This window comes from Mya arenaria, chromosome 9, assembly GCF_026914265.1.
Source record: "Mya arenaria isolate MELC-2E11 chromosome 9, ASM2691426v1".
Lineage (NCBI taxonomy): Eukaryota > Metazoa > Mollusca > Bivalvia > Myida > Myidae > Mya > Mya arenaria.
This window is the reverse complement of record NC_069130.1, coordinates 57,608,831-57,680,919: the sequence shown is the minus strand read 5'-3', so window position 1 is coordinate 57,680,919 and position 72,089 is coordinate 57,608,831. Positions and strand designations below refer to the sequence as shown.

General features: G+C 37.1%; 2 protein-coding genes across 3 annotated transcripts; both read right to left on the bottom strand.

The window, feature by feature from the left end:
• Positions 1 to 45,081: 45,081 nt before the first annotated feature.
• On the bottom strand, positions 45,082 to 47,666 carry LOC128246573 (uncharacterized). The gene is made up of 5 exons (XM_052964834.1): positions 47,545 to 47,666; positions 46,628 to 46,715; positions 46,310 to 46,468; positions 46,005 to 46,196; positions 45,082 to 45,384 (listed from the first exon to the last, which is right to left on the bottom strand). Exons 1-5 carry the CDS (start codon positions 47,635 to 47,637, stop codon positions 45,140 to 45,142), a joined length of 777 nt encoding a protein of 258 aa, XP_052820794.1. The 5' UTR covers positions 47,638 to 47,666; the 3' UTR covers positions 45,082 to 45,139.
• Positions 47,667 to 51,367: 3,701 nt separating this feature from the next.
• LOC128203443 (monocarboxylate transporter 12-like) lies at positions 51,368 to 63,319 on the bottom strand. Of its 2 annotated transcripts, none has more exons than XM_052904856.1 (7): positions 62,960 to 63,319; positions 62,115 to 62,258; positions 58,583 to 58,684; positions 56,716 to 57,195; positions 55,362 to 55,541; positions 55,085 to 55,210; positions 51,368 to 52,998 (listed from the first exon to the last, which is right to left on the bottom strand). In XM_052904856.1, exons 1-7 carry the CDS (start codon positions 63,156 to 63,158, stop codon positions 52,805 to 52,807), a joined length of 1,425 nt encoding a protein of 474 aa, XP_052760816.1. In that variant the 5' UTR covers positions 63,159 to 63,319; the 3' UTR covers positions 51,368 to 52,804. The 2 variants fall into 2 exon arrangements, with proteins under 2 accessions (XP_052760816.1, XP_052760817.1); XM_052904857.1 differs by having other exon boundaries at positions 51,368 to 52,947.
• Between the last annotated feature and the right edge of the window lie 8,770 nt (positions 63,320 to 72,089).

The following is a 72,089-nucleotide window of genomic DNA, read 5'->3' as shown; positions in this document are numbered from 1 at the left end:
GGACAGCACCTACCAGAATACAAACATAATGTATACAGACTTTAACAACGCCCCATCAGGACAGCACCTACTAGAATACAAGCATACTGCATACATACTTTAACAACGCCCCATCAGGACAGCACCTACTAGAATACAAATATAATGTATGCATACATTATCGAAGCCCATCAGGACAGCACCTACTAGAATACAAAAACAATATATGCATACTTTAACAACGCCCCACCAGGACAGCACCTACTAGAATACAAACATAATGTATACATACTTTATAGGCATACTTTAACAACGCCCCACCAGGACAGCACCTTCTAGAATACAAACATAATGTATGCATACATTATCGAAGCCCATCAGGACAGCACCTACTAGAATACAAAAACAATATATGCATACTTTAACAACGCCCCACCAGGACAGCACCTACTAGAATACAAACATAATGTATACATACATTATCGAAGCCCATCAGGACAGCACCTACTAGAATACAAAAACAATATATGCATACTTTAACAACGCCCCACCAGGACAGCACCTTCTAGAATACAAACATAATGTATGCATACATTATCGAAGCCCATCAGGACAGCACCTACTAGAATACAAAAACAATATATGCATACTTTAACAACGCCCCACCAGGACAGCACCTACTAGAATACAAACATAATGTATACATACATTATCGAAGCCCATCAGGACAACACCTACTAGAATACAAAAACAATATATGCATACTTTAACAACGCCCCACCAGGACAGCACCTACTAGAATACAAACATAATGTAAACAGACATTATCGAAGCCCATCAGGACAGCACCTACTAGAATACAAAAACAATATATGCATACTTTAACAACGCCACACCAGGACAGCATCCACTAGAATACAAATACAATATATGCATACTTTAACAACGCCCCACCAGGACAGAATCCACTAGAATGCAAATACAATATATGCATACTTTAACAACGCCCTACCAGGACAGCACTCACGAGAGCAGTATATATTTCAAGTAATCCGTACTAGTGCAGCGCAGACTCTCAATTAAAGTGTAATAACACAATTGAACTTGTAATGATATTATATTGTATTTGAACAATAATTCTAACCCCTGGACATGAGTATATTTAAAGTTTGAGTGAATGAAGTGTCATGTGGTCAGCATTGCATGTATATTGGTCAGGTGAAGGCAGGAGCGATACAAGACGGATGTTTCGTAATGGCTGTCATCAGGACAAACGCTTCTGTTTATAGGTATTTCAGTGTATTTTAGTCTATCGCAAGAGAACCTCGCAGGATCGAACATAATCACCCACGTACTGGCACAAAAACTACCCCGTACCCCACGTCAAGTTGTCAACCCCACCACTGTACTGCTTTATGACGTCACAATGGTTTACAAGTAATTTTAATTTTGCTCACATTTTAGAATTATGTAGTGTGTGGGTTAGAACCAGACCGCCGTGCAAGTGTTTCCAGGTTAACCACAAATAGAATGTGTTGAAAGCCAATCTCTTTGGCATTTGAATTCACGGTGAAAGTATTACAATTAAAACGTTTTGCACAATTACGATAAAAATAATTCAAAACGCATGTTTCACTAATTAGGTCACTTTGTATTTCATGATCTTGAATTTAAGAAATGCACGAGAAACAAACTGCATTTTCTTTTGGTCTTAGACTTCTTAGCATCTTTTCAAAGACCTCTAACCCGAGTGTCAGAAAATATTTGAATTATTTCCGTGAATACATTTTGTCATAAATATGATATTTCACATTGATGCAGACATTTTCCGAAGCGGACTTCGCTTCAATGAGATTACTGATACTATTGTATGAATGGCTCATGAAATATAAAATGAGAATTATTATTATGAAAGTGATACAGTAAAGGTACGTTATAACAAAATGTCAAGTACCCGTATGTGGTCCAGGATGCACTCTCTATATGGCTCAATACCACAGTTATCTCCCCCGCCCCTCCGTTGATCAAGATCCGGATGTTGATACAGAAAAGAGTGCTTGTGTTGAAATATCAATAGTTTATTAAAGTTGAATGAAAGAGAAGAAACTGATGCTCTGTTTGCGTAGAACTGAACATAATCTGGCACTGTATTGAAAGAAATGAGTTTGTATGTAAATAATGGAATAGTCATTGCCCGTGGAACTCTGTTAATTGGTTGTTTGTAGTCTTATTCCTTTTCGAGCTTAGCGTCATGTTTTTCTACTCAATTTGGTGAGACGCTGAATTGGTCAACGTTATGTTTTCTTGTGATTAAATGTTGTGTCTTGGAATGTTTTACAGCAGCCAGTCGCTTGTTTTTTTATTGTTTTTAATTTATATGACTGTTTTAAAGACTGAGTAATGAACATAAATCATAGCCGTTACTCTTTCAATTTGGTTAAAAAAAAAACACAGAAAGAATGAACATGTCAGAGAGATTAAATATTTTTTGCTGGACTTTCCTTACTTTCGGACTGATTAAAAAAGATATTCCGTAAAAAATCAAACTGGTCGAATTTTCCTAAAAGAAAAGCGACATACCTTCAAGTTTTTATTGTTTAAATCGATTGATTTTGTATTGATTTTTAAGGAAACGTATGGTTGTAATTTATGTAAAAAGCTAGACATGGATTTTGTTCCGATCTTAAGGCTGCACTCTCACAGATTACCGTTTTGACTTTATTTATTTTTTGCATAATGCATAAAGCATTAATTTTTGAAATTAAATATAAAAATCTGCGATCTGATTTTTGTCAGCAGTCTTATATCACTGGTTTCCATCAACATTTGCATAAATTGGCTTGTTCCAAAACAAAAAGTTGTCAAAACGTTTAATCTGTGAGAATGCAGTTTGAAGTGTCGCCTGTTCATATGTAAATGAATAGGTACATTAATTAGTAGTTTAGAACCAAATTGTCATATATTTAATAAATATCGATATGAATTAATGATATTAGTATATTACCATCTGCAAATCATTTGCTTAACATTTCCTTGTACAATTATGATAGTTAGTGTATATCATATCAACTCTAAATATATTATACGTAAATCTTGACATCAGTCAGAAGAAGAAGAGATTATTGCTTACTTGGGCTTTCAAGATATTCACATTGCAAAAATGGCTGATGAACGATTCGTTAATATTTTTCATATTTTGCCCATTTAAAGTTAATTAATCTAATTCACTCAGGTTGGCGGGATGCGGCTTTACTAGCACTGGAGTTCGCTTCCTCTGCTGCTGTGGACAACACCATCAACAAAGTTATGTTTTGCTCGCTGTTTAGAATTTGTTGAAAGTCCGAGAATCTGTTTCAATCAATAAGTCAAATTTTCTTTTTTAAAGAAATACACATAAATGAATAGGCATTTTCTGTTAGTTTTTGAAATCTTACAGCGAACATGCTCAAAAGGCAACAGCATTGTTCCCAAGATCTCTTTAACCGAACCCGTGTAGTAGAAAATGTTTATTTCGTGTATTTCAATAAATATAGTATTGTATATTGGATGGGGCTTCTTTTTTTTTTAGATTGAATGTTATTATGCCCCCCTTCGAAGAAGAGGGGTATATTGCCTTGCACATGTTGGTCAGTCGGTCGGTAGGTCGGTCGGTCGGTCGGTCGGTCGGTCCGTCGGTGGACCAAAGCTTGTCCAAGCGATAACTTAACAATTCCTGGACGTATAGTCACCAAACTTGACATGAAGGTTGGGCATGACCAGTAGATGACCCTTTTGATATAGGGTCACCAGGTCGAGGTCACAGTGACCTTTAGTGGTAAAAGGAGTTTAAAGCTTGTCCGAGTGAAACCTCAATAATGCCAAGATCTATGGACATCAAACTTGAAATTTAGGCTGGGCATAGCCAGTAGATGACCCCTATTGATCATAGGGGTCATCAAGTCAAAATTCAAGGTCACAGTGACCTTGAATGATAAAGGGTTGTCCGAGTGATAACTCGACAATATCTGTATCCATGGCCCTCGAACTTGACTTGGAGGTTGGGCCTGACCAGAAGATGACCCTTATTGATTTTGGGGGTCATCGGACCAAAGGTCAAGGTCACAGTGACCTTGAATGATATAATGTTGTCCGAGAGATAAATCGACAATATCTGCACCCATGGCCCTCAAACTTGACTTGGAGGTTGGGCCTGCCCAGTAGATGACCCTTATTGATTTTGGGGGTCATCGGACCAAAGGTCAAGGTCACATTGACTTTGAATGATATAAGGTTGTCCGACTGATAATTCGATAATGCCTGCACCCATGGCCCTCAAACTTGACATAGAGGCTTGGCCTGACCAGTAGATGACCCCTATTGATTTTAGGGTCATCTGGCCAAAGGTCAAGGTCACAGTGACCTTGAATGATAAAAGGTTGTCTTAGTGATAACTCGACAAAACCTGAACCCATGGCCCTCAAACTTGACTTGGAGGTTGGGCCTGTGACCTTGAACGCGAAAAAATAAACAAAGCTTCTCCCATTGATATCTCAACAATGCCTGGACCTATGATCATCAAACTTGATATGGAGACTGGGCCTGACCAGTAGATGACCCCTATTGATTTAAGGAGTCATCAGGTAAAAGGTCAAGGTCAAAGTGCCATTGAATACGAAAATGTTCTTCGAGTGATAACTTGACAATGCCTGCTCTTATGGCCCTCAAACATGATTTAGGGGCTGGGCATGACCTTAAGATGACCCATTTTGGATTTGAGGGGTCATTGGGTCAAAGGTCAAGGTCACAGTGACATTGGATGCAAAAAAGCTTGTCTGTGTGATAACATGACAATGCCTGCACCCATGACTTTCAAATTTGACATTTAGGTTTTGGATGACCAGTTGATGACTCCTATGTATTTGAGGTCATAGAGTCAAAGGTTATGGTCATAACTCATATTCGCCTTTAAAATTTTGTCATATCTACCTATTCCCTGCTGCTAAGAGGACACATTTTATCTGCAAATATCAGTCATAATCTGAACATGATTAAAAACTGTACCTACTATCCTCACGATTTGAATGGTCATATTCTTTAAACTGCTTCAAAGGCATCCAATGTCAAGGACAAATCAGCTGTCATTTCGGTCCATGCATATTTCATGAAATTGTCCAAATAATCATGACAACATGGCGCTTAGGGGGGGGGGCATATTGTTTGACAAACATCTCTTGTTAATATTATATTCATCACATGGAAAGGCTTAAGAAAACCTGTTTTTTTATTCTTTTGGATAATACTAGTTTATACACACTTTTATTCATATGTTCATTATTTGTTTGTATTATTATTGTTCTTGATTTAATTATATATAAACTTCATATGGGAACATGTGGTGCTGCTTCTGTTCAAATGTTTTAGCGTCCACTGTAAAGGAAGGGTCCAGCCATCCATCCGAAAAGATGCCCCTTGTAGTGGAGTTGGCTACAGATGACAACCCACCAATGAGGCGATGGCTCTTAGCGGGACTGGATGAGGTAAGGATAGGTCTTGAAACCATATTCATATATATATTGGTAAAAAAGATAACGATTATAGTGATGGGTAAAATGCGTACAGTTAGCGAGAGTTCAAGGGTTAAATATGTTATGGATGGGGATTATGGTCTTGCATTCGGAAAATGTTGATGAGGAGGCGGGTAAGGATAAGGATGCAGATGAAGATGAAAAAGAAGAAGAATGCTTCTGCTGCTGGTGCTTCTGCTGATAATGATGGTGCTGCTGCTGCTGCTGCTACTGATGATGATATTGAAGAGGATGATTATGACAGATGAATACTATGACAGGTAAAGACGACGATGATAGTGATGTGGATGAAGAGGTGTGGAAGAAGAAGAAGAAGAAGAAGAAGAAGAAGAAGAAGAAGAAGAAGAAGAAGAAGAAGAAGAAGAAGAAGAAGAAGAAGAAGAAGAAATTATTGCTGACTTGGGCAGACCAGATATTCACACTGCTGCTGCTGCTGCTGCTGCTGATGATGATGATGATGATGATGCTGATGCTGCTGCTGCTGATGATGATGCCGACGACGACGACGACGACGATGATGATAAAGAGGATGATGATTATGACACATAAAATTTATGACAAATGAAGATAATGATATATGACGACGACGATTATAGTGATGAGGATGAAGAGGCGGGGTGAGAAGAAGAAGAAGAAAAAGAACAAGAACAAGAAGAAATGAATTCTTAATTTAGATGTGTTGTTATACATTATACATACTTTCATTTTTCCTTTCAGGAAAGAAAATGGATGCCTTTTGGATGGAAACACGTTTGAAAAGGGAAGAAAAAATGTTTACATTAATGTTTGATGTGACAAGCTGTTCTTAATGTAGCATTCCATTGTTGATGGGACCTTCTTAAGTCGATGTGATAACCTTATATTAATTGACTTATTGATATGACATGTTCATGTTGATGTGGCAACCCTTTATTGTTGAGACATTCTTAATTTGTGATTAATGTAACAATTTTTTCATTTATATTTTGAAATGAATTTCTTCCATTGTTAGTTTTGCATTCTTCAGTTGAAACGACACTCTTCGATTGACATTTGATGTAACATTTTCCGTTCTGATTTTGATGTGACATTTTTTTCCTTTCTTAAGTTGATGAGACATTTAAATGCGAAAGTGTTATAAATTGTGACTTCAAATCGATCGTTTACGAATCGATCGATTATTTTAATACTATGATTTAAATGTATATGCATACTAAATATAATTGATATACATGTTTAAATATTCAAAATGATGTATTACTATAATATATACCACACCATCGTACGCATTTCCCATATTCTTTACTATTTCTTTTACTACTAACACTGATTTTTATTATCTCGAATGATTTTTAGCTCGACTATTCGAAGAATAAGGAGAGCTATACTACTCACCCAAGCGTCTGCGTCGGCGTCGGCGTCGGCGTTTGTGTCACACCTTGGTTAAGGTTTTGCGTGCAAGCACACATAGGTTAATATCTCAGCAACTACTTGAGGTATTGCATTGAGACTTTATACAATGGTACTCAACCGTCCAACCTACTTAATTAACCAAGTTAGATAACTCTACTTTGCATTTGATGCAAATAATAGGCCTTTTTTATTTGACTTAGAAATTCTGGTTAAGGTTTTGCGTGCAAGCACACATAGGTTAATATCTCATCAACTACTTGAGGTATTGCATTGAGACTTGATACAATTGTACTCAACCATCCAACCTACTTAATTAACCAAGTTCGATAACTCTAGTTTGCATTTAATTTCGACTTAGAAATTCTGGTTAAGGTTTTGCGTGTATTGCATTGAAACTTTAGATATGTAACTATCTAACCTACTAAATTAATGAAGTAAGATAACACTTTTTTGAATATAATGCAAATTATGGGCCTTTATTATTTGACTTAGAAATTCTGGTTAAGGTTTTGAATGTAAGCACACATACGTTACTATCTCGGCAACTGCTTGATGTCTTGCTTTGAGACTTTATAAAATGGTACTCAACCATCCAATCTACTTAAATAACCAAGTAAGATAACTCTTCTTTGCATTTAATTCAAATAATGGGTCCTTTTTATTCGACAAAGAAATTCTGGTTAAGGTTCTAAGTCAATACCTCAGCGAATACATGATGTATTGCAATGAAACTTTACACACAGGCTCCCAACCATTTAACTTTCTTATTTAATTAAGTAAGGTAACTCTATCTTTCATACTATATAATTTTCGCCCCTTTACTATGCGACTTAGAAATTCTGGTTAAGGTCTTGCATGATAGCACACATATGATAATATCTCAGCAACTACTTGATGTATTGCATTGAGACTTTATACAATGGTATTCAACCACCCAACCTAATTGAATCCAAGTTAGATAACTGTATTTTGCAAATAATGGCCCTTTAATATAAGACTTAGAAATTCTGGTTAAAATTATATCTCAGCACATCATGTATTGCATTGAAATCTAATCTAACAGTGATCCATGTATGTTTCGCCAAATCTTTTCAATCCTTACACTGAAAAGCGGCGGAATAGTCGAGCGCGCTGTCTCTGTGACAGCTCTTGGTTTTTCTTAGAATTAGCCAGTTTTGGGGTAAATGTCTCGAAACCAGTGATACAAGATTGCTGACAAAGATCACATCGAAATTCTTTTTCATAGTAACGTTCAAACATTGATATATTGAAAATAAAATTATCGGCAGTTTCCTAAACATTTGAGAGCTGGTCTATTGTGAGTTATCCTAAATGACTGAATTGAAGGCATTGATACCAAGATTAGCTGATTGTGTGACAAAAAACAAAAAACAATGTCAATTTGTGAGAGTGCAGTTTTAAAATAATGTTATATCAAACATATAACATGTTGCTAAAACAGTGCATAGTGTAAACCACGTGATCAATTACGTCATAAATGCTAGGCCGGAAGCAACATTTTGATTGGGATAAAGACTTAAAACAAAGATAACTTTTTGTTCTCTTTGCTTTTTAAATGAAACGAAGGGCAGTCTACGCCGCTTAAAGAGGTCCGCTTTCGTTTTATCACCGGAGTTGGATTAGGTGATTAGTTTTCCTCAAACACTTCGACAAAACCTGTTTCCAAAATAATGTTTTGACAGTACTTCATCGGGTGGCGGTTTTGTGAAAAGGTTTGTCAGAGTGTTTTAAGAAAATAAACTCTCAAATAATTTCACAGTAAGGGTATACCACGTGATAAAATGCGTCATAATTGATTCACTGGAAGGCATTTTTTTGTTTCTAATGAAGACTTTTATCAAAGATAAGTTTACTTCTTCACCATTTTAAATGAAACAAAACGCAGTTTACCCGGTTTACAAAGCTCAGTCTTATACCAGTGTGACATACAAAGAAACAATAAAAAATAGAAAGCTTAAGTCAATATGGCTTCGACTGACACGTCCTTTGTTTGGCTAATATCAACATCCTATAATTTGTTCATACACAGAAACAATAATAATCAGTCAGCTTATTTCGAATAGCAGAAGAAAATGATTATTAAAGGGACAATATAATATTCCTCTTTTTTTCTTGAAAATTGACAATGTCAAATAATTAATTAAACAGCTGCACCATACTGAAAACTGACAGCTGGCAGAAAAAACAACTGCATTATAGTTGTTCATTAATAAAGTAATCAGCAACACAAGATATACGTTCTTTGTAGGCCTTCCAAACATCTTCACTTGTAAAATAAATCATATATTCTAATTAAGTCATTATAAATACAAACTTTGACATCTTCATCTGCCTGGAAAACAAACACTGACTTGGGGTCAATTATTGATCTAAATTTTCTAATAGATCGTTTGATTTAAGTGAACATAAATTATGAACAGCACCTCCTTTGAACATTTCAACACATCATTGCATGCTTTTAAGCTATTTATAATGCATGCGTTTGTAAAACACACATTTTCAAGACATTCTAAGTTTAAGCACAATCGAACAATTTCCTGCGGCAAATATTCGCGAAAAATAGACAAGTGATATATGCAAATAATATAATTCATATCTTTACAAGTCTTACTTCTGAAGAGTTTTTTTTTCAAATTTATACATTACTGATACAAAGACAAAGGTTTATAATAAGTATATTTCATAAAACTTCAAACAATATTTCAATGGGTATACACATTATAATAGGTACATTGTAATACAAATAAGTTTAAGTCGCAAGACAGGATATGTTAACAGCGACAAGAGGGTAGGTTTTCTACACATAAAACATATGAAAAGCTTTTCGTTATTCAAACGCTTTACACCCATACATTGCCAAATTTATAGTTTTTTAGAGGTCATCAACTCAATAAACATAAACATATTCGGTATTTTAAAGTTATATTGTTTGATATACATATTTCGTACTTCAGCAAATTATTGGCATTCAAGTGAAGAATGATATTCGTCTTCTAGAGTGTTACAAAATAGACATATGATATCCACAATGTCAGCAAATGATTGAATACTTACATGCATTGTAAATGGTCACATTTATGTTTTCAAAAACTTAAACTGTTCAACAATGTCATCAGAACAAATTGCGCGCATTTTATTCTCAACATTCAATTTATAAAGTATTGCTTATATACCATCATGTAGGCTTGTGTTGATATCGTGTGGACTCCAAACCAAAAATAATTTCAAAATGATCTGATACAATATAAGGATCTTTAACTTCAAGTCTTCGTTTATGTAAAATCCCTTTTACATAAAAGTGATCTAGCAAACTAAAACCTTCAAAATTTACAAAGGAAAACGTTCCATCTCCCTTATCCCATCCACTTTTCAGCTTTTCAAAGTCATATCAACATATTATGTCTCTTAAGATACTATCGCCAATAATAATCTCAATTCCTTGAAATGTCTTAAGTGTAACAGCGTTAGCGTCTTCTTTCGATTCGCCAATTTAATTGCCAATACGAGATTTTTACAAAAAAAGAAGTGGTCTTTCGTGATTACCTGTATGATGATTTCCTTCAAAAGTCTCAAAACTATTTTGAATGAGAAAATACCACATTTTAAGGGACTTGACATAGTTCGAAAAATATAGGCCAGGCAATACATTCCCATCAGTAATGGTTTTTTTTAACTACACTTAAAGTAAAACATAGTTGTGTCTGCAAACATTTCTCTACTAAGATCACTAGTCAATACTAGATATAGGCCAAAGCTCGAAATTTGGGCCGTTAAGATTACCGGCAAAACACCGCCACAGCCTACAGCCAAAACCATTGCAGAAAACGAGTTCAATTTTGTTTTGGTTTAATTTCTAGCTGACACTATGGCGTTTCAACACAATCACATTTTTAGCGTATTACTTACTACTTTTTTATTGAAGCTACGAAATCAATGTAGACTGCAGAGTACATGCATGTTTGGAAAGGAGGTCAGAACCATTACTTGTTTCTCCCACTAGGATATTACTGTTTCATTATTTATAGCATGAGTGTTTTCACTATAATCAGGCTTTCCCTCAAATGTGCATATAAATATCCACTAAAACGCGCGTGACAATAATAACCATTACTATAATCAATCAAGCCTATAATTTATTGATAATTGAACATATATGTAAGTTTCTTTGGACTCTATATAACACGCCTCCTGAACGCCAGCTCCACCACTTATCGGTGTTGCAAAGAAAATTATCTATCGATACTTCTGTGGTGCATCAGGTGTATGCATAACACTGCCGGTGTAAGAAAGTATTTTGAACCCCATTGAATCGCATGGTGTAGATTCGCGTAAAGGAGGCGTAAAATGATGACCCGTGAGTGGATATATTATAACCCAGGGTCACCTTTTAAAATAATGACATAGAAGGGGTCAAAATAAAGGAAAGATCTTTAGAAAATGATGCAGTCAAAACAAAGCTGTTTCTTTTCAATTCCAGTCATAGTTACAGCATTTAGAAACAAATGTACCGTACGGCTGAAAGCGCGAATACACGTTTAAAATGACGGCCAAAATGTTACGGTAGCGGTTGTGCTACTGTTTTGAAGATTGTGCAATAGAGGATTAATAGATCGAACGGTTATCAATGATATCTTGTACTACCTTCGAACAAGTAGCACAACCGCTTTGGCCAGTAGTTTCCTTAAAATAACATACAGAATTTAAACAGTCACTAAGAATAAACAACGGAACGAAAATTTGTTGTTGCAGTGAAACAAGGCAAGACTACAACTGAATGCTGCATGGAAATAAAAAAAACACTTCACCTCTCGTTGAATTTCACTCAGTTCAGAACCGGAATGTTCGTCATAATTCAACGATGTTTTGATAAGTTCATATTGGTATCATATTATACCAGCGTGCAGATAAATCCAACACGCATCGAATTACATTCCCCATTTTCCAAAGAAATGCTTACAATTTTAATACAAATGAGTCGACGCTGACCAGCTAACTTTCCTGGTCAAAATATTTGTTTACAGTACCGTCATCGGAACTTCCCCTTCCCCGGCATATTTACTTCACTTTTGTACATTTTAGACGCAATGTGTTTTGCATATGTGTTCCGTATGTTTTGATTGTAAAGACTTTTGACATTGTAAACCGTCCATATACATCAGAGTATGTTTCGATGGAAATTGACCGAGGATTTCCGATTGAATCACCGCTTTTGGTCACCCACAAATCAAAGTGACTCGAATGTTTAAAAATCGAATGATTAATCATTGCCCTTTCAACCCTAGATATAATGATTTTTTCATAGAAAAAGTCCGTCCGTTGATTATCTGTCAGTTGTTTATCTCTCCGTCTATTGTCTGACAATTGATTATATGTCCGTTTATTTGATTTCATTCACATGTTGACGCGTTCAGTTTACAGCTGATCTTTTTTAATTTATAATAAATGTGTGGAACCATGTTTGAAGTGATTGTCGATCATTCCAGCCACTTATATAACTATATACGAGTATCAGGTACATATTTTTATGATTAACCTTTAATGATGTACACTGACTGCAATAACGATTACAACACATTTTAGCAACAAATTCATTTTATATCACCAATTGCCCTGAGATCACTGCCACCACAGCTGTCAATTAGATGTATCCAGCGCAACCACAGACAGCACCGCGAACAGCAGGAAAAAATCGGCCATTTTGCACTTTACAAACAATGATTTATTCCATCGTCAAAATCGATTCACTCAAAATTCATCGACATAATTGTCATCGTTTGTCTTCAATTAATTGTGAGCACAAAATTTTAAAACTTTTCTTGACATGAACTTATCGGCAAAAGCATATCGCTTTTGTCAATCAAAACCATCTCCCTTTTAGAATGGTGAGGTCCTATCGAAGTTATGTCGAATTCAGGATACATCATACATATTTGAACCCTCTGTTGATACCCTACTCCTTTACACCACGGCCTCATGGCGCACATACCGATACACTCGGACAGAGACACTCGGTGGTACACGATACTTGAACTTACATCATCTTCAACGTGGCCATAATCATCTCTTTTTATCTCTAATAAATTCACAGATTTAATAACAAAACACATCGCACAGTCACGGAATAACATTTTAATGATAAATTATCACACAACTAAACATTAACATTCAACTACTGTTTCCATAAATCTGTTGCGAACGGTGTGATGATAGTAGATGCACTCTCACAGATTGAACGTTTTGACATTTTTTTTTATTTTATTGTCATGGAACAATCAATAGTTTGCGTAAATATCTGCAAACCAGTAATAAAAGACTGCTGGCAAAAGATTAGATCGCAGATTTTCATATTTTCGTTTCAAAATTGATGTTTTATGCATTTTTCTTAAACCGTAGTTGAAACGGTCTAAACCATAAAACATTAATTTTGGAATGGCAATATGAAAATCTGCGATCTGATCATTTGTAAGCAGTCTTGTATCACTGGTTTGCAGGTATTTTCGAATTTCGAAACAAATTGCTCATTCCAAGACAAAAAATAAAAAAAGTTTGAAAAACGGTAAATCTGTGAGAGTGCAGCTATTTTAAGACTCATTACAAGTGTATAGCCTAGGCTAATGGTCATATAGTAAGCCTTTGATTTAAACGAACGTATGGGGATCATTAGTTTGATTATTAGCTATCGAACTTTATGAGCCGCCTACGCGCACGACGATGCTTTTTAGCTCACCTGGGCCAATTGTATAAAAGAATATAAATTATCTGCGTGGGCTTATATGGTTACTTTGCACATGCAAGCATTTTAATTGGCCAACAGTCATTATTGGATAAATATTGACCAATCAATACATTTCGGCTTACTTTGACCAAACCAACGAGTTAAACGTTTTTTAGCGTTATAACTCTCTGTCATTTCGAGGTTTGCCGTAGAAAAAAGACTCGCTTTGATACTTTAGGTGTGAAGTGTAGCGGTAGCGTCAATCCCCGAAACATAACACAAAAATTGTATGTTTTACTCTCGAATAAGACCGTTCCTCAATCTAAATACATCATGAACTTTTTAAACGTTTCAAGTTTTGGTCCTCCCCACCCACTGTTGCACTGTGGAAGGCCCTTCAATTTAAATATAAAAACTATTTCGATTATACGCGTACTGTGTGGATCCTTCAAAAAGACTGTAATATTATATTGATACAGTATAATTTTATTATGCCATTATGAAACTTAGTGGAATTAAACATTTAGTATGTTGTGTTGACTAGGAAGCATGAAAAACATTCATGTCCCTACCTTGATTACGCAATAATATGTTTTTTACGAAATGTACTAAACCAAACTTTAACCTGATAAAGTTTAAACCGCAAAGTCAACATTTGACAAACACATATTATTAATCAATCTTTTCACAGTCAGATCTCCCCTATGAACCAATATCAGGACTGATTCATATCAAAATCCTATTACATACAATCAATATATTTCTTAAGATGAAACATGTCAAAACTATTGCATTAGACCTGGCCCAATCAAAGTGACTTCACACAGGGTCAGAAACGATGGCTCCTCGTTCTGATGAAGAATTCTGACAACGCGGCCGACCACGGGCTCCTGACAAGTTATGACAACGGGTTTGGAAGAATCTTCCGGAGGACCCGGGAACTTTTCACAAATCACACCCATCTCTGACTCCATTGCTGCCCGAGAGTCGAAGACAGAGATCGTCAAGCCGGTGTTTCTATAGTCTACAAAAGATTAAAACATACATTTAATAAATAACACTGCACTACATAGCATACCAATTTTAATCTGAGTACATGGTTCAGTGTATGCACAACTTATTCTCAAAATGTAAGAAGAATTGTTTTAATTAGCCCATCCATATTTTAATGAGCAAAACTGTTTTTGTAACGTACACCTAGGTTACAACAACGATGCAGATATGATCTAATTATGTATCGAGACCATTTAATTCTGTAGATAATCACTGATACCTTGTGACCTCATATGGTGTTGATATCATTTGAAAGGGTATACGTAATTGGTTACGAGAATATAATATAAATGACTGACACTACATTTAAGATAAAGTTATTGTAGCTTGTCCTTTTGTCCTTTATTTCATTTAAATATCGGACATGATAGGACATCTCTTTAAACGGTACTTTAAGTACTATTATCTGTTTAGTTATGCATAATATTTCATTTAATATAATACCAGTTTCATTGATACCAGGCCACACAACATTCACAAAAACTTACTACAACAATCTGACCGGAACTGTATTCGGATGCCCTCTAGTTTGACGAGGCGGGTCAGCTCTACGGCCCAGACGTTCCGGATTACGGCGTCTGTGTGAGTGCAGAGTGCCTGTAAGTTTGAATTCCAATAAATGGACGACGGTATTCCGTCCAACGCTCGATCTGGGGACCCATCTTGAATCGTCGATGACTGCCATGCTTTGGCTTTTGTGCAATATATTAAGTAATAGTTTATTTTCATTTTTGAAGTTGTTCGTGAAATAAAAAACGAAAGTATCAACGAAAATGTTCAAAACTATCATTCAATTTGTTTCAACATTCTTACCACAAAGGGGTATCCTCGTCCATTGTCAATTCAAACATTGCCCGAAGTGTCCACCGATCGGAAAAAATTCAGGATCACATTCAAAGGCCCTCTTTGACCCTTCAGTATTCAGATTACCCTTGATGTCTTCGCCGAGCTCGGTCTTTAGCGGAATGCAGTCTGAAATATATGACATCATCATCATCATCATCATCATCATCATCATCACGATCATTATTATCCAAATTAACAGCATCAGCAGCAGCAACATTATCATCATCATGAGCATCATCAGGAACGGCAGCAGCAACAAGAACAAATACAACAAATATAATTAACATTTGAGAAATACGATATATAATTCTGACCTTACACTGAAAAAATGCACCTGAGGAAACTTACCTTCTTTTTTACATGTTTTAGTGTTCAAATTACAGGTTGTTAAAACATCATTGTTGAAACTGCAGAGGGCGTCGCACCTACCAACTTCCTGTTGTAGAAATATAAATCATATTGTAGCAGTTTTCCAAGATATGTGACATGAACTCAGCTTTATGTTTAAACTTTCGGCTACTGAGTTTGTTTCTGTAGGCTACACAGGTTACTCTATTGAGTTTGTGTCTGAAGTTTTTCACATAAATAGTGAGGCTACACAGGTTACTCGATGTAGCAGCGTTATAATAAATAAGACTGTTATGATTTGGTTTAATCGCATTTTATTGTATATAATATACGCACGTCATATAAATTATTTCAACAAATAATATAATTATACAATGTAGTTTGGCCACAAGTTATATCAACGTTACAAAATGCCCCCCCCCCCGCTGTTATGATATAAGTTGAATACATTGCAGTACAGTTGCAGACTAGCATAAACCAAGCTTTCGTAACAAAAAGTCATGTGTTTCCCTGAAACCTCTATAGTAGTACATATTTGAAACTTAACACCGATGTCGTTAACAACATGGGTTTTTAAGGAAGTTCTGAACAATTGGCCCATTGTTGATGTATGGTTGATTTATATACCTATATGACAGATATGTTTTCATAGAAGTAATCTGTCTTGAAGACATTGTAAATTTGTCTTAAATGGTTGTGTTTCGCTTTAAAGAAGTTCTTCGTTCAGTGTATTCATGTATGTGGAAACCAAGTGCCGTACGTTTAGCTCGGAGTGTTTTTAATTTGATTGTAAAAAATATTTTTGTGTCAATTTCAACGTGGTTACTGCACAGTTGTGTTAACGTGATTTTTATGTTCCCTCACCGTTATTAGTCCGAAAACAATCTGAAATTTTCTCATGACAAATACTTACCGGCAATAATATATCGCGTTTGTCGATCAAAACCATCTCCCTTTTAGAACGGTGTGGTCCTGTCGAGGTTAAGTTGAATTCAGGATACATCATACATATTTGAACCTTTTGTTGATACCCTACTCCTTTACACCACGGCCTCATGGCGCACATACGGATACACTCGGACAGAGACACGTGGTGGTACACGATATTTGAACTGGTATCATCTTCAACGTGGCCATAATGAGCTCTTGTTATCTCTAATAAACTCACAGATTTTATAACAAAACACAAAGTGTATATTCCATGAACTAACATTTTAAATAAATGCTAACAAAACTAAACCTTAACGTTCAATTATAGCGTACAGAAATCTGATGTGAACAGTGTGCATGACAAGTATCTGTTTTGGTATTTATTCTGGCTTTTGCTCTCTCAGCAAAAGTTCCATTAAAATACTTAAAAAACAAATGTATTGCCAACAGACTTTTTAATGAGAGTGTAAAGCACCATGACGCCAAAGTCTTTAATAGTTAGCTATCAACGTAAACATCTCTCTGAATTATAAGAAGTATATTAGTGAATCTAAATAATTAATTCCATAGCACGCATGGTTATTTTGAATCGTTTGGACATTCACCTCGAAAGCTGCGGGTCTAATTTCAAAATACAACGTAGTTAACACACATGTTGGTTTCAACAGTTTTTATTCATATGTTGTTAATAGATCAGCATATTACAAGTATACAGGGTAAATTATTAAAGAGATAACTTCTCTCCTTAATAAGCTCTTAATACATGTTTCTTCATGTTTACATAGTATAAAGAATGTACAGTAGCGAACCTTGAACAATCATCTTTAGCTGAAACACGCATAGTTATTTGGAATCGTTTGGGCATATTTATCTCGAAAGCTGCGGGTCTAATTTCAAAATAGTTCACATACATGATCCTTCAAACAAATCACTCCATGCTGTGTGTTGGTTCGCAATAAAAAATGGCCGCCAGGATTGTTTTCATTTAATGGCTAAACTTTACATTTTGGAAGTTAACTCCTCATAAACTGATACACAATTTTCAAAAGAACAAACACGTTTCAAATGTGACCGTCATTTTTATTTCACCAAGCCATTTTGGTTCGCCAAAAAATGACTGCCAGTGAGTGGGGATTGTTTTCACTATATGACACTATAGAGCACCTTGAAAAACTTCTTTTCTAAAAATCCCTACTCCCAAAACGGCAGTGTGTAGAGCTAAGTTTTTTGGCCTGTTGCATTGTGGCCTGGTGTTTCTCTACCAAATTTGTTCAAATCATGTTCGTGGTTCAATGTTGGCCGTGCACTTGCAGATCACTTGTTTTACATAGACCTATTAAAGGAAATCCCAAATCTGCAATGCCCTATGCATATTTATCAAGTGGTCATTTAGCAACGTTCATCAAGCGTTTTTTTCTATAGCAACAGTCACTTTTCTTAGAAACCCTCGACTTCCATAGCAACCACAAACTTCCAAGGCAATATTTTCTTCTGAATGATCTATTGCATTCTTAACAGTAGCTTGTTCCATATCAAACGTATCTACCCTTACAAAACCATGGCCCTACTTAGCAACCATCAACTTCCTTATCAACCATCTCATTCCTGAGCATCGATGGACCTCCTTAGCATAACATATGGTGTTGAGCATTTGTCTTTTGTCTTGGGTGCTCTTGTTATTCATCGCTGAAGTGGAATAGTAAGGTTTGTGTGTCAGTGTTCGTATGTACGTACGTGCAAGCATGCGTGTATTTGCGTCCAGTCAATCTTGTTCGAATCGTGACTGGGAAAGTATTTAAGGTATTGACTTTAAACTTGATATACAGATAGATCCGTTTGAGGAGAAGTGCACTACACAGGTACTTGGATGCAGTATATTTTGAGTTATTGCCCTTAGTTAATGTTCACTGTTATACTTTGTCGCAAGGTGAAGGTGATACTCTTCTTTATTCGGCGGGGAACTGGCTGTCTGCGACTACTTTTGTTTATGATTTTTGCTTCTTTGACTTATTAACAAAACCAAAGCCAATTGATTCTCAGGTGAGTAATATCATTATTTATGTTAACCTAGCAACGAAAAGTTGCTTTAAGAAACGTATTTACACAATGTATCCAACATTGTTTGCGATTTACTTTGAGTGCCGTCTTTTCGCAAAAATACTTGTTTTGCTATATTTTCTCATCCAGTTCTTTCGCAATTTCCTTTTAACTTTAGTGTTAAATATGTTATCGATGATACATTCCAAGATGTGTATCAGTAATGTATGTGTAATGGAGTTTTAGAAGCATTTGCAATTGAGTGCCTTTATACTGTACGTGTAAGTCTCTGACGTCTGCTTGATTATGTTTATGATGCCTCCTTACAAAGACGTTGTTAATATTAAAAAAGCTTAACTGATTATCACGGCAAAACTGGGTTTCTTCGAACAATTCAAGGGTATGAATAAAGATATCTACCATGTAAAAAGCGAGCTGATTCAATTAATCTTAATGGAAAATATGATGCATTATAGAATTGCATTGACGTCCATGTATTTTTCTTGCAATGAGATCTGAACTAGAAACGCCATAATAACGGCAATTAGGACAATTTGGAATTTCATATTTTATAAATACAAGCAAGGACCAGCCATAAATCGCTATAATCTAAATGTGTGTCTCTAAATGAGCTTGCTACATAGCAATGATAAAATGAAAACTACAGCGACAAGCCAAGTAGTCAAACATTCAAACATTTGCCCCCTTTAGAGGCACATGGTAAGGCCCCAAACGACAATGAGCTGGTGACCAAAAAAAACCAATTTTCAATACCTTACGTTCTTTCTAACTCCATTTTTGAGCGTGGACCGTGTTTAAAATCCCAGCGACCTTGACCTTGCCCCCCCCCCCAAAAAAAAGGAAATACAATAAAAATCAAACCAGTGCAATCTAATCAGTGCAATCTAATCAGTGCAATCCAATGGTAAGTATCTAAATGACCTTACTACGTAATTTACCACTTTACATACTCTATTACTAAATATTTTACTCTATTTTAGAAGCGATGACCTTTACCAAATCACCTCAAATGCAACCCCAAGGTACGAGTTTAACGTAAGCATGTGAAATACTAAGTTTATTATCTTGACCACATTCCTCCCGGATCGATTTGAGTCGTTAACATATTTCTGTAACTTTGAAATTTCAATAATTTAGGAGGTGGTGCAGTATGTTTTACGTGTTTTATTTATTTTTAAACTACGCACTGTTGTCAAACTGGAGCTGTTTGTAACGGTTTTCAAAATTATAAAAGAGCCGAATGTGTTTACGTAGCGAGGTTGATTACAAAAATTAAGAAAGGCCACAAAAAAGCAATTTTAAACCACATCAACAGTTAATTATGTCTCATAATTTGACACCAGTTAAACATAACTTGCAGCCTCGGCGCGAACGTCTGGACCTACGTTCTTTCCGATGAAGAAAGGAAGCGAAAGTGATGGCTGACCATGAACCTCGATCCCTGCCATGTTGCTACCTCTTGGATACATCCGTCTACCGCCACTTGGCATGCCGGTACAGGAACAAAATACGAAGAAGAACGGCAAAACTTATAGTAAAATTCTTGTCAGCAAAGAAATTTGTTGTAAAATGATTATTAAATTATATCGCGATGGTCACAAATTTTCATTAATTCTACGTGTATAGCGTAACGTCCTAAAGCGAGTATTTGAGTCATAAATAATTTAGGCTGGGTCATCAGATATAAACGTTGGAAGCGGTAGAATATTTTAAAAAAGAAGAACGTTTAGGCACACATTGATTTGCCGTTTATAAACACGAAGGCAGCAAATTTTGCGTTCTTTGGCAACGACGCCATGGCGTCGTTGCCACAGACGTTGCCACACATGTTTTAGACTCGACTTCTGTAAGTAGAGCCTTAAAATTAGACAAAATTCGGAAAGTGTAGGTTAGCCCAGTAAGATTACAAAAAGAGCTGAATGCATGTACCGGTCAATTTCATATCAAGTCATTAAAGCTAAAATCGCATATTTCCTTCTTAAGACACAACGTTAACCATTTTCCTGTTGTTTCCTTAATGTTTTAGCAAGATAAAGCAGCGAACGCCGTCATTATTCTTTCACTATCTGCGCAGTCGGAAAAGGTCATATGTTATAAGCAAGATAATATTAATCCGGCTTGAAAATAAAGAATTTATATAGAATTACGTTCGAATCAAGTATGAAACTAAATAGTCCATTATAAATGCAAATGATGGTTATCAACAACCTTATCTACTAAGGTCAATAGTTTGTCTTATGTTTGTAACACAAGAGTAATTTCCGTCATAAATCATGCATTTATTTGAAAACGCTTATAACGCTATATGTATCCGATGTATAGGAGTTAGAGTTAATATCATTAAAAAACAATTATTGTAGCTATCTTGAAACAATGCTTAGAATACAACCTACATTTTAAGCCAATGTAATTGCAGATAGGCAATCATTAAGTACTAGACTAATCATTAAGAATTTAAATTTCCGTTGTGTTTAAAAGGTTGACCTACTGCCACTCATCCGATACACACTCCCTGTGTCAGATTTTACGTTGTCAATGTATCAACCAATGAGGTTGTATCCTAAGTCGATATTTTTTTGATATTTTTGGTTACTTGTTTGATTAGAATGTAATATATATGCATGAATCACCTTAAAACCCTACATTGTATATTTAGTTGTCCAGATTAATTATTATTTACCCAACAATTTAAAAAAAATATCGCTCCATTCGTAATGGTTTGTCTGATATTTAGAAATCAATTACATTTACATCGTACATCGTAAACAGTACCATATTGATAAATCCCATAGTTGTAAATGATTTAATCACTGTTATTGTATGACGATATATTTACACAATAACATGAAGGGCAAATAAGAAAACAAACAATGGCATGTAACATCGTTCAATTTCAAATTAAATGATACATTTCCCGTTACTTTATCAGCACAGTAGTTTCAACTGCATAGAAAATTATAAAGTCCGAAGCACTGCCGATCAATCATGTCCTCACCTTTAAAACTGAATAGTACGATTGTTTTGTTACAAAAAATATAAACTAAACTTTAATCTGACAATTGCGTTTTAGCCAAAAAGTCAAAATAAGACAAACAAGCCTATTCACAGTCGATATACAGTTGTCTCTGGTATAATAAATCAACTTACTATACCTTCTAAAAAGGATTTATTTGTAAAAACGTCAAAACTATTGCATTAGCCCTGGACCAATCAAAGTGACTTCACACAGACTCAAAGACCTTTCCTCCTCCTCATTTTGCTGAAGAATTCTGACAATGCGGCCGACAACGGGCTCCTGACACATGATGGTTACAGGTGTGGAGGAATCTTCCGGCGGACCCGAAAACGTCTCACAATCCGCACCCTCCTCAGACTCCATAGCCACTCGTGTGTCAAAGACAGAGATCGTCAGGCCAGTGTTCCTATAGGCTGTCGAAAATAAGTCAAGTAACTAATCACTACATAACTCGGGAGTGGGAAACAGAGATCGTCAGGTCGGTGTTTCTATAGGCTGTTGAAAATAAGTCAGGTAACTAAACACTACATAACTCGGGAGTGGGAAACAGAGATCGTAAGGTCGGTGTTCCTATAGGCTGTTGAAAATAAGTCAGGTAACTAAACACTACATAACTCGGGTGTGGGAAACAGAGATCGTCAGGCCAGTGTTCCTATAGGCTGTCGAAAATAAGTCAAGTAACTAAACACTACATAACTCGGGTGTGGGAAACAGAGATCGTCAGGTCGGTGTTCCTATAGGCTGTTGAAAAAAAGTTAAGTAACTAAACACTAAATAACTCGGGAGTGGGAAACAGAGATCGTCAGGCCGGTGTTCCTATAGGCTGTCGAAAATAAGTCAAGTAACTAAACACTACATAACTCGGGTGTGGGAAACAGAGATCGTCAGGCCGGTGTTCCTATAGGCTGTTGAAAATAAGTCAGGTAACTAAACACTACATAACTCGGGTGTGGGAAACAGAGATCGTCAGGCCAGTGTTCCTATAGGCTGTTGAAAATAAGTCAGGTAACTAATCACTACATAACTCGGGTGTGGGAAACAGAGATCGTCCGGTCGGTGTTCCTATAGGCTGTTGAAAATAAGTCAAGTAACTAAACACTACATAACTCGGGATGTGGAAAACAGAGATCGTCAGGCCGGTGTTCCTATAGGCTGTTCGAAAATAAGTCAAGTAACTAAACACTACATAACTCGGGAGTGGGAAACAGAGATCGTCAGGCCGGTGTTCCTATAGGCTGTCGAAAATAAGTCCAGGTAACTAATCACTACATAACTCGGGAGTGGGAAACAGAGATCGTCAGGCCAGTGTTCCTATAGGCTGTTCGAAAATAAGTCAAGTAACTAAATCACTACATAACTCGGGAGTGGGAAACAGAGATCGTCCGGCCGGTGTTCCTATAGGCTGTTGAAAATAAGTCAAGTAACTAATCACTACATAACTCGGGTGTGGGAAACAGAGATCGTCCGGCCGGTGTTCCTATAGGCTGTTGAAAATAAGTCAGGTAACTAATCACTACATAACTCGGGTGTGGGAAACAGAGATCGTCAGGCCATTGTTCCTATAGGCTGTTGAAAATAAGTCAGGTAACTAATCACTACATAACTCGGGAGTGGGAAACAGAGATCGTCAGGCCAGTGTTCCTATAGGCTGTTGAAAATAAGTCAAGTGACTTAACACTACATAACTCGGGAGTGGGAAACAGAGATCGTCAGGCCAGTGTTCCTATAGGCTGTTGAAAATAAGTCAGGTAACTAAACACTACATAACTCGGGAGTGGGAAACAGAGATCGTCAGGCCAGGTGTTCCTATAGGCTGTTGAAAATAAGTCAAGGTAACTAATCACTACATAACTCGGGAGTGTGGAAACAGAGATCGTCCGGCCGGTGTTCCTATAGGCTGTTGAAAATAAGTCAGGTAACTAATCACTACATAACTCGGGAGTGTGGAAACAGAGATCGTCAGGCCGGTGTTCCTATAGGCTGTTGAAAATAAGTCAGGTAACTAATCACTACATAACTCGGGAGTGGGAAAACAGAGATCGTCAGGCCAGTGTTCCTATAGGCTGTTGAAAATAAGTCAAGGTAACTAATCACTACATAACTCGGGAGTGGGAAACAGAGATCGTCAGGCCAGTGTTCCTATAGGCTGTTGAAAATAAGTCAAGTAACTAAACACTACATAACTCGGGAGTGGGAAACAGAGATCGTCAGGCCAGTGTTCCTATAGGCTGTTGAAAATAAGTCAAGTAACTAAACACTACATAACTCGGGTGTGGGAAACAGAGATCGTCAGGCCGGTGTTCCTATAGGCTGTTGAAAATAAGTCAGGTAACTAATCACTACATAACTCGGGAGTGGGAAACAGAGATCGTCAGGCCAGTGTTCCTATAGGCTGTTGAAAATAAGTCAAGTAACTAAACACTACATAACTCGGGAGTGGGAAACAGAGATCGTCCGGCCGGTGTTCCTATAGGCTGTTGAAAATAAGTCAAGTAACTAATCACTACATAACTCGGGTGTGGGAAACAGAGATCGTCAGGCCAGGTGTTCCTATAGGCTGTTGAAAATAAGTCAGGTAACTAATCACTACATAACTCGGGTGTGGGAAACAGAGATCGTCAGGCCAGTGTTCCTATAGGCTGTTGAAAATAAGTCAGGTAACTAATCACTACATAACTCGGGAGTGGGAAACAGAGATCGTCAGGCCAGTGTTCCTATAGGCTGTTGAAAATAAGTCAAGTAACTAAACACTACATAACTCGGGAGTGGAAAACAGAGATCGTCAGGCCAGTGTTCTTATAGGCAGTTGAAAATAAGTCAGGTAACTAATCACTACATAACTCGGGTGTGGAAAATAGAGATCGTCAGGCCGGTGTTCCTATAGGCTGTTGAAAATAAGTCAAGTAACTAAATCACTACATAACTCGGGTGTGGGAAACAGAGATCGTCCGGCCGGTGTTCCTATAGGCTGTTGAAAATAAGTCAGGTAACTAATCACTACATAACTCGGGTGTGGGAAACAGAGATCGTCAGGCCGGTGTTCCTATAGGCTGTTGAAAATAAGTCAGGTAACTAATCACTACATAACTCGGGAGTGGGAAACAGAGATCGTCAGGCCAGTGTTCTTATAGGCTGTTGAAAATAAGTCAAGGTAACTAACACTACATAACTCGGGAGTGGGAAACAGAGATCGTCAGGCCAGTGTTCCTATAGGCTGTTGAAAATAAGTCAAGTAACTAAACACTACATAACTCGGGAGTGGGAAACAGAGATCGTCAGGCCGGTGTTCCTATAGGCTGTTGAAAATAAGTCAGGTAACTAATCACTACATAACTCGGGAGTGGGAAACAGAGATCGTCAGGCCGGTGTTCCTATAGGCTGTTGAAAATAAGTCAGGTAACTAATCACTACATAACTCGGGAGTGGGAAACAGAGATCGTCAGGCAAGTGTTCTTATAGGCTGTTGAAAATAAGTCAAGTGACTTAACACTACATAACTCGGGAGTGGGAAACAGAGATCGTCAGGCCAGTGTTCCTATAGGCTGTTGAAAATAAGTCAGGTAACTAATCACTACATAACTCGGGAGTGGGAAACAGAGATCGTCAGGCCGGTGTTCCTATAGGCTGTTGAAAATAAGTCAGGTAACTAATAACTACATAACTCAGGAGTGGGAAACAGAGATCGTCAGGCCAGTGTTGCTATAGACTGTTTAAAATAAGTCAAGGTAACTAATCACTACATAACTCGGGTGTGGGAAACAGAGATCGTCAGGCCATTGTTCCTATAGGCTGTTGAAAATAAGTCAAGTAACTAATCACTACATAACTCGGGTGTGGGAAACAGAGATCGTCAGGCCATTGTTCCTATAGGCTGTTGAAAATAAGTCAAGTATATAGACTGTTTAAAATAAGTCAAGTGACTTAACACTACATAACTCGGGAGTGGGAAACAGAGATCGTCAGGCCATTGTTCCTATAGGCTGTTGAAAATAAGTCAAGTAACTAATCATTACATAACTCGGGTGTGGGAAACAGAGATCGTCAGGCCAGTGTTCCTATAGGCTGTTGAAAATAAGTCAAGTAACTAAACACTACATAACTCGGGTGTGGGAAACAGAGATCGTCCGGCCAGTGTTCCTATAGGCTGTTGAAAATAAGTCAGGTAACTAATCACTACATAACTCGGGTGTGGGAAACAGAGATCGTCAGGCCATTGTTCCTATAGGCTGTTGAAAATAAGTCAAGTAACTAAACACTACATAACTCGGGAGTGGAAAACAGAGATCGTCAGGCCAGTGTTCTTATAGGCTGTTGAAAATAAGTCAGGTAACTAATCACTAAATTACTCAGGAGTGGGAAACAGAGATCGTTAGGCCAGTGTTCTTATAGGCTGTTGAAAATGAGTCAAGTAACTAAACAGTACATAACTCGGGTGTGGGAAACAGAGATCGTCCGGTCGGTGTTCCTATAGGCTGTTGAAAATAAGTCAAGTAACTAATCACTACATAACTCGGGAGTGGGAAACAGAGATCGTCCTGCCGGTGTTCCTATAGGCTGTTGAAAATAAGTCAGGTAACTAATCACTACATAACTCGGGAGTGGGAAACAGAGATCGTCAGGCCAGTGTTCCTATAGGCTGTTGAAAATAAGTCAAGTGACTTAACACTAAATAACTCGGGAGTGGGAAACAGAGATCGTCAGGCCAGTGTTCCTATAGGCTGTTGAAAATAAGTCAAGTAACTAAACACTACATAACTCGGGAGTGGGAAACAGAGATCGTCAGGCCGGTGTTCCTATAGGCTGTTGAAAATAAGTCAGGTAACTAAGCACTACATAACTCGGGAGTGGGAAACAGAAATCGTCCTGCCGGTGTTCCTATAGGCTGTTGAAAATAAGTCAGGTAACTAATCACTACATAACTCGGGAGTGGGAAACAGAGATCGTCAGGCCAGTGTTGCTATAGACTGTTTGAAATAAGTCAAGTGACTAAACACTACATAACTCGGGAGTGGGAAACAGAGATCGTCAGGCCAGTGTTCCTATAGGCTGTTGAAAATAAGTCAAGTAACTAATCACTACATAACTCGGGTGTGGGAAACAGAGATCGTCAGGCCAGTGTTCCTATAGGCTGTTGAAAATAAGTCAAGTAACTAAACACTACATAACTCGGGTGTGGGAAACAGAGATCGTCCGGCCAGTGTTCCTATAGGCTGTTGAAAATAAGTCAGGTAACTAATCACTACATAACTCGGGTGTGGGAAACAGAGATCGTCAGGCCATTGTTCCTATAGGCTGTTGAAAATAAGTCAAGTAACTAATCACTACATAACTCGGGTGTGGGAAACAGAGATCGTCAGGCCAGTGTTCCTATAGGCTGTTGAAAATAAGTCAAGTAACTAAACACTACATAACTCGGGTGTGGGAAACAGAGATCGTCCGGCCAGTGTTCCTATAGGCTGTTGAAAATAAGTCAGGTAACTAATCACTACATAACTCGGGTGTGGGAAACAGAGATCGTCAGGCCATTGTTCCTATAGGCTGTTGAAAATAAGTCAAGTAACTAAACACTACATAACTCGGGTGTGGGAAACAGAGATCGTCCGGCCGGTGTTCCTATAGGCTGTTGAAAATAAGTCAGGTAACTAATCACTACATAACTCGGGTGTGGGAAACAGAGATCGTCAGGCCAGTGTCCCTATAGGCTGTTGAAAATAAGTCAAGTAACTAAACACTACATAACTCGGGTGTGGGAAACAGAGATCGTCCGGCCAGTGTTCCTATAGGCTGTTGAAAATAAGTCAGGTAACTAAACACTACATAACTCGGGTGTGGGAAACAGAGATCGTCCGGCCAGTGTTCCTATAGGCTGTTGAAAATAAGTCAGGTAACTAATCACTACATAACTCGGGTGTGGGAAACAGAGATCGTCAGGCCATTGTTCCTATAGGCTGTTGAAAATAAGTCAAGTAACTAATCACTACATAACTCGGGTGTGGGAAACAGAGATCGTCAGGCCAGTGTTCCTATAGGCTGTTGAAAATAAGTCAAGTAACTAAACACTACATAACTCGGGTGTGGGAAACAGAGATCGTCCGGCCAGTGTTCCTATAGGCTGTTGAAGATAAGTCAGGTAACTAATCACTACATAACTCGGGTGTGGGAAACAGAGATCGTCAGGCCATAGTTCCTATAGGCTGTTGAAAATAAGTCAAGTAACTAATCACTACATAACTCGGGTGTGGGAAACAGAGATCGTCAGGCCAGTGTCCCTATAGGCTGTTGAAAATAAGTCAAGTAACTAAACACTACATAACTTGGGTGTGGGAAACAGAGATCGTCCGGCCGGTGTTCCTATAGGCTGTTGAAAATAAGTCAGGTAACTAATCACTACATAACTCGGGTGTGGGAAACAGAGATCGTCAGGCCATTGTTCCTATAGGCTGTTGAAAATAAGTCAAGTAACTAAACACTACATAACTCGGGAGTGGAAAACAGAGATCGTCAGGCCAGTGTTCTTATAGGCTGTTGAAAATAAGTCAGGTAACTAATCACTAAATAACTCAGGAGTGGGAAACAGAGATCGTTAGGCCAGTGTTCTTATAGGCTGTTGAAATGAGTCAAGAAACTAAACACTACATAACTCGGGTGTGGGAAACAGAGATCGTCCGGCCGGTGTTCCTATAGGCTGTTGAAAATAAGTCAAGTAACTAATCACTACATAACTCGGGAGTGGGAAACAGAGATCGTCCGGCCGGTGTTCCTATAGGCTGTTGAAAATAAGTCAGGTAACAAATCACTACATAACTCGGGTGTGGGAAACAGAGATCGTCAGGCCATTGTTCCTATAGGCTGTTGAAAATAAGTCAGGTAACTAATCACTACATAACTCGGGAGTGGAAAACAGAGATCGTCAGGCCAGTGTTCCTATAGTCTGTTGAAAATAAGTCAAGTAACTAAACACTACATAACTCGGGAGTGGAAAACAGAGATCGTCAGGCCAGTGTTCTTATAGGCTGTTGAAAATAAGTCAGGTAACTTATCACTAAATAACTCAGGAGTGGGAAACAGAGATCGTCAGGCCAGTGTTCCTATAGGCTGTTGAAAATGAGTCAAGTAACTAAACACTACATAACTCGGGTGTGGGAAACAGAGATCGTCCTGCCGGTGTTCCTATAGGCTGTTGAAAATAAGTCAGGTAACTAAACACTACATAACTCGGGTGTGGGAAACAGAGATCGTCCTGCCGGTGTTCATATAGGCTGTCGAAAATAAGTCAGGTAACTAAACACTACATAACTCGGGAGTGGAAAACAGAGATCGTCCGGCCGGTGTTCCTATGGGCTGTTGAAAATAAGTCAGGTAACTAATCACTACATAACTCGGGAGTGGAAAGCAGAGATCGTCAGGCCAGTGTTCCTATAGTCTGTTGAAAATAAGTCAGGTAACTAATCACTACATAACTCGGGAGTGGGAAACAGAGATAGTCAGGCCAGTGTTCTTATAGGCTGTTGAAAATAAGTCAAGTGACTTAACACTAAATAACTCGGGAGTGGGAAACAGAGATCGTCAGGCCAGTGTTCCTATAGGCTGTTGAAAATAAGACAGGTAACTAATCACTACATAACTCGGGTGTGGGAAACAGAAATCGTCCTGCCGGTGTTCCTATAGGCTGTTGAAAATAAGTCAGGTAACTAATCACTACATAACTCGGGAGTGGGAAACAGAGATCGTCAGGCCAGTGTTGCTATAGACTGTTTAAAATAAGTCAAGTGACTTAACACTACATATCTCGGGAGTGGGAAACAGAGATCGTCAGGCCATTGTTCCTATAGGCTGTTGAAAATAAGTCAAGTAACTAATCACTACATAACTCGGGTGTGGGAAACAGATATCGTCAGGCCAGTGTTCCTATAGGCTGTTGAAAATAAGTCAAGTAACTAAACACTACATAACTCGGGTGTGGGAAACAGAGATCGTCCTGCCGATGTTCCTATAGGCTGTTGAAAATAAGTCAGGTAACTAATCACTACATAACTCGGGTGTGGGAAACAGAGATCGTCAGGCCATTGTTCCTATAGGCTGTTGAAAATAAGTCAAGTAACTAAACACTACATAACTCGGGAGTGGAAAACAGAGATCGTCAGGCCAGTGTTCTTATAGGCTGTTGAAAATAAGTCAGGTAACTAATCACTAAATAACTCAGGAGTGGGAAACAGAGATCGTTAGGCCAGTGTTCTTATAGGCTGTTGAAATGAGTCAAGTAACTAAACACTACATAACTCGGGTGTGGGAAACAGAGATCGTCCGGCCGGTGTTCCTATAGGCTGTTGAAAATAAGTCAAGTAACTAATCACTACATAACTCGGGAGTGGGAAACAGAGATCGTCCGGCCGGTGTTCCTATAGGCTGTTGAAAATAAGTCAGGTAACTAATCACTACATAACTCGGGTGTGGGAAACAGAGATCGTCAGGCCATTGTTCCTATAGGCTGTTGAAAATAAGTCAGGTAACTAATCACTACATAACTCGGGAGTGGAAAACAGAGATCGTCAGGCCAGTGTTCCTATAGTCTGTTGAAAATAAGTCAAGTAACTAAACACTACATAACTCGGGAGTGGAAAACAGAGATCGTCAGGCCAGTGTTCTTATAGGCTGTTGAAAATAAGTCAGGTAACTAATCACTACATAACTCAGGAGTGGGAAACAGAGATCGTCAGGCCAGTGTTCTTATAGGCTGTTGAAAATAAGTCAAGTAACTAAACACTACATAACTCGGGTGTGGGAAACAGAGATCGTCCGGCCGGTGTTCCTATAGGCTGTTGAAAATAAGTCAGGTAACTAATCACTACATAACTCGGGAGTGGGAAACAGAGATCGTCCGGCCGGTGTTCCTATAGGCTGTTGAAAATTAGTCAGGTAACTAATCACTACATAACTCGGGTGTGGGAAACAGAGATCGTCAGGCCATTGTTCCTATAGGCTGTTGAAAATAAGTCAGGTAACTAATCACTACATAACTCGGGAGTGGGAAACAGAGATCGTCAGGCCAGTGTTCTTATAGGCTGTTGAAAATAAGTCAAGTGACTTAACACTAAATAACTCGGGAGTGGGAAACAGAGATCGTCAGGCCAGTGTTCCTATAGGCTGTTGAAAATAAGTCAAGTAACTAAACACTACATAACTCGGGTGTGGGAAACAGAGATCGTCCTACCGGTGTTCCTATAGGCTGTTGAAAATAAGTCAGGTAACTAAACACTACATAACTCGGGTGTGGGAAACAGAGATCGTCCTGCCGGTGTTCCTATAGGCTGTCGAAAATAAGTCAAGTAACTAAACACTACATAACTCGGGAGTGGAAAACAGAGATCGTCCGGCCGGTGTTCCTATGGGCTATCGAAAATGAGTCAGGTAACTAAACACTACATAACTCGGGAGTGGGAAACAGAGATCGTCAGGCCAGTGTTCCTATGGGCTATCGAAAATAAGTCAGGTAACTAAACACTACATAACTCGGGAGTGGGAAACAGAGATCGTCCGGCCGATGTTTCCATAGGCTATCGAAAAGGAGTCAAGTAACTAAACACTACATAACTCCGGAGTTTTAAACAGAGATCATCCGGCCGGTGTTCCTAGGCTGTTGTAAATAAGTCAAGTAACTAAACACTACATAACTAGGGAGTGGGAAACAGAGATCGTCCGGCCGATGTTTCCATAGGCTGTTGTAAATAAGTCAGGTAACTAAACACTACATAACTCGGGAGTGGGAAACAGAGATCGTCAGGCCGGTGTTCCTAGGCTGTTGTAAATAAGTCAGGTAACTAAACACTACATAACTCGGGAGTGGGAAACAGAGATCGTCCGGCCGATGTTTCCATAGGCTGTCGAAAAGGAGTCAAGTAACTAAACACTACATAACTCCGGAGTTTTAAACAGAGATCGTCCGGCCGGTGTTCCTAGGCTGTTGTAAATAAGTCAAGTAACTAAACACTAAATAACTAGGGAGTGGAAAACAGAGATTGTCAGGCCGGTGTTCCTATAGGCTGTTGAAAATAAGTCAAGTAACTAAACACTACATAACTAGGGAGTGGAAAACAGAGATCGTCCGGCCGGTGTTTATATAGGCTGTCAAAAAGGAGTCAGGTAACTAAACATTACATAACTACATAACTCGGGAGTGGAAAACAGAGATCGTCAGGCCGGTGTTCCGAAAAGGAGTCAACTAAATAAACACTTTATAATACTACGATAGTTCACTTTATACAGCTGAAAATTAATATCAATTAAACGATGACTCTAAGCCCATCAATATTGTTAATTTACGTAACCATTTTGTAATATTAACCATATGCACAAAGATTTCTATGACCCATGAATAAGCTATTGATCTCACGATTCCATTAAAGTCCCCTTAAGCCATCATTTCAAGTGTTGATGTCTGGTGACCATATAGAATTTTGATATAATTCAGTTAGTTATCAAATTTAAACTATAATTAAACAATAACCGCTCGGCTGGCGGTGCGCTTAACATTGAAATTGGCGCTCAAACGACGACACCTAAAAATTATGGGAAAAGCGTGACGTCAGAGAACGCTAAATAATTATCGTATTTATGTCTAAATACTTGAATTATTTAGTTACACATAAAAATCTTTTAAATGCTGTTATAGGCAAAACATATTCAAAAACTTACTACAACATGTATCTGACCGGAACTGTATTCGGATGCCCTCTAGCTTGACGGGACGAGTCAGCTCTACGGCCCAGAAGTTATGAGTTTCGCCTATTGTGTGGGTGCAGGAATGTGACCACCAAATAGACGTCGATATTCCGTCCAACGCTCGTTCTGAGGATCCATCTCGATATGTCGTTGACTGCCATGTTATTGCTTTTGTGCAATATATTAAACAATAGATTATTTTGTGTTGTTTGTTACGAATAATATCACAATTTATCAATGAAAAAGTGCAAAACTTTGTTTAACATTCTTACCACAAAGGGGCATCCTCGTCCATTGTCCATTCAAACATTATCCAAAGTGTCCACCAATCCGAAGATATCCCGGGTCACAGTAAAAGGCCCTCCTTGACCCTTCAGTTTTCAGATTACCCTTGATGTCTTCGCCCAGCTCGGCCACTAGGGAAACGCAGTCTGAAACTCACATAGTTACATTCATATCAATGCAATTTTAGTCATCTTCGTCGCCATCGTCGTTTTTGTCGTCGTCGTCTATATCATCATCATCCTCATCATCATCCTCCTCCTCCTCCTCATCATCATCATCATCGTCATCGTCATCGTCATCATCATCATCATCATCATCATCATCATCATCAAATAGACTTAATACTGACCTTGTACTGAGACGAGTATTTGGGAAAGCTTACCTTCTTTTTTACATGTTTGAGTGTTGAAATCACAGGTTGTTAGTACATCATTGTTGAAATTGCAGAGGGCATCGCATTTTCTTACTTCCTGAAGTAGAGTATTAGCAATGTGTCGCAATTTCGCCAAAGCAGTGTCGCAGTTTCCAAGGATAAGTTAAGAAAGATACAGATGTTTCTTGGTGAAGTTCCATAAGATTAAACTTGGTTGGTAAGATGCAACTTAAATACTTCGCAAAAGAGTTGCAGACTGGCAAACATTAAGCTTGATTTAACGTATGTTTGTGTCAAAATTACACAACAGAAGCCTGCTGAACTTGTGCAGTTTCATGTATACTCAGAATATTGCAGGACTGATTTTATATGTTACGCAGAACATTGCCGGACAGGTTGTACATGCATACACATAAAATGCCAGACTGGTTAACCATGTTTACGATAACTCGGACAGGTTTTATATCTTTACGCAGAGCATTGCCGTACTGTTTTTTATGTTTACTCAGAAAATAAACATACACTTTTCGAACTTGTTTTCTATGTTTACGCATAACTTTGCCAGAATGGTATTTGAAGTCTACGCACCACATTGCCGGACTGTTTTTCTATGTTTAAGCTTAGCTTTGCAGAACTGTTTTTCAATTATTACGTACAGCGTTGCATGGACAGATGTTCTATGTTTACACATTACATTGCCGGACTGGTTTTCCATGTTCTTGCATACCATTGCCGGACTGTTTTCTATTTTTACGTAAGGCTATTGCCGGACTGGTTTCCTTTTTTTCACGGACAAGATTGCCGGACTGGTTTCCTATGTTCACGACAAGATTGCCGGACTGTTTTACAATGCTTATGCGAAGCATTGCTGGACTGGTTTCCTATGTTTACCTACAATATTGTCGGACGAATTTTCTATATTTACGAATAGCATTGCCAGACTGGTTGTCTATTTTAATGTTAATGAATTTTGATAAAATGTTGTTTTTCATAGAAAAATCCGTCTGTTGATTATCTGTCTGTTGTTCATCTCTACGTCCTTTATCTGACAATTGATTATCTGTCCGTTTATTATTTGTCCGTTTATTGTCTGTCCGTTGTTTATCTGCTCGTTGATAATTTTTCCCTGGATTATAATTTTATCCGTTTCTTTTCAGGCCGTTTGTTATCTAGCCATGGATTATCAGACTGTGGATTATCTTTATTTCTAAAATTAAGCAGCCGCAATTAAATCATTTTCCTTTGTGGAGTTTGTTCACGTGTATTTCATGTGTAGGTGCTGATTTATATCATTTCATACACATAGTGACGCATTCTGGGTTCAGATTACAGCTGATAAATTTTAATCTATAATAAATGTCTGGAACCACGTTTGAAGTGTCCATCATTCCAAATACTTATATAGCTACTTGTATCAGGTACATATTGTTATGATAAACGTGTGGTTGTAACGATGTACAATGACTGCAATAACGATTACAACAAATTTTTAAGCAACAACAACATTTTATATCACATATTAAAGGTAAGGTGACGTTAGCACCAATCGCCCTAAGATGACCTCAGCTGTCAATTAATTGTATCCAGCGCAGGCGCAGACGGCACAGCGAACTACAGGTAATCGACGGTCATTTCGCACTCTACAAACAAATGAGTGATTCAAGCGTCAGATTCGATCCACATAAGATTTATCGACAAATCGTCGTCTGTCTTTGACCTTTTAATAATTGGGAGCACAAAATCTGAAAAATTGTCTTGACATATACTCACCGGCAATAACACATCGCTTTTGTCAATCAAAATCATCTTTCTTTTAGAATGGTGAGGTCCTGTCGAAGGTATGTTGAAGTCCCGATACAACATACATATTTGAACCCTCTGTTGATACCCTACTCCTTTACACCACGGCCTCATGGCACACATACGGATACACTCGGACAGAGACACGTGGTGGTACACGATACTTGAACTTACATCATCATCAACGTGGTCATAATTAGCTCTTGTTATCTCTAATAAACTTACACATTTTATAACGAAACACAACGCACATACACGGAATAGCATTTTAATAATAGGTTATCACAAAACTAAACTCAAAACATTCAACTACTGTTTCCATAATTTCCTTTGCAAAATGATGATCGTATCTGTTTAAATATTAATGGCTTTTTCTCTCTCCGCAAATGTACCATTAAATTTTCAAAAGACTAATTACAAATGCATTGTTATCTAGTTAAGCTTTTGATTTAAACGAGCGACCATTCGTGTGATAATTAGCTCTCAAATTTAATGAACCGTCTAGAATATTAAAACTATGATATTCTATATAAATAATATATTTGATTGTATTACACAAACGTTTTCATTAGAGGAGCATAACCAAGCATTTTTTTCCCCCGGGCTATATAAGTTATCCGCATGTAATTTTTTGGTTAGTTTGACATGCAATCAATGTCATTATTGAATAAATATTATCCAATCAATACATATTTCGGCTGACGAGTTAACAATTTTTAGGCTGTAGTCCGCTACTGTAGACATTATAACCGTATCTCGGAATTTACAATTGGCAGATCGACATAAAAAATTTAACTTTTGACGATTTAATGCGCGCAGGGACGAATAAACCCCAGCGCTGTTAGAACTGCGGTGGCCAACGACCTATTTTACACTTAAATTTACATCTTAATTACCTTGTTACCAATCTGCTCCTATAGCGATGTAAGGAGTATTCATAATATGTTATGCGGTTAATATAGTGCGAATAAACTGCGTCTGTGCGTTATTACGCAATTAAACTCATAGAAAACGCAATTATTATAATATCGATATTACAAAAGGCAATATAAAAATCAGAATACGCAAATAGTTTCAAAATGAACGCGTACTAAATCTAAATAAGAAACATGTATATATCTTTGTTTAGATTTTGGCCGCGGCCGGGGAACTAGAAACATGCACTATCGGGTAAAAATAGAATCTGGGTCATCGGATTCGAACAGGTTTTTTCACCGGATATTAACCAGGAGAACGCATTAAAATCGGAAAAAAACATTGATCGTATTGAAGATGCAAATAATTGCTCTTTTTTAGCGTATGATTTCAAACGAAAATATTTTAAGCGAAATTGTAATATTTCATTTTATTCTATAGTCAGAACTTTGCGATTGTAGTTCTTTATTAATATATTTTTTATGTTTAAAATAGCCTTAATCGGCTCTAAATTGACACCTTTTTTTATGAAGATTGTTATTATGTACTTAAACAAAAATGAATGGTTATGGTCCTGAAATTCATGGGGGCTAAGTCAGGGCTGTATGGAGGGGGCTCTAACACTTCAAATCCCTGAAATAATTTAATTTCTAACTGTGTAGAAATGACCCTATGTGCAGGAGTATCACCCTGGTGCAGGATAACCCGATCCAGGCCCAAAGCCGGCCATTTCCTCTTTAGAGCATTGACGAGATCCCTTTTTATACCTGAAAATCAACGTGTTTCAGTTAGCAATGCTGGCGCTGATTTTTAAATGCAAGCAAGTATTACATTAATCAATTGCTATATTTCTATAAATTAACATATTAATTTCATATCATTCAAGTTTAATGATATATTTATTAGTTACAACCGTGGATTGCATATATATTTATCGTTGATCAATACTCAGCATCCACCGTTCCTCCCTCTTTGACTCTTTGCTGAAGGATCATTCCGTAGCGATCCATGAACAACATGAACATCTCTTTTAAGCATCATCTATGCATCCGAGCTTTTTTTGTAGGCGATATTCTTGGTGTTTTCCACACCGACGATTTGGCCTTCCTCTTTGGAACATTGTGATGGAGCTAAGTTTCGTCTGTGGTTACTATCCTTTCAAGGAATTAGTCACCTTCTGTTGCGTAGAATATAGTTGAACACATTGCACGCGTCTGCTTCTCTTCGTCCGACAGCAGCTTCGGGACCCAGTGCACACTGACTTTCGACCTACCTAACTTTTTCGTAAGAATCGCATGCACAGTTGAAAGAGATATGTCGAGTTCAGTGGCGACCTATCTCAACGTTTTTCGTCTGTCTTCCCGGATGATACCACTTTCTTTTTCACGACCACTAGGAATCACCTTTGAAGGCCTACCTTCTCTGTCATTGTCTTCAATCGGTTTCCTGCTGTTCTTAAATCGTTTGTGCCATTTGTAGATGAATGCAAGGCCAAACTCCTTTAAAGCATCTCTCGTTTTCATCATTGAAATCGTTTCAGCTGGTGTCATTCCCATTCCGACACAATATGTAATGACGCTCCGTAAATTCAACGTCTCCAGTTGACATCATTATGCTGGTATGGTTTCCTTGACTATTCAAATAAACAAGGTTCCTCATATACATATATAAAAAACAATAAAAGTACTCTCCTCAGAAGCAGTTTAAAACCAGATTTCAAAACAGTTTCTAAAATCAGTAGTTTGCTTGAGTGACCCTTTATCTAACTCTTTCAAGAACGTCCAGGTAAACAATATGTACAGAACCATTTTACGGCAATATATAAATCTTTATTCAGTTGTAATACATACAATGAAAATGAATAAATAAGTTTAAACAAGTTAATATCTTTGCCATTAGAAAGAGTATGTCAACTGCTATTCTTTTAGAAAACTCTTGAGAATCCGTTAATTATTGCTAAAATAACAATAAGCATAGACATATTATTATAAATATTTATGCGAAAAGCTACAGAAACAAGCTCAGTAGCAAAACGTTTAATCATAAACCCGGTTTAATCGCACTGGGTAAACGCCAAAGACATAGAACATAAAATCACAAACAAGAAACATGGAAAAACAGCACAAAACTCCACAGACAGTACAGTGCATACCTACTATATATAAAACAAACTAGGCATTGGAACGGTCAGTAAAATGTAGATTTACTGGAGGTTTAAACATTTATTTACTGAAAAATGGAGTCATGTCCCTTCCATAAGCCTAACGTCGATACTGAAAGCATTTTTTGCTAATATAAGGACGTATTCACAATAGTTTCAATAGAATAACCGCAGACACATTTGCTCTATGGCTAGTATACAGTGGTCGTAGGACCCTTTAATCGAGAGATGCAAGCGGCGGCCGCCGGGGATCTGCGATGGCCTCAGGATCACCCTAGGGCGTATCCCTATTTTTTTTTACAGGCCCTCTCCGTGAGATTACAGCGCGGAGTTGTAACTCCTTTTCTTTTCGAGGTTCGCAGTAGCAAAAAATACCTTTATACTATTGGTAGCGGTTGTGTCAGTCGGGCCGAACGGTCGCCGTATGGTCCTTCTGCCTTACGGCTTACTTGTGTCTGCATTGGTATTTGTTCAAAACCGGCCACTGCATGGACTCCTATAGCGATCGTTCGTGATCACTTCAAAGGCGATACGGCAGCCGCAGGTTTTCTGACTCCTCAAATTTAAAATATGCATTGCGGCCTTGCCTCATATTTGTGACTGCTTCAGTATGTAACCGTATGAATGCTTCGGTGGCTCTGCAGTTGCTTTTGGTCGTAGATATTTTAGACACCACGGCCCCGCGGCAAGTGTGACTGGGATATTAAAGGCCTTCCACAGAGCAAAAGGCGTTCGAAGGACACAAACTAAAATTGTTTAAAAAAATTGATTTAATCTTTAGATTCAATATTAGGCAAGCATAATTCATATATATGTTGCAAAATGTGTAGCTGTGATAAGGAATTGAAGAATTTTTGCGAAATGATATATTTAACATTTCAAATCAAAAAGCATTTACATTTTCACGGGAATGTCTTAATACAAAATAATGTGTCTATGTCAAAACTGTCAGTACTACCCAATCAACAATGAATCGAGCCTTTGTGGTGATTGGATCTATATGGAGACTTTTGCATTTTTGTAACCTGGAAATGAATTTAATCCAACATTTTTTATGATACTCGTACTGTGTGGATCTTTCATAAAGAGTATAATATTATATTGATACTGTATATGATACCATTATGAAACTTAGTGGAATTAAACACTTAATATGTTGTGTTGACTTAGTAGCTTGAAAAACATCCATGTCCTCACCTTGATAGCTTAATAATGTTACTTTTTAACGAAATGTACTAGACCAAACTTAAACTTGACAATTGTGTTTTAGCCGTCAACATAGGACAAGCATATCCTTTAAAGAAGCCTACTCACAATCAAATCACCCCTATGAACCAATGTCAGGTTGATTCAAAATCCTATTACATACAATCAATATAATTCTTAAGATGAAACATGTCAAAACTATTGCATTAGCCCTGGCCCAATCAAAGTGACTTCACACAGGGTCAGAGGCCATAGTCCCTCGTTCTGTTAAAGAATTCTGACAACGCGGCCGACCACGGGCTCCTGACAAGTTATGACAACGGGTTTGGAGGAATCTTCCAGGGGACCAAGAAACTTTTTTCACGAATCACACCCATTTCTGACTCCATAGCTGCCCGAGAGTCGAAGACAGAGATCGTCAAGCCCGTGTTTCTTTAGTCTACAAACGATTAAAACATACATCAAATAACACTGCACCACAAAGCATACCAAGTGTCTTCTTAGTACATGGTTTAGTTTATGCACAACTAATTCTCAAAATGAAAGAAGAATTGTTACAATAAGCCCATCTATATTTTAATGAACAAAACTGTTTTTGTACACCCAGGTTACGATGCAGAAATAAGCTAATTATGTATATAGTCTATTTAATTCGGTTAGTAATCACTGATGCCTGGTGACCTCATGGTAGTTTGGTATCATTTGAAATGGTATACCTAAATTGTTACGAGCATGTCGTATAAATGACTGACACTACATTGTAGATAAGATTATTGTAGCTTGTACTTTTCAATTAAATAACGGACATGATAGGACATTTCTTTAAACGGTACTTTAAACGGTACTTTAAGTACTATTATCTGTTTTGTTATGCAGAATATTATAGCACTCTTAATATCATTTGCATTGATACCAGGCCATACAACATTCACATACTTAATACAACAATCACAGAAAAAGGCCCTCTTTGACCCTTCAGTATTCAGATAACCCTTGATGTCTTCGCCCAGCTTGGCCACTGGGGAAACGCAGTCTGAAACTCACATAGTAACATTCACATCCCTGCAAGTTTTGTATTGTCTTCTTCGTCGTCATCGTCGTCGTCTATATCATCATCATCATCATCATCATCATCATCATCATCATCATCGCAGTTTCCCAGGATAAGTGTTAAGAAAGCTACAGAGGTTTCTTGATGAAGCTCCATAAGATTAAACTTCGTTGGTGTTTGGTATTCCATTCATATAAAATGTGACCATGATTACTCAGTGCTGCTAATGAATATTAGGCTCCGCCTACTGTCTAATGTTATTCTTATTACTGCTGCAGGCTTTGTACATGGCAGAGTTGTGTTTACTATCATGAGATGTATATCGTTATTAAAGTATAAAATAAAGTTTATATACACTGACCACCCAATTTCATAACAGTTGGTAAGATGCAACTTAAATACTTCGGAATAGAGTTGCAGACTGGCAAACTTTCAACTGGATTTAACGTGTGTTTGTGTCAAATGTAAAATTATAGTGAAAACAAATTATATGAATATGTATACTTTTAAATGTACGTATAACACAGCATTAGGTTTTATAAGACTGCTGAACTTGTGCAGTTTCTTGTTTACGCAGAACATTGCCGGACTGGTTTTACATGTTTACGCAGAACATTGCAGGACTGGTTTTATATGTTTACGCAGAACATTGCCGGACTGGTTTTATTTGTTTACTCAGAACATTGCCGGACAGGTTTTCTATGTTTATGCAAAACATTTCCGGAATGGTTTTATATTTTAACGTAGAACATTGCCGGACAGGTTTTATATGTTTACGAATAAAATTGCCAGACTGTTTTTCTACGTTTACTACGAACATTGCTGGTCTGGTTTTATATGCATACACATAAAATTGCAAGACTGGTTTACGAAAACTCTGCGGGACTGGTTTCATATGTTTACGCAAAACATTGCCGAACTGGTTTTATATGTTTACGCAAAACATTGCCGGACTGGTTTTATATGTTTACGCAAAACATTGCCGTACAGGTTTTCTATGTTTATTCAGAAAATAAACATAAAACTTCCGAACTGGTTTTCTATGTTTACGCATAACTTTGCCGGACTGATATTTGAAGTCTACGCACCATATTGCCGGACTTTTTTTCTATGTTTATGTACAGCATTGCATGGACATATCTTCTATGTTTACGCATTACATTGCCGCACTGGTTTACAATGCTTATGCAAAACATTGCTGGACTGGTTTCCTATGTTTACGCACAATATTGTCGGACTAGTTTTCTATATTTACGGATAGCATTGCCAGACTGGTTGTCTATTTTTAATGCTTAATGAATTTCTGTCCGTTGTTTATCTGTTCGTTGATTATTTTTCCCTGGATTATAATTATGTCCGTGGATTTTCTGTCCGTTTAATATCTGGTCATGGATAATCTGACTGTTGATTATCTTTATTTCTAAAATTAAGCTGCCGCAATTGAATAATTTTCCTTGGTGGAGTTTGTTCACATGTATTCCATGTGTAGGTGCTGATTTATATTATTTCATACACATAATGACGCATTCTGGGTTCAGTTTACAGCTGATAATTTTTATTATCTACAATAAATGTGTGGAGCCATAGCTGAAGTGTCCATCATTCCATCAATGACTGCAATAACGACTACAACAAGTGTTTAAGCAACAAAAATATTTGATATCACAAATTAAAGGTCAGTAGACGTTAGCACAAATCGTCCTGAGATCACTGCAACCTCAGCTGTCAATTAAATGTATCCAATGCAGGAGCAGACGGCACCGCTAACTACAGGAAATCGAGGGTCATTTTGCACAAACACAGAATAACATTTTAATAATAGGTTATCACAAAACTAAACTTAAACATTCAACTAATGTTCCCATAACTATGTTGTGTGATGATAGTATCTGTTTTAATATATTTGGCTTTTTTCTCACAGGAAAAGTTCTATTAAAATGCCTCAAAGACTCATTACACTTGTATAGCCTAGGCTAATGGTCATATAGTTAGCCTTTGATTTAATCGAACGCATGGCGATCATTCGTTTAATAATAAGCTATCGAACTTTATGAACCGCCTAGAATATTAAAATTACGATATTCTATATAACTAATGTATTTGGTTGCATAAAACGTTTTCATCAGTGGAGCACGACGAAGCTTTTTAGCTCACCTATGCCAATGGTATAAAAGAGTATAAGTTATCCGCATGTGCTTATATGGTTACTTTGCACATGCAAGAATTTTAATTGGCCAGCAGTCATTGAGACACGTGGTGGTACACGATACTTGAACTCACATCATCTTCTTTTTATCTCTAATAAACTTACATATTTAATGGCAAAACACAATGTATATATTTCACGAACTAACATTTTAAGTTCTCACTATACTAAACATTAACTTTCAACTGTTTTATTCAAGACTCTGTTTTGAAACCGTTCACAACAACTAATTGTTTTGGTATTGATGGGTTTTTCACTATCAGCAAAAGTTCCTTTAAAATAGTAAAAAGGCAAATTTATTGTCTAATTGTTGTAAAGTCTAGACTTTGTATAATGCTCCATGGTGAACAAGTATTTAATAATTAACTTTCAACGTCAACGATTGTTTAGAATATTTGAACTACAATACATATATCTAAATACTGTATGATATTGTTTAAAGAATGCACAATAGAAAATGATAATAGAGCATATTTGGCATACAGAATCACTAAACTTTATGCAAAACTTTTCTCCTCGGAAGCTACTTGTACAATTTGAAAATATACTATCAAATCCTTTCAAGCTATTTTGGTTCGGCGAGACTTGATTTCACTAAATGTCTTAATGTAAAACCGTGAAAATCTACTCCTCAGAAACTGCTGGCCAAATTTAAAGATAATTTCATAGAAATATTCTTTGGGTGATCCTCAACCCTATTCCTTTATGCCATATCGGTTCTCAAAAAAGGCTGCTCGGGTGGCTGGTTTTCACTGACTATGACTGGCCATGATTATATGGAAATAATTGACAATCAGCTCAGAAACCGCTTGACTAGTTTCAAAATAACTTCACAGATACGTACCTAGGGTCTCTCTCTATTACCGCCTTGAGGCTAGTTTTATATAGACTTATATAAATAAAATCCTCTCCTAAAAAACTGCAAGTTCTAAACCTATTGCATTGTCTGGCGGTTCTCAGCCAAATGTTTAAATCATGCTCATGGGATCACTTTGGCCCTGCACTGGGGTCGCTTGTTTTCTTGTAGACTTTTACATGGAAACCATTTATAAATTATTTTCTCACAAACTGCAATGCCATGTCATATTTACAATGAAGATTCACCGAGTGATCCTTTATCAACGTTCTTCAAGTCATCTTATATCCATAGCAACCATCACAATCCATAGCAACTACAATCTTGTTTTTGTTTTTGTTTTGCATCTTGCTTCCTCAATTTTCTCTTCTCTTAAAAACATTGACCTCTTTAGCAACAATAAAATTTCGTATTAACCATCCATCTCATTCCTTAGCTACCATGCATCTCCTTAGCAGGCACTAATGCCGGCTCTACTTTTATGTTCTTGAAAACAATTCTGGACTGATTATACTCGCATTGACGTACACTTCATATAGAGGCTAGTGTTAGTTAAAACTTATTTGTTTTACAACAATTGTGAGCAGACATTTCAGAGTGGCCAAAAATACTTTCACCTTACTCATACCTGAAAGGAAAGCCTTCAACGATATGTATGTAGGTTCCATTTAGATGGATACGTAAATTCAACAGAATCAGTGTCAACCCGGCTTCTTTGTTGACCTTTGTCAACGTACAATGCTTTTCTTGCAACTTTGTTTCATTTCCCATTTCCAACTTATCGATAGTGCCCTTTCAACTGTTTTATTTTAATAAACATCATGGGACAATGTACAAGTTGAAAATAAATTGTCTGTCACTCTGTCGGTCAGGGCCAACATAGCCGTTTTAGAGGCTGTGCCGATTAGGGATAGGAGCTATTGTGTGTTATTTCTATTCAACTCCCTCATACAACTACACGTTTTATGGGTTTTTTTGTCCATTAGGGTTAGGGCATTTTTAAAAAAAGGAAAACACACATTAACCAGAAATGTTCCGTCTGTCTGTTTGGTATTTGCACCACATAAGAATATGTAATTCAAACTTATTCAGACAATCCATACATGCGATACATTTATAACAATTGATTAAAATAACAAGATGTTCCAATAATAAGCGGCGTTTCCACTTGAATAAACGAAAGGAAATGTTTACCGAACTTAAACCCGATGCCTTACTATTTGTTCAGAGCTCAACCGTTATTGGAAATATCGCTAGGTCAAATATACTGTATTAGAAATGGTTAATTATTTAAGTCAATTGAATTATATTGTTCATTCGAAAACAATAGCATATTACTTAGCTCGATATATCGTTACTGAAGAGAAAAACATACTATATAACATCTTTCAATTCTTATATTAAATAAGACATTGTTTGTTACGTCATCAACACAATCGTTTAAACTATTTTAAAACATATAAAGAACGAATCGCCTACTAAAACAAAAGAACACTCATGTCCTCGCCTTAACGTAGAATAATATGATGATTTGGAAAAAAAGGTATATACCAATCTTGAACCTGTCAATTGTGTTTTAGCCGAGAAGTCAAACAGGGGTAACCATACAGAAAACTTCTGGTTGAAAGAAGCGATGAACAAACAGTCAAATCTGTTGCATTAGCCCTGGTCCAATCAATGTGACTTCACACAGGGTCATAGGACTCGGTTCCTGGTTCTGCTGAAGAACTCTGACAACGCGGCCGGTAACAGGCTCCTCACACGTGATGGTCACGGGCTTGGAGGAATCTTCCGGGGGGCCCGAGAACGTCCCACAATCCGTACCCTCCCATGACTCCAAAGCCACCCGAGAGTCAAAGACAGAGATCGTCAGGCCGCTGTTTCTATCGGCTGTAAACATTTAAAAATGAGTCAAGCGTCTAAACACTACCTTAGACATTACATTTATTCATTCGTACATGGTTCACTTTATACACAGTTGAAACTTATTCTCAAGATGAAAAGATGACACTTATCCATCCATAATATAATAAACATAACAGTTTCGTAGCGTACACCTAGGCTACAAAGAACTTTACTGACACGTAAATGAGCTATTTATCTGAAGGTTCCATTAAATTCAATAAACAATAATGTCAAAACTTATGTGAAAAAGTAAAGAAACAAGCTCAGTAGCAAAACGTTTAAACCCGGTTTAATGGCACTGGGTAAACGCCAAAAACAAACAAAAATCACAAACAAGAAACATGGAAGAGCAGCACAAAACTCCACAAACAGCACAGTGAATACATACGAAAAAAACTAGGAATGTTTATCATAGATTGTAAAGTACCGCCTTGGAACGGTCAGTAAAATGTAAATTTACTTGGATACCAAATTTGATGCCTGGTGACTCACTAGAATTTCGGTTATATTTGGCAATCTTTCAAAGTCAAAAGAGGTTGTTTTCAATATAATTTTCGAATCTTTTTGGGTATCATTTCATAGCAATTAAACATTCAAATACTTACTACAGCAATCTGACCGGAACTGTATTCGGATACCCTCTATCTTGACGGGGCGGGTGAGCTCTACAGCCCAGAAGTTTTGAATTTCGTCCTCTGTGTGGGTGCAGGACTGTGACATCCACATGGACGACGGATTTCCGTCCAACGCTCGATCTGGGAACCCATCAAAACTTGTTGTTGATTGCCACGTTTTAGCTGTTGTTATATATTGAAATGACTTTTTTAAAAACTGAAATGATTTGTGAAGAAAAAGGCAATATATCAACGAAAATTGCAAACATTTCACCACTTTTGTAAATCAATCTTACCACAAATGGGTAGTCCAGTCCACTTTCCATTCAAACACTGCCCAAAGTGTCCACCGATCTGAAGATATTCCGGATGACAGAAAAATGCCCTCTGTGACCCTTCAATATTCAGATTACCCCTGATGACTTCGCCTAGTACGGCCACTAGGGGAACGCAGTCTAAAATACAAATAATTGCATTAACACAAATGCTAGTTCTGTTTTGAGACGTTTGCCTAAAAATATTTCGATCATCATCATCATCATCATCATCATCATCATCATCATCTTCATTATCATCATATTAATCTTTCATTGAGAAAAGCGCATTATTCTTACCTGATTCTCTACAGTTATTTGTGTTCAAATCACAGGTGTTTTGTTCAAGGTTGTTTGAACTGCAGAGGACATCGCATTCACCTACTTCCTTTAGTAGAAATATATAAGTTATTGCATCATTTTCCAAGATTTTTGGCATGAGGATACAAATATTTCTAGATAAAGGTGCGCATGAATAATCTGGGTTCACATGTTAAATACATTACAATAGAGTAACACAAGAAACGTATAGATTAAAACAAAGTGAACTTTAGTAAGTGAAATTAACGTGGCCCCAATTTCACAAAATGTCCATTCTCAATCTCCACTCAATCTTGACATCAAAACTGCATAAAAAAGTCATAATTTGATATGTTTTACATTTCAAAAGCGCATTCTCTCATAAATTATGCTGATAAAATTGTTGGTTTAAAGTTAAAAGTACTTCTAAAAATAAAATTGTACATGATTTAAATTTATTAGTTTTTACTTAAAGACATTTTGGACTCTAACAATAATACTATTGTTAGAATATTGACAAAAATGATACGTAGCATTATGCACAAGAGAATGTGCTTTAGAACACAGTAAAAAAGTAATTTTGAATCAGTCATTCTGTAACGTGGAAAAATGTGTTGAGACAGAGATTGAGCAAACACGCAAGTTACACGCAAAAGTGTAGGTTTCAAAATAAGCATACACTAGCATCAGGTGAACATAAACGTGATTAAACCAATAGGTTTACACTCAATAATAAAGGCAGCCTTAGTCAATTAAAACACATATTTAACAATATTGGATGTGAAATAATGAGCGAAAATTGCGCTCAAAGTCCTTCATTCTCCCTTTCTTTCAATAACTTGATCCGCTACGTTAGAACCTAAAATACAAATCTGAGGGTAACCCCCCACCAACCACCCTAGCCTGCATATACTCACCGGCAATATTATATCCGTCTTGTCAATCAAAACCATCTCCCTTTTAGAACGGTGAGGTCCTGTCGAAGTTATGTTGAAGAAAGGATACAACATACATATTTGAACCCTCTGTTGATACCCTACTCCTTTACACCACGGCCTCATGGTGCACATACGGCTACACTCGGACAGAGACACATGGTGGTACACGATACTTGAACTTATATCGTCTTCAACGTGGCCATAAATGGCTCTTGTTATCTCTAATAAACTTAAATATTTTATAACGAAACACAACGCACATACATACCAAATAACATTTCAAATAAGTTCTTACAAAAATCAAAATTACACTTTTAACTATTATACTCAGAACTCTGTCGTTAACAAAGGCACCTCTTTTCCATTACAATCATTTCATTTTTTCCAACTCGCTTGCTTTGTCTGAATAGAAATATACATAAATGTTTTACGGTCTAATAGCACACACTGTATGACATGGCGATTAGAACTTACATAATTAATATTCAGCAACAATGACCTGTATGGAATATTAGATCTAAAATATCATTTCTAAATAGAATACTAAATTAGTTCTTTGTTTATAGAGTGTTGAGCAGCGAATCATGACCGATCATATTATGTTTACTTTAAGACAACATACAAATAATGTAATGTTTTCAGAAACCTTTTTTTTTCAGAATACACGATTTAGCCTGACCCTCACGGTATGAGCTTCAATTGCACTCGCTTTAGAAAATCCTGGTGATTCTTGACAAATCTTGTATACACTGGCAGCGGCATCTGGGCGAGTCTTGACAAATCTTGTATACACTGGCAGTGGCATCTGGGCGAGTCTTGACAAATCTTGTATACACTGGTAGCGGCATCTGGACGAGTCTTGACAATTCTTGCATACACTGGTAGCGGCATCTGGGCGAGTCTTGACAAATCTTGTATACACTGGTAGCTGCATCTGGGCGAGTCTTGACAAATCTTGTATACACTGGTAGCGGCATCTGGGCGAGTCTTGACAAATCGTGTATTCACTGGTAGCGGCATCTGGCCGAGTTGACAAATCTTGTGTACACTGGTAGCTGCATCTGGGCGAGTCTTGACAAATCTTGTATACACCGGTAGCTGCATCTGGGCGAGTCTTGACAATTCTTGTATACACTGGTAGCGGCATCTGGGCGAGTCTTGACAAATCTTGTATACACTGGTAGCTGCATCTGGGCGAGTCTTGACAAATCTTGTATACACTGGTAGCGGCATCTGGGCGAGTCTTGACAAATCTTGTATACACTGGTAGCGGCATCTGGGCGAGTCTTGACAAGTCTTGTATACACTGGCAGCGGCATCTGGGCGAGTCTTGACAAATCTTGTATACACTGGTAGCGGCATCTGGGCGAGTCTTGACAAATCTTGTATACACTGGTAGCTGCATCTGGGCGAGTCTTGACAAATCTTGTATACACTGGTAGCGGCATCTGGGCGAGTCTTGACAAATCGTGTATACACTGGTAGCGGCATCTGGGCGAGTCTTGAGTGATCATGGTGAAACGGGAAGAGCCACGACAGTTTAAAACTATAAATAACCTTCGGGATCCTGCTACAATTGTAGATCCTGATACATTACGACTTGTTATGCATATTATTATTCTTTTTATAAATCGTGAGTCGTACACAACGATCGCTGTTATTCGCATTCCCGTCTTGTAATCATCGCAAAGTATTCTTATAAATTAGAACTGTAGGGCAAACTTCAGTATTCGTACAAAAATATTTCGCAATTGGGCTGGTCAATTCATCAAGGTTTACGTCTATACAGCTAGCTGTAGCCAATCAATTTTTATTTGCTGTATGGTTTGCTCCATTGGTAAAACAGAAAAGTGAATATTATTGAAACGATCACAATGCCAGTAGTTAATGCTTTGTTTCACTGATATCTACACAACTTAATAGAATAGTTTAAACAGTTGGGGCCTCAATTAATGCATTTGGTTCCGGTTACCCGACCCTATCTAAGAAATAGGCACCGACCCTACTGTTCTTAAAGTCAGCTGGTAAAAATATAGATAAAGTGTGTGTTTCAATATGTTATTAAAATTCATTGAAGCTTTAAACAGAATCTGAATTTAACACCATTCTCCAATAATGATCATATCGTTCTAACATAAAGCCTTATAAAAACATATCTTCCTTAATACCTGTTTTTTAAAAGAATGTAACCTGACCAAACCATTTTTTGCCTGGGCTTTAAGGTCAAAAGAGCTTAGTCAAACGTTGTTGTTACCGAAGATATGATAGGGCAAGGCCTGTCATGTGGATGTATGCCAATGCAGTACTTGATGTTGTTAACACGTTTATCTTCTTGGTGCATTATAAAGTAGCCTTTGGACAATTTACATTGAACCAATAAGTTATACCTGGTACAGCATTTAAGTCCAAAAGAGCTGTGGGCCGTATTTATTGAAGACCTTTTTTAACCCAGCGCCAGTTAGTTTACTCTTTCATTTGGTCAATCCTTAAAAGGCTCCTCTTAATTTTATTCGTGTTTATCTCAGAATGAGGCTTACTACGCAAGCTGTCTAGCTGCTTCCCTAGTATCATGTTATGGGTTAATGGTTAACACTAAGTTTGGCAATGTACCCAAAGGATCAGCCATAAGCTCGAATATGTCTATGACATGAAAGTTAGTTATGGCTCGCCTTTCGCCGATTTACATACAAGTGAAACTATTGCCAATCTTCTCCAATATCCACATATTGAAAGATTATTACTTGATTATGGAAACCTTTAAATTACCTTTCAAGAATAAACAACATTTTTTAAATCAGACAAGATGAAATAGTAGAAATCCTTTTCCAGTAGATCATTCAGAAAAAAAATCGTATAACTGCATCCAAAATTGGAAAACTACCAGTATATGTAAGAAAAAAGGCCATCATCGCTCGTGTCTCGTCTAAAATATGCCAGAAAAGTCACAACAATGGCAATGGAGCATGGACTTGCATGCGAACCAACTGCTCCATATGCTCACTATAAATACAACACTGTCAACATATGTTCTTGTTGTGTTGCTCTGGTAATAATATCGCCATGGCTAGCAGCAATTCCTGAAACAATGTCGCCATTTGGGTTATTAGAAATCCCACAGAAGTTCCCACAAGCAACAAGTGTTTTAGAAGTTACATTTTTGACTAAAGGTGGTACAGGAAATTCGGAGCTTAAAAGAAATCATACTTATAGTTATCAAAATTTGACACAGTACGAGTACATGGTCTAGACTGGTGCGAGTTGTTCATATGGTGTAGCTATGATCACCACTGTGGGAAAGTTTCCTTTAATAGAGATGTATTGCAAGATTTAAAACATGCAGTTTATTTTCTTCAATTACTCCTTTACCAGTGGACCTTTAAATTCTGGCTATATTACAAGCCACCATCCGTATATGATTGACAGAACCAACCAACGGCCATGGGATTGGTGAATCGAACAAGTGGTGGTCTTTAAAACGTATTACCTGCCAATATCTTCCTCTTCAAAGCTCGCCTTTGCTGTTTGTTAATTTTTATTCATCAGAGGTTTGACTATGATAATAAATTATGTACATTTAGCATTATCGCTCTGGTGGACGAGTATGGGTTGTCACTTCTCCAATCAAACACAGACGCTACATATGTTGGCTTTAGACACCTTCGAATGGGTGTTTATACCGATCAATACATTTGTTTGAAGCGTTTTGAGCAAACATCTGCAGTCCTGGTGATTTTTAAACAGTACCAAATAGACAGTCGGACAGAAGTGTTTATTTTAGACATGTACACAGTACATCGTAAAATACATATTTTACATACATATCATTAACAGTATAATATAACATCAAGTGAAATCAGTATTATTTATATAGACATCTAAGTGAAAGTGAATTAACATTAATTGAAATAGAAACTAACAAAAGCTTTTTGCATCAACATAAGACCAAATAATGTTCAATGTAACGAGGGTGTATAACAAAGTCTCAAAGTTTATTCATACACTCAATTCCAAAAGAGTTTACAGACATGAGGTGTATAACCAATAAAACAACTTTATATTTATTTTTAAATTAACAGATTATTGAAATAAATTCGATAAGTATTACAACTCGTCGCTATGCTAGTTAAATAAAATCGAAGCAACTTGGCCATCTCATGTAATCTTCGGGATAGGCTCATATATTTTGCACAATGGCCAGGATGTTCAGATTCAGTTAGATATATATCGTACTAGACTATTCATGAAAGTATTCATTTAATATGATATATAACATGAACTTGAGTTCAGCAAATAACATTTTGGAGACAGGCATTCAACAACATCAGATTACAGTTACATGTACCTGATATTTGGATTTCAGTTTTGGCCAGTAGAGCTTCCACACCTAACTAATTTGAGCTATTCGAGTTTCCAATGCTGACCTATTGGCCTGAGAATTATAAAAACAAGTGTGTTCTTGTAATCTGTGATGCACAAATAAACAAATACTCCACTGAAGTACTCCATCGAATCGGTTAGGTTAGATAGCTCGACTGGCTGAAACTGCCATTATGGAATGCAAGGTATGCATACAATATGAAAGAGGCCTTGTATGGCTCTGAGGTCTTTAACCATTCTTTAAGACGTGGATTTAGTTACTCCGAGAGGGCAATAAGTCCCTATCTGTTGTGCAATAGTTTATGTTAAAAAGGGACTGGCTAACACTTGTTTTCCTGTTCAAATTCTCAATATTTTATTTACATACTTGTCTTCAAATTCGAAACCACTTATTTATTCATTTATTTTTTTCAAGAACCAATTCCCTACTGTCATCAAAAGAGGCAGCATTTTTAAGATTATTATTTTCATTTATTTCATATTATTATCATTTTCGATACTTTAAAACTTTCATTAGATACAAATCTTTGCAAAATATAGAGGTTCTAGTCACTGTTTTTGCTTCGCTGAGTTATATATGAAGTTAAGGATGAGTACCATGTTTGCATTGAATGCAAAAAATACGATATAATACGATAATTTACCTAGACAATTCTTTGGTGGAAGTATTCTATAGCAAACCTTCATGCCAAATTATTAAAGAAATGCCAATTCATCCATGTATCTTACTAAACGTTGAAAGGTCTCTACATACTATTGTTAAGATAAAAAAGGCGATGCTATTATTGTACGACATTGATGTTAACATATTTTTCTATAATTGGCCGGTGGCCTTAAATTACTACATAAATGTGACTTGACTTTACTTGGCTTGCTTGTCTTTTCCCTGGCTTTCCAACCCACCACTTTTCCCAGAGGGGTCACGAACACTTTCCATAACATAAGACTTCCGGTGGAGGGAGATGGCGGCCGCGAGGAGCGCTGCAGCCAGGAGACACTCACTGCCTGCAACAAGGAAGGTCGCCTTGTAGTTTCCGGTCATGTCAAACAGCAGGCCTGAAAATCGATGGTATACCGATAGCCGTTTGATGATAAACGATGCTAAATTGCAAAATATTTTGCCCACTCACACAGAAGTAATAACTCATAAGTTATCATGCAAACGTATATCGACTTATATTTACACCTCAACTTCCGTTCCTTAAATGAACTGCCTTTCGGCAATTGCGTTCATCAATCGATGAACGCAACATCTTCGGATATGTTCGGATCGTAATTCATTGCATAACAATATACATGAAAGCTATTGATCTTGTTGTAGTTGTATTTCTTTAGACCTTGCGATCAAGGATAACCCGTGAAAGTGCAAGCACTTATTTCCAACGGGGTCCTTTGTTTTTTTTGCTGAAGGGACAGCACGCTGAAGAGACAGTGGTGGGATACAAGGAAGTCCGGGTGCGAGACCCTAGCTCTTTTTCGAAGAGACCCCTTGGTTCTTTTACGTGCTCGGTGTAAAGCACCGATACACGGGGTACAACTTTCCTGGGTTAAACCAGTACTGAGTACACCACTTTTCCAAGCACTACCCTTTAAATGCCAAGCGCCAGGCAAGGGAGCTACTTGTACCAACTTTTAACGTCTTTTGGTATGACGCGGCCAGGGATCGAACCCACGACCTCCCGCTCCGTAGGCGGACGCTTATCCACTAGGCCACGGAGAAATCTTGTTATTGGTTGTATGGTTTCTGCAGGTCCCGTAAAATATAGATCAACATTTTTAAAAGTGTTAGTTTATTATATTTTAAATATATTGGTACCAGAAGTGTTTCAATTTTACGTTTTAAAGTGATTTCAAGTGGTTGATCTTTTCCCGCGTTATTGTGACGTCATTTGAAAAAAATGTTTCCGGTTATAGTCGGGTCGTTCTATTTACAGAATGGGTAAGAACGGATAACTGAAAGGTTTTCTTAAATGAAATGAAGTATTTTTTAACAATTCTTGAAAGAAATAATGAACTATTGGTGTAAATATAAGGAATGAATTGCGGGGTTGATGTCATTATCGGGGATATGAACGCAATTGGGTTGGTCAAAGTACGCGTGGAGTCCTTCAGACTCCACACACAAAGTACGCGTGGAGTCCTTCGGACTCCACACACATTGACCAACCCAATTGCGTTCCTACCCCGATAATGACATCAATCCCGCAATTCATTCCTTAAATGAGTGACCTAACTCTCACGTATTTAACGTCTGTTTATCGTAAATCTAGAGTATATGCCTTTCCAATCTCATTAAAATCATATCGTGACGTTCACATCATTTCATTACATTATAGCGTAACGTCGTGAAGCGTGTATTGGGGATCTGATTTTAATGAGATTTACCTTACCCGTAATTTAAGTCAACGTACACAAGCGTGTTGGTAAAAATTCGCATGCGTCCGCTTAACTTGCTGCTAAACGTTTTAAGTGTTACTGCGCCATCAGTCATATATAAGGTCATGAAATTTCACATAAACCTGTATTTAAATGGCACAAAAGTATAAGAAATAGTATTCTGCAACTAATTTTGCATGAACACTGTTAAACCTGGATAAGCTTTATTATAGAGACAGTATTGGATTAACTGTTTCTCATTAACATATACTTTGGCATTTGGTTCAGGTCACAGATAGTGATATACATGGTCTCTAATACGCAGGGGGAACAATGTTAACTCAATTAAAACAAGTGTTTATAATACACGTATTGAAACATATATTTAAGAAGTAAAAACTTATTTCGATATTTTCAGCAACACAGTAGAAAACTAAGGTTGTTGAACACACTTCAATAAAGCAAATGATGGTGAACGATCTTTGTTTCTATTTTTATTTTTTGGCAAATTTAGGAAGTAGGGACTTCCTTTGCTGCTGATAGTTTCGTTAAGCCTTCTTTATATATATATATATATATATATATATATATATATATATATATATATATATATATATATATATATATATATATATATATATATATATATATATATATATAAAGCGTACTGTAAGTGGAATATCTAAGACTACTCGTATATAGCCGTATGGTTTTAAGATACAGTTGTATTCATGTATATCCTCAAACTTGTAAACCAAACAATTACCTCCTTTCGGCCCAGCAACGAAGCAAGCGAGACCAATAGTGAAATAAGAGAGACCAATTGAACGGGTAAGGACCTCATCGCCGAACATGTCAGCAAGAACGACCGCGAACAACATCATAAACCCACCTGAGGAAAAAATATCAAAACAAGTCGCAATGTTCATTACAGATTCGTTATAACATTTATACATTGAAAGACAGATATTTCAAAGGCCGGTAAAATACTAAAACACATAATAATAATTATTTATTATGCAAGAAGTTACTTTATAGGTTACCTAAGAAAAAGCCAACCGCAGCAACAATGAAGAGCTTTGCTGCAAAAGAAGGGAGGAAGGGGACAGCCGCGATGGACAACCCTGCGTTCGCTACCACGGCAACTAACATGACTGGTCTGTTGACACAATTCCGGTCTCCGATCCAACCAATAAGTATTCGACTCACCGTGTTAGAAATTCCTGGAAAGGAAGTAGGCATACTTTAAAAATCAAATTGCAAATATATACTATAAGTATAAATACATGCAATAACATTTTGAAGCGCTGGTCGAATGCATTCTTAACCGTTGCTGGCACAATTTATTGTCATGATGGGAATACTGGCAGTCGCGTAGCTGCCTATACGCACGTACGCGGCTGAATCTACATGAATTTGACCAAAAACAAACAAAAACAAAGGTGCTATATGCGTACTTGAACAAAAATTGTAATTTTCCAGTACCAAATAAAGCACCTCAGAAGGCCAAGAATGTCCCAGATTAACCCATGGTTTTGAAAATTTTCCGAGTAGGCGTGCCCCCGAATCCCCGAAGAACAATTTTGAATTCACGTGAATAGAGGGCTAGCTACGCCCCTGTCGTCAACTTTGAACAAAAGACTCAACGCTATTTCAGAGGATTGATAATCATATTTTACATATCATAATCGCCGAACCGAATGTTTAGACGAAGGCATATATATTGCGGTTGTCCGTCCGACCGTCCGTAGACAAAAATAATGGCACTTACGTCAAGTGTTTATAATCATGACGCGCTGGTGCATGCGCAAGAGTAGTATGGGTCGGGTCAGTAACACAATAGTAATTGCCCTTTAATTAATTTAAAAAGCTTACATGTGTCAGTCCGGAGATATAACTTTACGTCTTTTCGTTTATCGTATGTCTGTACTTGTGCATACTTTCGACGCAAAATGAGGCTTATTTTCTTTTAATCAAAATAGTCAAATGAAAAGTAAATAAGAACAGCTCGAAATTAAATATTACCCTGTCCTAAAAACGACGCGTTGGAGTTGTCGTAAATCGTGTCATTCACTCATTTGTATTTTAAAATATGTCGCTGAGTATTTCTAACAGTAAAATAGACGTGTTCAAGCTTCTGATGTCTGAAATTAAACTGGAAATCAGGTATCGTCAAATCTACTTTATGACTTGACATGTTAAAACAATTAATGCGCTGGGACGTATGTTGCAATGCGGTTAAAATAGTGCGGATTAAAAGTACACTTTATTTAAATACGTTAATAAGATTGTAACACTGATGTGAATTTGAAAGCAAGCCAAAGAATCTTCGTGGCGAATCGAGTATTTAACCTTTGAGAAATTACGAAGCAAAATCTGCATAGAATTGTCACTCACCTATTGAGGACATTAGCCAAATTGCCTGGTATTTTGACATACCCGTGTTCACTGCTTCATCCGGTATGAAAGAAAATGGAATAAAGAAACCAAGACTAATCATGAAGCTGAAAGCCATAAACAGCAGTAGCCGACTGTCCTTAAGTAAATGTCGAGTAGTCAATGCCTCAACAACAGTCTCTTTCTCAGCAGACAGTTTAACTGTTTCAAAATTTTCTCCCACTTCATTAACTATTGCAGTCCTGCCGTCCGTTCTCACAACCGCGCTGAAAGGGATTTCTCCGGGTGAACTTATTTTCACAATCTTGCCGTCCGTGTTTACAGCCGTCCTGGTAGGCGTTCCTCCGGGTAAAGGCCGTAGCAGGAGGCCGAAGACAGCCCCGTTCAAAGCGGCACCGGCCGCCACGAGCACCGCCCCGCGCCAAGTGAACTCCGATATTAGCACGAACATCACGTTGTTAAAAACAAACGTGCCCACGCCTAAAAAAGAACATCCTCAATGTTAGAATTATAATAATTATATAATAAAGGTGCTTTTGATAAACCTACGACATCCAAGAAAAACAAATTATCATGATTTCACGACACATTTATTCTTGATACGTTGACTGGGTATCAATGTTTAAAATGTTTCTGTTATTGTTTTTAAGAAGTTCTTCAAAAGTTCAACGTTTAATCGGTTAATGGCAGTTAGCGTCGGTGAAGAATGACAGCTTCGTTCTGATTGTACGTTTTAGTTAAAGAAGATTATGTCAAACTTCAAACTGCAGATGTTATTCAGTTTATGAATCAGTTAGAAAAATCAGATGAACAATCGGTAAAATCTGATATTGATTGACTGAGAGTAATAAAGTCCTAAAACAAAAACAAAAACGAGTAATTTAAATGCAGTTGGATAATTTCGAGGACTCACATTTATAATTGTTGTAGGAAAACTATTTACAAATATAAATAATGGTCGGCTTTCAACATGGCCGGAATATTACCATGTATATATCGCTGCACAAGCTCGTTTCAGAGCTAAAATCAAGACCGTTGTTAATATGTTTGTATTTTAAAATTTAATTAACCATGTTTTTAATGTGTTTTATTGATTTTACGAAAGCGTTTGATACTATATTACGCAATAATCTGTGGTTTATACTGTATATATTAGGACTAAGGTGCATTTTTCCCTTAATAAAGTACATGTTCTATGAATAATCATGTGTATTAAAAGTTGAACACAAAAAAGAGCCATATTAAGTGTTTGAAAGTCATTAAGGTGTCCACCAAGGCGAAAGTCTATCGCCTTTATTATTTTCTTTGTATATTTACGATCAAGAGGATGTATTTTATCTTTAAGGGACCAAAGGGGTCGACACAGGATTGTAAAAGTTCTTTCTACTCTTATATTCATACGATATTGTTATTTTTGTTTATTCGCCAGAATAATTGCAACCGATTGGAACATTAATATATTAGGGGAATATTGCAAAAAGTGGAAACTTAAGGTTAATAAAGGCAAGGCTTAGATTCTGCATTAGGAAAGTGGTAGATAACTTTTAATCGTAAATTTTTCTATCAAGGTTAATCATTGGAGGTTGTTAATTTTATTATATTTTCAGAAATATGTGGATTTCCAAAACGATTGCCATTTGAAAGATAACAAACACAATTCATAATTATGTACGCTAGGTTAAAACAACACAAATCAACTTTGTATATGCACGGATATATTAGACCTACTGTCATCTTGTATAAGCAATATTACTAAATACTGGTTTCAAACTTAATATTTTGTTACTTCAAAATAATACTTTACCAGAGGGATTTTGTTTGTATATATGAAGGATGGATTACCTTAATCTCCCGTTACTCTACTCACCAGAACCGCATACAGCGATGCCGTTAGCGAGGGCCCTTCGCTCGGTAAAGTACTGGACGACGAGCGCACCAGGAGGAAGGCTCATCAAACCTAATCCCGCCCCTTAAAAGTGATAACAAACAATATTGTACTGTGAAACATAGCAGAATAGGACAAAAACTCGAATAATCGAATCAAAATTTGTAAAACTTGTACTATCCGATGTGTATTGATATTGTTGAAAACTCTAAGCAATATACGATGGCTGTTCAAGAAGCTGGTGGGCATCTTAACTTACTTTTAAATTTTATGACGTATTTATATATTTATTGACAGAATTAATACCAAATGAACTGAGTTTTTGTAAGATAATCATCGAATAGATGGATTTCACTAAGACCATGGCTGACTGAACAGCTCATGAATTATTTAGTGGGGGGCAAGAACGCTCGGCTGCTGATAAGCCGCCAGTAGTAAATTCAATACATTGGTGTTTGTATGGTCAGTTTATACATGTTTTCTTTAGTAAAATTTGTGAAATGGTAAATAGCGTACTTGTTGTTGGGTGTGCAAATAGACAAAACAAAGAAAAGGGAATATCTTTGCACAGATTTCCTAAATAGCCATTGAGTACACACATTGAATACATATGTAGGCTGTTGCAGACCATACAGAAAAAAAGATTCTGAAGTAACATATGACAATATAGACAACACCAAGGTGACATTTTTTACAGGTATATCCCGTGATTTTGTGGATCTATACTCAGATAGAACCCTATGTATTTTAAGTTGCATTCGCTCTCCCAAATAAGATTTACCAGAATTAACATTTATGTTTTGATATAAAAAAAGAGATAAATGCATGTCGAAAACAATGGTTCTTATGAAGGATACCGAGTTGAGTTTGAAAGAAAGGTACAGAAAACACGGGATTTCTACCTAATTCGACAAAAGTAGATCGCAGTGAATCTTTCAGCACTCGCAAATCATTTATCTTGCGTTTTCAGTTATTAAATACACGGTTACAATCTTGTTATCAGTTATGAATAGTTTTCATAAATGCATGATTTAGTTACAAGTTAAAGGTTAATCACTCAAAATTTAAGTTTGTTATACATGTGCATGTATTGATTTTGAATCAGAGTGTCACTTTAAAAAAAGACTGGCAAGACTTTCACTTAAAGACAACCTCTTGATTGTCCTAATGAAAATTGGATTAGGTCTTTTAAACAAAGACATATCATATAGCTTAACACTTTTGGGGGCAACAGTTCCTCGAATTTGGAACACATGGGTACCAATTTTAGCTAAATGTTTGAAACAATTAATTGTTTGGCCAGAGAGGGAGGTGGCACGATCAAATATACATGAGGCATTTGAAACTGGTTACAACAAAGTGATTTCAATTATCTATTATTTTGTATTTTTTATTAAACGCCTGCATAATCTTACTCCGGCACTTTACTTAGGATTCCTTCATTCACCGGGCAAAAAACAACTTTCTGGCAATGAACCGTCCAGAAAATTGTCACAAGTGAGAATACATGTTGAGCGTGTCATGGGGGGAATGAGGAAGTTTCTTATACTGGACTCAAGTGTTCCTGTTAATCAACTTACTTTATTGAATGACAATTTGATGCCTTTAATCATTACATAGAACTAGGTGTTTACATCTAACAAGAAACGCAAAGCAATTTGTGGTCTTAATTGTTTATTTTATGTTTATCGCTATAAACTGCCAAAATTACGATTTTTTATTTTCACTCTTTTCTGTTTATATACTGTATGAAAATACAAATACTGAAAATAGTTTAAGTTTGACTCAATTTTCTTTATTATCCCTGGGATAATATCCGCCACAAACACTTTTAGTAGTTTTATTGTTAATCTTTCAAGAAAGTCATTGTCTCTCTGAACATGAACTGCTAAACTGTTTGATTTACTCCCTAATACTTGCAGTTATTTTGTAAGGATCAGGTAAAGTTCCTGCTCCAACAGAATATATATTGCTACATTTCGGATAATTTCCATGCATAATCTGATAAATCAACTTGTTTAAATAACTCAAATCATTGATGTCTGCCATTACGTTCTATCATGTAAACTAGACCATTGAATTATATTGTACTATATAATGTATTAACCTGGAGGGGTTTAACATGTGGTCAGTTAATGATATGCAGAATCTGTTTTTAGGTTATCTGAAATCCATCTATGGGAACATCTGTTTGTCATGACCGGCAAGCTCTTTGTGTTCAATGTCACCTCACCTCGAACCTGAACTACTGATCTCAAGATCATTAGGGGTCCTCTGCTGGCCATGCCCAATCGACCCAGTTCCCCTACATCGAACTTAAAGACGGCAGGCCTAAGAAAGCTGTTATAAATCAGACTTCTTTATTATGTTCAAGGTCACCATGACTTTGACCTTTGACCCACTGATCTAAAAATAAAATTTAAACCAAAATAATAAATTGTAATGCGTCTTTTCGGACAAAAATTTATTCATAGTGTATCAACAGCTCAGTGGTAAAAAAGAGTGCAATATTTCAGTATGATGCAAACATGGATTATTTAGTAAATTAAACAAATTGGTGACAGTGGTATTATTTCTTTACAAAATTGATGTTCAAGTTTCAATTGAACCATGTTTGATTTTTGTTAGAAGATAAGAACATAAACTCATATTACTATTAGAATGCTTGGGTTAAGCGGATGTTATTGAACAAATAATAATATAAACACTTGATGTACCAATGTGCCATGTACCCTGATAAACATTATGATTAGATTACAATTGTTTGTTTCATATCAATGTAAGATCGAAACAATTTTCAACTGAATAAAACATTTATGTTAAAGTTCACGAGCCCTTGTAGTGTCCTTACACAAAAAGGTTGTTTGACGAATAGGCTTGTCTCTAGTTGTTCCTTGTCTCCGTTCAAAACATTTGATGACTCGTCGTCACGGTTTTGATTATAACATTAGTGCTTTGTTAAATATGTCGGATGAAAACAATTATATCGATGATTTCGTATTGTTTATCTGCTGCCTTTGATGTATATGCACCGTATATCGAAGTACGTATAACTCAGGTTCAAATACAAGTATAATACATTAATGTTAAAAATCTTGATTGTTTGGTATTTTGGTGATTTTTAACATCACATTCAAAGAATGCCTTTACTGTCTTTGTATCTGAATTCAATTCCATTAATAGCACCAACTATTCAATAATAATGATAATTTCAACTATAAAAACGTACCCCTATACCCCTTTGTAAGGTGAGGGAATGTGCTACTGTGGTAGCCGGGACACGGGCAGTTATGGCAAACACACCGCGACCGTCACTGCTCGAGTTACTGGGCGCTTTTATATAATTATGTTCCAATTGTAACATATTTGAAATTCGTACCGCCTATAAGTGCCATGGTCAGTGATAGATGCACCACTGTGGCAGCTGTGAACGCACAGCTCAGCACGGCCACCGCAACCATCATCGACCAGGCCCTTAATCGCTAGTATTATGTAACATTTATGTAATACGTACCGCCAATAGCACCCATTGTAAGTGTGAGGTGCGTCACTGTGGTAGCGAAGAAACTGGCGGCTAGGCCCACACAGCTCACCACGGCACCCGCTACCGTCACCACCCGGACTCCTAATCGAACCGTCAGGATCGCGGCCAAAGGGCCTGTCAAGAAGTGATATAGAGGATAATTGATCATTTCAGTGTAAGATCGTAATATATTTCACCGAGTGAGCACCAACAGTTATATTTGAATGCTATTTGTTGGTGTTCACGGGGTGTTTGGTTTTTAATTGTAAGAAAAAAAAGCATTACAAGATAATATTAACACCTCAACTTCAATTACTGAAATGAACGAAAGTAACATCTTCGGATATGTTCGGATTGCAATTCATCGCATAACAGTATACATGAAAATTGCTGATCTTGTTATTGTTTGTCAGCAGGTCCCGTAAAATATAAATCAACAGAAATTGTTAATTTATGGTATCTTTAATGTATTGTTGCCATAAGATTTTCAATTTTTTGTTTAAAAGTGATTTCAAGTGGTTGATCTTTCCCACGATATTGTGACGTCATTTGATAAAATGTGTCCGGTTACAGTCTGGTCGTTCTATTAACAGAATGGATAAGAAAGGATAACTATAATGTTTTCTTAAGTAAAATTAAGTATTATTTTAACATTTTTTAAATGAAATAATGAACTATTGGAGTTAATATAAGTAATACATTGCAGGATTGATGTCATTATCGGGGATATGAACGCAATTGGGTTGGTCGAAGTACGCGTGGAGTCCTTCATACCCCCGATAATGACATCAATCCCGCAATTCATTCCTTAATGTTGGTTTAAAACCGCAACATACCAATAAGGTGCATCATGGCCGACTGGAGCGCTCCAATGAAGGCCGTCATTCCGTGCGACTGCTTGAAGTGATCAAGGAACTCCACTAGAAGCACACCGGACGAGAATTGGAGGCCATCCACGAGGAAGTTGATAGCGAAGGCCGCCGCCACCACCACCCAACCATATCCGCAGTCCTCTCGTTTGCTCGAGGATTTCATGATAAATGATTTATTCTATGCGGACGCTGTTAATTTTTATTAATTTTATTATTCCCCTAAATAAGTATAGATAATAATGCACCACACTCTGTAGAAGTTTGTCATGCCTTTTGTGAACTTTTGTTAAACTCTTCAAGTAAACTCTTACACAGTGATCTCCAATCCAGTACTTTGCGACATTTTCGTCAGAATATTGACTCAATTTTGTTATGATCATTGTTCGTCTATGGGTTAACCTTTGTAATCCATACACATTTAACACTACCAGTATGTATAGAACATCGAAAATGTCTTTTTATTCATTTATAAACAAAACAATATAAATTCAGCAACAAAGTAAACATATTCAAACGAGCCCGTATACCAATATTTATGCAGCGTCCGAACCGTGGTATCCTTGTCTATGGTTAAGATGCTTTGCACAATTTCATTCATTTCATTACACTAAGCAAATGTATGCACAATCTCGTGCATTTTTCTATTCACATACACTTCTAATTTCCTGGTATGACATGGATGCCTCAAAATCACATCGTTTAAAGTAATGAATTCCTAAATTCAAATCTACTTACTTAGATTCGGCACAGCACTTTCAGAAATCCAAAGATGATCGAATTTGTAATCCTATAAGAACCTACTTGGAATGTTTCCGGCATTCACAGACAGTTTCTTGCCATGTTGAAACCAAAGCATTTGTAAGCCATTTTTATCCGTGGTTTAACGTAATTTTTGGTGAACTTTCCTTCATTCAGAAGAGAAATTGTCATGTCTCTTAATCTAGTTAATTCGATTAGTGTTGAAATACTTCTTTGAATTATAGAATTCTACTATTATATTTTGATCTACGTTGTTTTTCATATAATGAAATCCAATATGGCTGCCACTGTTTCTGCTACAGCGTTATTACTTGTTTCTTGGTCCCCGGCTAAGTATCAGGTCGAAAGGGGGTCAAAAACTGGCCATTTCTTGGTCGAAAATAGGCCGCTCTGTTTTAAAACCGGCCAGGAAACGGCTAGTTTTTGGTCAAATGTATACTTGCATTGACTTTCATAGAAAGAGGACACATTTGGCGCCCGGTTAAAAAAGTATTTGAAAAGATATACTGAAAACAACGATAATATTAATAATGATTTAAGTTATTAAAATTGCGATATAGATAATTCAGGGGATTTCTTTAAAGGTGGTTTAATGAAGCAATAGAATGACTTGCAGGCGTGTAGCTGCCTATACGCGAGTACACGGCTGAATGCACATGATTCTGACCAAATAAAATCACCCAAAGTTGCAGTATGCGTACTTGACTACATGATACTAAAACTGCTCAATTCCCAGTGCTAAATTGTGCACCTCAGAAAGCCGAGAATGCACCAGATTGCACCATGGTTTTCAAAATTTTCCGAGGGGGCATGCTCCCGGACCGTACACTGTTATGCTTGTTTTGCCCACTAGTTGCGGAAACAATACTCTACGCGAACTATCATAACCAAAGTAAAAACTATTCCGAAAACAGTAGGCTTGCTGCCGTAAATTTTACCATAAATCTACCTCTTTCATAACCTATGTTAGAAAAGCGGAATGTTTAGGGTATTAGCGCAATAAAAAATAACTTCTCTTAGAATACAACCTGCATTTTCAGCCAATGAATTTGCATGTAGACAATCATTGAGTACTAGTCTTAATCTTCAAGATTTTAATTTTTCGCACGTGTTTAGAGGTCCGCCTACTGCCACTCATCCCATACACATTCCCTGTGTTACATTTTGCGTTGACAATAAATAAGCCAATGAGGTAGTATTCGAAGACGGTTAGATTACCTGGAGAAACACTAGGTTGATTTCTAAGTAATAGTAAGAAATAGCATTTTAACGAATATTATTTTAGTAGGCTGATCTTTAAACAAATAGTATGCCTAATTGACATATTGTTATGTCTAACTTACATGTTATAATGTAACTGTGTGTAAGTAACATGTTTTTGTGTGTAACTGAAAAGGTATTATGTCAACAGACATTTAGTGTGTCTAACTGACATGTTCTTTTGTCTAAATGACATGTTATGGAATTTAACTTTAACTTATATGTTATTGTGCTTTACTGACAAGTTATTTTGTGCAAATGGCATGTTATTGTGTCATACTGAAAAGTAATTATGTATGAGTGTCATGTTATTTTGTCTAACTGACATTTTATTGTGTCTAACTGGCATGTTATTGTGTCTATCCGGCATGTAATTATGTCTATCCGGCGCGTTATTGTGTCTATCCGGCACGTTATTGTGTATAACTGACATTTTATTGTGTCTAACTGGCATGTTATTATGTCTAACTGGCATGTGATTGTTTCTAACTGACATGTGATTATGTCTTACTGGCATGTTAATGTGTCTAACTAACATGTTATTGTGTCTAACTGACATGCTATTGTGTCTATCCGGCATTTAATGGTGTCGAACTGACATGTTATTGTGTCTATTCGGAATGTTTTTGTGTCTAACTAACATGTTATTGTGTCTAACTGACATGCTATTGTGTCTATCCGGCATGTAATTGGGTCTAACTGACATGTTATTGTGTCTATTCGGAATGATATTGTGTCTAACTGACATGCAATTGTGTCTATTTGGCATGTTATTGTGTCTAACCGTTATATTATTGTGTCTTACAGACATGTTATTGTGTCTATTCGGCATGTTGTTGTGTCTAACCGACATGTTATTTTGTCTATTCGGAATGCCATTGTGTCTTACTGACATGCAATTGTGTCTATTTGGCATGTAATTGTGTCTAACCGGCATGTTATTGTGTCTTACAGACATGTTATTGTGTCTATTCGGCATGTTGTTGTGTCTAACCGACATGTTTTTGTGTCTATTCGGCATGTTATTGTGTCTTACAGACATGTTATTGTGTCTTACAGACATGTTATTGTGTCTATTCGGCATGTTGTTGTGTCTAACCGGCATTCTAGTGTGTCTAACTGGCATGTTATTGTGTCTTACAGACATGTTATTGTGTCTATTCAGCATGTTGTTGTGTCTAACCGGCATGTTTTTGTGTCTAACTAACATGTTATTGTGTCTAACTGACATGCTGTTGTGTTTATCCGGCATATTATTGTGTCTAACTGACATGTTTTTGTGTCTTACTGACATGTTACTGTGTCTAACCGGCATGTTATTGTGTCTTACTGACATGTTATTCTGTCTGACATGTTGTGTCTATCCGGCATATTATTGTGTCTAACTGACATGTTATTGTGTCATACTGACATCTTACTCTGTCTTACCAGCATGTTATTGTGTCTAACTGACATGTGTCTAACCGGCATGTTATTGTGTCTAACTGACATGTGTCTAATCGGCATGTTATTGTGTCTAACTGGCATGTGTCTAGCCGTCACGTTATTGTCTAACTGACATGTTTTTGTGGTACTTATTTGATGGTTTTAGGAAGGTTACATTATTGCGGGCCGCGGCATTACCGTATTAAATACGGTAAGCGCTGTTTACCAAATAGTATTTTTAATAGATGTCGTTCAGTTACTACAGATCGAAAGCAAAGAAAAATGAGCTAATATTTATAAAAATAATGGATTTAAAGATTAAATGTTACCACAAATCGTTTACTATGACATTAATTTTCAATTTCACCAATTATACAGTCATCAATTTGACAGGAACAGCAAAAATGGACGACCGAATCACACTGTACGAATTTGTGTCAACTTGCAAGTGCTAAGCGAAATGGAACAGAATTTAAAAACGAGACTTAGAGGTTTTTGTGCATTTATTATATATACTTCAAAGTTCAAATATAGGATCTGACACGAGTTGTCATTTAATACAAGATTTTATTAAACGAGTTCATGAAATTTGTTAGTAAGCGAGCCTCTGGCGAGCTTTCTAACAACTTTCATGGACGAGTTTAATAAAAATCTTGTATAAAATGACAACGAGTGTCAGATCTTTTTTATCACATGCTTAAAACGGTGTTTTTATTACCAATTGAGTTTCACGTTCCACTTTCTAAACCCATTGTTTGACAGCCAAAGTACACTGAGTGGAATGTCAACGATGCGCCATATAAATAGTTCCAAATGAAAATGACTAAAACAGCTAGCAGTTATCAAGTTTTTATTCTGATAAAGCGCTGAACAAGTCACAAGTATAAACATGTGTAGTAAAATATCGAACAACATGAATAACGAACAATTTTAACCATTAAAACACAATAAGTACACAACTTGATGACGTCACACTGAGAGTACATGCTCTTACGCGGTTTATGTGACCTACATCGTCTGTCAAGTTTACTGTGTGCACGGATTTAAAAGTTATTCGCTGTCGCTTTCTACGATGACTTTAAAGCGTTTTCTTAGTGGACATGGATTTTCACAACATGCAGATGATTACGACGAAGCCTTACTCTGCACTGCATGGATGTTGATGTTGAAAAAGTTCCATCAAGAATGTTTCCAGAGAACAAGCTGTTCTTACCGTCTTGGAACGTACGTGTGATGAGAAACCTGTGCTGCGGAATTCGTATTTGTGTTTTGGTAACCGACAGCTGATTAAACTGGCAAGCAAATTTTATGGCATTGGTCGCATATTGCCTGTTAAGATGGATTTGTTTGAAATGTTCTCGTGTTGTTTGTCACTAATGTAGCTGTATTTGTTGACTGACTGGATATTTCTGTGAGTAGTAATCTGCATTATCTGGTTGGCGGAACATTGTTATCAGAAAGTTTTCGAACAAGATGCTTTCTGGCACTATGATTCGTAAGCCATTTGTCTCCCGGAAGTCCTTCCGCTTCATTATTGAGGTTAGTATTTGTTGGCCTTTAAACCATTTTGTTTACAAACAATGCGGAGGGATATCTAGGTTGCGTGTGATTAGTCTAGCCAATAGAAATGTCTGATATGTTATCTTACACATGTGTAAGATAAAAATATTCGTAATGGGTATATTACACGGAAAACAAGGGTAAGCATGTGATAAACATATATTGGCAGATATTATCTTATTCTTAGTTAAAATGTAATATTTACTATCGGAAACAGTGAGACTACTGTATTTCGAACATTAAACAAAATAAGTTTAGCTGTACTTAAGTTTAAAGGCCTGTATAAGAAATCGCTTGGGTTTGGAAAAAAGTCTCAGTTTGGTAACATGGGCTCAAATGCAGTTTTAGATAGTTACGCTTTGGAGTCTGGAAAACATTCTCATAAGATATGGGGGCTCATATGCAGATTTTAGACAGTTACTTTCTGGAGTCTGGAAAACAGTCTCATAATATATTGGGGCCCATACGCAGTTACGTTCTGGAGTCTGGAAAACAGTCTCATAATATATTGAGGCCAATATGCAGATTTTTAGACAGCTACGTTCTGAAGTCTTGAAAACAGTCTCATGTAAGAAATGTGGGCAAATATGCAGATTTTTAGACAGTTACTTTCTGGGGTCTGGAAAACAGTCTCACAACATATAGGGCCACTATGCAGATTTATAGACAGTTACGTTCTGGAGTCTGGAAAACAGTCTCACAAGATATGGGGCCACTATGCAGAATTATAGACAGTTACGTTCTGGAGTCTGGAAAACAGTCTCACAAGATATGGGGCCACTATGCAGAATTATAGACAGTTACGTTCTGGAGTCTGGAAAACAGTCTCACAAGATATGGGGCTTATATGCAGAATTATAGACAGTTACGTTCTGGAGTCTGGAAAACAGTCTCACAAGAAATGGGAGCCAATATGCAGATTTATAGACAGTTACGTTCTGAAGTCTGGAAAACAGTCTCACAAGATATGGGGGCTCATTTGCAGATTTATAGATAGTTACGTTCTGGAATCTGGAAAACAGTGTCACAAGATATGGGGTCTCATATGCAGATTTATAGACAGTTACGTTCTGGAGTCTGGAAAACAGTCTCACAAGATATGGGGTCTCATATGCAGATTTATAGACAGTTACGTTCTGGAATCTGGAAAACAGTGTCACAAGATATGGGGTCTCATATGCAGGTGTATAGACAGTTACGTTCTGGAGTCTGGAAAACAGTCTCATAAGAAATGGGGGCCAGTATATTTATAGACAGTTACGTTCTGGAGTCTGGAAAACAGTCTCATAGGATATGGGGGCCAATATGCAGAATTATAGACAGTTACGTTTTGGAATCTGGAAAACAGTCTCACCAAATATGGGGTCTCATATGCAGATTTATAGACAGTTACGTTCTGGAGTCTGGAAAACAGTCTCATAAGAAATGGGGGCCAATATGCAGATTTATAGACAGTTACGTTCTGGAGTCTGAAAAACAGTCTCACAAGATGTGGGGTCTCATATGCAGATTTATAGACAGTTACGTTCTGGAATCTGGAAAACAGTGTCACAAGATATGGGGCTTATATGCAGATTTATAGACAGTTACGTTCTGGAGTCGGGAAAACAGTCTTACAAGAAATGGGGGCCAATATGCAGATTTGTAGACAGTTACGTTCTGGAGTCTGGAAAACAGTCTCATTAGATATTGGGGCTCATGTGCAGATTTTTAGACAGTTAAGTTCTGGGGTCTGGAAAACAGTATCACAAGAAATGGGTGCCAATATGCAGATTAATTAACAGTTACGTTCTGAAGTCTGGAAAACAGTCTCACAAGAAATGGGGGCCAATATGCAGATTTATAGACAGTTACATTCAGGAGTCTGGAAAACAGTCTCATAATATATTGGGGCCAATATACAGATTTTTAGACAGTTACGTTCTGGAGTCTGGAAAACAGTCTCATAATATATTGAGGCCAATATGCAGATTTTTAGACAGTTACGTTCTGAAGTCTTGAAAACAGTCTCATGTAAGAAATGTGGGCAAATATGCAGATTTTTAGACAGTTACGTTCTGGAGTCTGGAAAACAGTCTGATTAGATATGGGGGCTCATATATGCAGATTTTTAGACAGTTACGTGCTGGAGTCTTGAAAACAGTCTCATTAGATATTGGGGCCAATATATGCAAAGAGCTCAAATACAATTTAAGGCAGTTACGTTCTGGAGTCTTAAAAACAATCTCACAAGATATGGGGCCACTATGCAGAATTATAGACAGTTACGTTCTGGAGTCTGGAAAACAGTCTCATAAGATATGGGGGCCAATATGCAGAATTATAGACAGTTACGTTCTGGAGTCTGGAAAACAGTCTCACAAGATATGGGGGCCAATATGCAGAATTATAGACAGTTACGTTCTGGAGTCTGGAAAACAGTCTCATAAGATATGGGGGCCAATATGCAGAATTATAGACAGTTACGTTCTGGAGTCTGGAAAACAGTCTCACAAGAAATGGGGGCCAATATGCAGAATTATAGACAGTTACGTTCTGGAGTCTGGAAAACAGTCTCATAAGATATGGGGGCCAATATGCAGAATAATAGACAGTTACGTTCTGGAGTCTGGAAAACAGTCTCATAAGATATGGGGGCCAATATGCAAAATTATAGACAGTTACGTTCTGGAGTCTGGAAAACAGTCTCATAAGATATGGGGGCCAATATGTAGATTTATAGACAGTTACGTTCTGGAGTCTGGAAAACAGTCTCACAAGATATGGGGGCTCATATGCAGATTTATAGACAGTTACGTTCTGGAGTCTGGAAAACAGTCTCACAAGATATGGGGGCTCATATGCAGAATTATAGACAGTTACGTTCTCGAGTCTGGAAAACAGCCTCACAAGAAATGGGGGCCAATATGCAGATTTTTATAGTTCTGTACTGAAGTTTAAAAAATGGTCTCATAAGATATGGGCCTCATATATGCAGTTTTGGTATAGTAATAGTCTGTGCTTTGGGGAAACAGTCTCAAAAAGGTACAGGGACTTATATCATGAGTTATGAGTTTGATTGTAAATTTTGTGGAATGTGTTCTTATATATTTTCATATTTTCAGGACTAACAGTGTATATCCATGTACAAGCTGAATAAGACAAGGAAATGCAATTCTGAACAGATATATTGGACAGATAGAAGAGCATATAAATTGGTACGTTATGTATTGAATGACAGATTAAGAAGTATATTGGATGATTGGTTGTGTACTACATAGAGCTCTGAAAATATTGTCAGACATTTTGATGTGTGAGGCTGGATTTGCTCTGAAGCATCAACATGTACATGTAGGGTTAATGGGTTATTCTGACATTTAGGGTTAAGGACTCTTGTAAGGTATTTTATATGAAAAGCTCATAAAACATTAAGCCAGTATTCATTAAACATCTAAAGTTCCTAACTTAGGTTGTATCCTTATTTTTGCATCTCACTGGTCATATGATACAATTACTTGGTTATTTCTGAAATATATTATTTTCATTGACTTTGAAAATACCTGATATCAATGGTTTGGAAAATCAACCTTTTTAGGAATACAGGCCCTGCTTATGAGCTATTTCTTAAAGAAGGAAAAAGCTTGTAAACCTTATGTTAGTCATTAGTGTTGGAAATAATCTTGGACAGATTTTAGGTAGATATGTTTTGGCCCTAAATTATACCATACTAGGGCAGGATCAACTGTCAATAAGCTATAGTGATTATGATAACTAATATGTTTCATATTATATTGTAATATGTATCAAGATAATTAACTTAAGATAATATCTTTTAAGATATTCTTCTGTTATGAACAGTATATAATCATCACTCTTGATTACATGTATGCTGATAAATGCAACTTTTCTGCCTTTTATTTACAGTACCATGTGTTCCTGGAGCTGCTGTTTTGACAAGACAATGCAACAATACTGTGGATAGATGTGGCATAATCTCCCTAATCAAGCCAGCTTAGATTTCTACACAATCTAGGAATATAGTTCTAAATATATCACAATTAAGATTGTGAAAGTAACTGTGATGACATTCTACAATTGCAGCTAAATATTT

What these genes read in the sequence shown, in the direction of transcription:
- LOC128246573 (XM_052964834.1), bottom strand. Translation starts at nt 47,637, where the DNA reads ATGTTGTATCCTTTCTTCAACATAACTTCGACAGGACCTCACCGTTCT. An exon ending in AGACGGATATAATATTGCCG is followed by an intron (nt 46,716 to 47,544) that starts GTGAGTATATGC and finishes TTTCTACTAAAG; the next exon opens with GAAGTAGGTGAATGCGATGT. An exon ending in GTTCCGGTCAGATTGCTGTA is followed by an intron (nt 45,385 to 46,004) that starts GTAAGTATTTGA and finishes AAATGTTTACAG; the next exon opens with CCGATAGAAACAGCGGCCTG.
- LOC128203443 (XM_052904856.1), bottom strand. Translation starts at nt 63,158, where the DNA reads ATGAAATCCTCGAGCAAACGAGAGGACTGCGGATATGGTTGGGTGGTG. An exon ending in GGCCATGATGCACCTTATTG is followed by an intron (nt 62,259 to 62,959) that starts GTATGTTGCGGT and finishes ACTTCTTGACAG; the next exon opens with GCCCTTTGGCCGCGATCCTG. An exon ending in CGTTGCTGGGCCGAAAGGAG is followed by an intron (nt 52,999 to 55,084) that starts GTAATTGTTTGG and finishes ATCGATTTTCAG; the next exon opens with GCCTGCTGTTTGACATGACC.